At 27.7% G+C, this 72,089-nt stretch overlaps 2 protein-coding genes across 2 annotated transcripts; both read right to left on the reverse strand.

Moving 5' to 3' along the window:
• Positions 1–24,176: 24,176 nt before the first annotated feature.
• LOC129971730 (oocyte zinc finger protein XlCOF15-like) lies at positions 24,177–34,207 on the reverse strand. Its single transcript, XM_056085707.1, has 3 exons — positions 34,192–34,207; positions 33,878–34,063; positions 24,177–24,478 (listed from the first exon to the last, which is right to left on the reverse strand). Exons 1-3 carry the CDS (start codon positions 34,205–34,207, stop codon positions 24,177–24,179), a joined length of 504 nt encoding a protein of 167 aa, XP_055941682.1.
• A 22,198-nt stretch (positions 34,208–56,405) lies between these two features.
• Positions 56,406–57,257, reverse strand: LOC129971731 (uncharacterized). The gene has a single exon (XM_056085708.1). It carries the CDS (start codon positions 57,255–57,257, stop codon positions 56,406–56,408), a length of 852 nt encoding a protein of 283 aa, XP_055941683.1.
• Positions 57,258–72,089: the final 14,832 nt, after the last annotated feature.

Below are 72,089 nucleotides of genomic sequence, written 5' to 3' on the forward strand. Positions count from 1 at the left end.
TTTTGTATTTAAATGTTTTGTAATTTAACTTGCCTTTATGTGGGCTAAAAAGGATAATAGGTTACAGAAAAGGAGAGGTGAACATGTGATGGATCATTATCATGGGATGACACAGTTCTCACTTTTATAGAAGAGAAAAATTTCGAGAATCCTTATATTTTACACTTTAAAAAGGCAAGTGATAAATTTATATTAAATAGTTTTAACATTAACATTCGAATGCACCATTTTACTTTCTTGATTGTCAACTCAAGATCTTAAGTAAAGAGTAGTAAGAAATTCATTTTCAGTTAATCAGCCAAAATTTTCAGATCAAAGAGGTTTTGAGATCAACACATGGATACTACAACTAAATGCTAACAATACACAAACTACTATTGAGTGATCATCTTGCCTATATTCAGCAAAAACACAATTTATTAAAAATTGTTAACCCTACAAGAATCTCCAAACCTTACTTTTTAACAGTGGAAAAAAAAAAAAAAAAACCTGCAAGAAATATAAAAATTAGCAAAATTTTTTTCACTATTAAAAAAAATTAAATGCAAACACTATTTCATGAAACTATTTTAAATTTGCATTATAAATTGCTCTGTTAAAACGCACTTCCTAAAGTATTTGATCCTGTTATGCATCGAAAATCTGTATGCTTTCAAGCGTTTTCTATTAATTTGTATGCAGGCTTCTGCATTTCAGAAATTGCCCCAACAGTTCTCACTGTTTCTTATTTTAAATCATTTAGTACACCCATAATACGTTTTTTCCCCTTATTTTGTCATTTTGGGACAAGTAAGGGGAAAGATTTGGGACAGTAATCTGTGCTCGTCCATGTCTTTATTTTAGCACACAAACAGCATTTTTTCATATAACCTAAGCTCTTTAGAAATTCAGAATACTCTATCTCACCAACTTGCAGCATGCAACATAAGTTTCTTTCACAACCTACATATTCCATATGCAATTTCAAGTAAGTTGCATAGAAGTTCTACAACAATTGTTTCTTTTTAAGGTTTTCAATCTTGATAATTTTAGCTAAGGAAAATCGACTTCCAACTAAAAGTATGTAAATTTAATCACAATTTACATACTTTTGGCCATCTAGATATTTAGGTAAAAAATTATGATTTTGATTTTTAGAATTTTTTACTGAATTGTAAGTCACATTATTTAGAAAGTTATTACACTAAAGTACAATAAAACTGCGTTATTTTTCTTATAATTATTTATAATTAACATGAACAGAAAGAATGATAAGAGCAGAAATCAATGGTTCTCTCTCTCTCACTCTCTCTCTCACACGCGCGCGCACGCACACACACACACACACACACACACACACACACACACACACACACACACACACACACACACACACACACACACACAATCTTTTCTACACATTTCCACAAATATATATCCTTTTGGTGAAGGTTAACTTTTTATTTTCAACATTATTAATACATCCTTTATAAAGTTCATAATAACATAAACCCACCAAATTTCCTCCCATCTCGAACTCTTATTCAACAGCTCTAGCCACGTGGTTCTATAAATATTTAGAGGAAATTTCACATTCTCTGAAAATTTTAAATAATATTCTGTCTTTCCTGGTCAATCTTTGAATAAATATTATATACGAAATAAAAAAAAAGTTCAATAGCCAATGTAGAAATTATTTCTTTCTGAATGGAATAATAACTTATAGGCTACAGTTACCCACATTTATCGATAATGTTGAAAATTTCTGCATTTCATCATTCAGTAATTCACAGATTTTTCTATTTATTCATCAAGAGAGATAAAACTTTCTCAAATCCAATTTTTCCATAGATTGACAGAATTCATGGGATATCCCATGAAAGTTGAAGTTGTGTATTTTAGTTTAAATCTCATAATTCCCCCCCCTTTCTTCATTTCAAAACTGAAAGTGTAAATCCATTTGTTTTGTATGCAAAAATTTGTTGAATGCATCGTCAAATATTATATTAAACACACTAAGATCAACCAAACAATTAAATAAAATACTATAATATATGAAATAATGCGAAATGAAATAAGTAAGATAAGATGGTAATCGCGATTAGTCTTCCCACCACCAACTTCTTCGAAATTATACAATGAGAAAAGATTGGCAATTCACAGAATTTGTATATCAATACTCCTTTTCTGCAAGTAGAATTTTCATGGCAAAACCATGTACCAGGCAGATTTTCTTTTCTCTTCCAAGAAATAATGGATGCACAATTTATTTATTCTTTAGGGACCCAATGAGGAATCAAGTACTTTTCTGGGTTCCAGAGTGTAGTAAAATAAAATTCAAGAAATTCTCAAGAACCATAGGAACCCTGAATAACGAAATAGTATGACGAAATTTATTACAAGGCAACATTTCCTAAGTTCTTCAATGTAAGAAGGCTTAAATCTCACAAATTTTAGCTTACATCCTTATTTGTACTCAACATACCAAGTAATCCTTTTCATACATATATTAATGAAAATTACAAGAAATAAAGAATTTGTTCTTTAGCTTAAATTTTTTTTCCCTTAAAAAGTTTTTTTTTTATTTAATTATTGCAAGCATTAAGAATTCAGTCAATGCTAATTTTTTTTGTTGCTTTGTTTAAATAATTCAACTTTCAGCTCATCACAGAAGATATATTTTTTAGACAAAGTGATTCTAAGATAACTACATGTGGCGGTATGAGATGAGCGAAGGATAGAACCTGAGACCTTGTGGTTAGCAGGCCAGTAACTAAACCATTATACCAAAACGATCGTTCTGGTAGAAGAGTTGTTAACTAGCTTATATACAATTCACAACAGTACTCTCCCTCCAGTGAGTCGGAAGTGAGACGAACGATATGGCTGTTGAGTGGTGATGTATTAAGTAGCTGTTGTCTAAATGGGCCTGTACCCAGTTGATAAGCGAGTGTGTGAGTGGTTGCCGCGTCAAGTGAGTCTGACGACTTTTGGTTTTGCTGCGTCATGTTAGTCTGACGACTTTGGTTGCGGGTAGATGGCACCACAACAGCTGTACGAAGGTTGAAGGCTCATCGTCCGAGGTCACCAATGTGGCGGTATGAGATGCGCTAGGATAGAACCTGGGACCTTGTGGTTAGCAGGCCAGTAACTAAACCATTATACCAAAACGGTCGTTCAGGTAGAAAAGTTTTTAACTGGCTTATATACAATTCACAACATACACAACTGATTCAAGTAAAAATGGAAATACTGCACAAGATGGTTTAAGTATATATAGCAAATTTATCAATATCTCTCAAAAACTTGTAGATTTTATAACACACTTCTTGCATATTAAGAGTAACACAGTTGCTATAAAATAAGGTTTATAAATCAAAATAAATGCATTTTTTATAATTATTTTTTTAACATAACTGTTTGCAAGACAAAATCAATCAGATGTAATTGTACATAATTATCAATGACATTTCTTTTGAAGCAAACTAATACAGTGACTTCTTTATTATTTTGTAAAAAATGTATTTTCAAATCTTAAGAATTATAAGATTGCATTATAAGGAATTCAAAGTTGTTATAGAAATAATTTTATTAAAGGTAGTAATTATTTCTTTTTAATAAATTCTAATAAAAGTAATACATTTTAAATTAACTACAAATTTCTTTTAAAAAATTAGAGGAAAGAGAACATTTTAACGTAACACGATAAAGATTCTTATAATTATTAAAATGAATTAATATTGCTTTTATTAAGAAAATCTCATAGAAACTTATTGTAAACATTAACCTAAATGCTTAAAAAAATGAAGTTGAAGTAAATATTTCCGCGCAAAGTTCTCACCACAAAGATGACAAAGAAAAGGCACTTGTTCTTTAGTATGCATTTTCTTTTGAGCTGATAGGTTTGAGTTAGAATAAAATGCTTTATTGTACATATCACAAGCATAACTTCGAATATTCAATAAATTTCCATCGCCTGAAAAAATAATGACATATTATTTTTATAAAGCAACGTCAATGTCAAAACTATACAATGCTAAAGATAAAAATTAATAATTACAATGCTAAAAATTAAAAATATACAATGCTAAAGATAAAATTAAGTAATAATGATGCGTTGAATTTTTACAGCACTTGTGAAACAACAACAAAAAATTCTAAGCAGTAAAAGCTAACTATCATCGAAATACATTAAAAATTTATCTGTAAATAATCTGTATTAATTTTTTTTGTACATTTTTAATTATTAAGTTAAGATTTGGATCTAGAGGTTCTTTCATAAAATGCAAAATTCTGTAGAACTTTATTTTTAATCCAGAAACCCAAAAAAAAAAAAAAAAATTTAATTTCAATTGCCCGAGTTAACACCATAAACATTAGAAGCTGAATTTTATGCACTCCGAAAGTATTAATTAGCCATATATCATTTAAATAAATAATAGAAGATTATTTGTTCGTCTATTTGTGTTATTTATTGGTGTTAGACAAAAATTTGGCCACAATGGATCAAATAAATATTAAATCAAAGGTCATATTACATAAAACTTATTTAGATAGACAAAAAAAAAAAAAGTGTAGAATATAAGGAATGCAAAAAAAAAAAAAAAAAAAAGATAATTAAGGTTTTTAAAATTTAAGCACCTTAAAGCGAGAATATGATTTAAAAAAATGAAGAGACATTCACTTTTAATTGCTTAAAAATGCAATATATACACTTACGTCTATAAATTAAGGATAATTCGGAGTCACACGAGAATCGAACTCTAAAATACATATATCACCCATAAAATGACTACGCACATCTTCAAAAATTATATGCAAATTGCAGGAAGCCACCAGATACCGATAGTATGTCGCAATGACGAAAGTGATTTATAAGGAATACAGGCAAAGAAGCAAAATCGTTCGCAAGCGCTTTATAAGCCTTTCAGTGCAATAACCGCATAGTTATGACATAAAGGACTCATTTGGATGATTTTTTACGTGGTAGATTTATCGGCCGTCTGGAATGTGGGCGTAACCAGCTGGAAGAATCCGAGGAATTAGGAAACATCAAGAGTGTCATCTCCAAGCTTTGGCAACGATTCCAAGATGATAATAATGTGAGTAGATGTTACAGCACAGATCACCCCCGAGTTACAAAGCCGAAGAAAGACAGGTATTTGGCAGTTACTGCCGAAAGAAACAGACGGAACACAGCATCAGACCTGTCTCGTCAGCCACTGATATGACAGTTTCAAAGTAGACCGTGTACAGACGCTTATTGGCCTATATGCTCATAGGCCTGTCAGATATGTTCCACTTACTGCAACTCACTGTCTTAGAGTAGAGAGCATGCATTGTGGATACCGCAACAATGGGCTTGTGTGATGTTTTCCGACTAGTCTAGGTTTAGCTTGCAGTCTGATTCTCGCTGGACTTTCATATGGAGAGCGCCAGGTACCCGTTACAACCAAGAGAACATCATTGAACGACACCGTTACGGTAGTGCAGGATTATTCGTTTGGGGAGGAATTATTCTGGGTTCAGAACTGACCTGCATGTTCAAATTGGAACCATGACATGCCAAATCTATAGGGACGTCATTCTGGAACAACATGTACGTTTATTTCAGGATGCCATGGACGCAGAATTCGAGTTTATGATTGATAACGCCCGTCCTCACCGTACAAACATCATAAACGAATGCCTTCGATCGGAGGATATCATCCGTATGGACTGGATTCTTACCGGACTTGAATCCAGTAGAACATGTGTGGGACATGCTTGACCGACGAGTTGCAAGTCCGTCAATCACCTCCTACATGTCTACCGGAACTTTGGAGAGCATTGTTTGATGAGTAGTATAATATTCTCCCAAGATCAGATCAATAATTTGATGCTCAGCATGCCTAGGCGTGGTACGGACTGTATTGCATCGTCTGGGAGACATACTATGTATTAAACATCACACCAACCATGTAATAGCGGTTTTTGTAATTTTTTTTTTTGTAATTTGTTCCAGGGAGCAAAAAATCACAATTTTTATTAACGATATCAAATATATAGCAGCTTTTTTGCTCTTTACCTTTTGTTTAATAAATAGGCTTTACAAATAAGTCACATTTGTTTTGTTTCTGACTCTTTTTTTCTGAACTTGCATTATCCTTAATTTATGGACATGAGTGTATAATTATTGCACTATTTTAAAAAGTGCTTGGACTGATGGACATACGAAAGGACTTTAATCACAAATATTAATACTTAGGATTGAACAATTCTTATAACATTCATCAGCCTTTTTTTTTTCTTTTCTTTTTCAGTATTTATAAACTTAGATTTCTTCTGTTTTTTCAAAAATTATAAGCACATTTCAAATATTAATTATGGTTATATAGTAAATAAATTCCAATATTTTATAATAAAAATTATTTTGAAACAATGCAGTATAGAAACTCATCACAAAAAGCAATGAAAATTAAAAAATAATTATAGCAGTTTTAAAAAAAATAGACTCGATTAGTGTATGATTAGAAAGTTATAATGAATAAATAATTAATTTATCTTCAGTCCAAAAAGTAGAAGCAACATATTCCCGTAAAAACCAGTATTCAGTATCTTGTTTCAAACATGAAAGATGAGGTTCACTTTCGTTAATGTTATTCACAAAGAGTTCCAAAATCTTAAGTAAATTGCAACATTGGTTTCTGAATATTATAAATTTATACATAAGGTCAGTATGATGTCATTTAATTCATAAGAGGTGTTTAATGTTTTTTTTTTATCCATTTAATACAAACTTAAGTAGTTCTGCTACCTTAAATTCAGATTCTTGAGCAGCTTCAAATGAAACTAATTAGGTTTTTTCTCTTTTTTTTATAGTTCAATAAATTTGATTGTAAATTCTAATTATTTAATAAGATAATAGCCAAATTTGGCCATGCTGCACTAAAAACATATGCATAAAAAAACAAAAATTGCCCCAAAATTAAAAAAAAAAAAGGAAAATAACTGAACATTTAGTAATGACTAAATTAAAAACAATGCCAACATGGAATTCTTCCAATGTTGTGAGCTAAAGCAATATCATTTTCTTTCTATGTTGAAAAGAAGAAAGCTCAAAGAAACCTTCTAAAAAAGAAGGTTTCTGTTGAATAACTTTATAATTTGCTAAATGAATAAGAAAATGATATTTAATAATAGATGAATCATACATTTACATTTTTAATAACAAATGATTTTATGTGACTGGCTTTCATTAGAAATGTTCTTGTATACAACAAAGGGAACAAATGTAAGATAATTAAAATCACACAGCTTAAATAGCCTGATAGTTGGCAGAATCGTAAACTAAAAAAATCTAACTAGAATTAAATATAACCAAAATCTCTAGCAAACCAGCAAGCATTTAATAAAAAGAAAATTAAATTACAAAGCAATTCAATAAATTATACACAATTCAAATTCAAAAGCAGATTTTTTTGATTCCAGATTAATAACAAAAATTATTGTAAATGGCTATAAATATGAAGTTTTAGCTGAAAATTTCGTGAAAATTTCCTGTCACAATGAGTACAAGAAAAAGGTTTTTCTTTTGTGTGGGTCCTCTTATGAGAATTCAGATTGGAACTGGAATAAAAAGTTTTATTACAAAGATGGCATTTATAAGGTCGTTCTTTTGTATGAATTCTTTCATGTTTTGTCACATTTCCTTTCTGATCAGAAATATACGAACAATATGAACACTGATACAGTGATTTCAAGCCCTGTGATGCAGATTCTGGGTTTATAAAAACATTTCCACTTCCTGGAAGAAAAGAAAAATCTTCAAATTTAAAGAAAATCTGTCATACACAAAAGTTTTATATAATTTCGAACACCCATGGTGTAAATATTATGAAGATAAAAAAAAATTATATAAAAAAGTTAAAATTCATGTTATGAGATTGATTTCTTACATAAACAGATAAATATGTTCAGAATATTTTATCACACAAATCTGTAATTAAGATATTTAAATTTATTTCAATAAAAATAATTAAAATATAAATTCCAACAAAGAAAATGAGAGTGTATACAATAAAAGTAGAAAATATAAATAAAAGCAAAATTCAGAATAACAAAATAAAATTATTTAAACATGTTTAACAAAAAGTTACAATATGATGTTTAAAATGTTAGATGAACACTCTAAAAATGAAATGATATGCAAAGAAAAACCAAAACAACCAAACAAACAAAAACAACAACAACAACAAAAAAACAACACATCTGTAATAAACAATATTCAGTATTTGAAAATTGCTTTAAATACAAGAAGTTCTAAGTGCAATTGAAATTTATAGGAAAAATTTAACATAAAATATGAATTAAAAATTTTGCAAGGCTTGCTTCAAGAAATGTATAATTTATTATAAAATACAAAATTAAATACATAACTCACATAACATTAGTCCAACTGGAATAGTTTTCTAAATATAATTGACATACTGAAATAAGCTTAACTGAATTTCTATCACTTAGAAAAAAATTATGCAACCATAATAGAGAAACTATTCAAAAATAGGAGTGAAAAAAACCCCCATTTACAACTAAATTTTCACTATACTTGAATTTTTTTTTTCACATCGAAAAATAATAAGGACATATGAATGCAAAACGCACCTTTCAAAATGATAATTTTTTTAACAATTACTCTAAAGAGTATATTTAATAAAAAATAAGTATCTTTAATAGACTTTGTTAAAAAAAAGAAAGAAAGACAGAGAGAAAATGAATATGCTGCTATAACCTCGGATACTATTAATTGTGCCCAAATATGATTGTGCACATATATTATAGAAGAAAATGTCCTTGATTGGTAACAACTTAAATATTCAAAAGAATGGTTTAGATAAATACAAAGAAAATATTGAAAAAAGAAAAAAGATAAAATTCAGATGAATGCGATTGATTACAGGGACAGTCAAATTAAATTAAAAGAAGGCAGAAGGATACTCATTAAAGAAAGCTAGCTTTTTTTTCTTGCTTAGGAAAAAGCTAATTAGAAATTTATGGTTAGTAAATTTTTTAAAATTTCATTTGTTCTAAAATATAAAAACTTCATCACACAGAATGATGATCATATCTTAAACTTAGTTCCACACAAGTCTATCAATCACTTTTTAATATTTTATAATCATATTTGGAATTAATTTTTTTCCAATAATAATGCAAACTCAAATTATAATTGATTATAGTAATAAAAAATAATTATCTATTCATAATACATTGACTTAGTAAGATAAAATTGAAACATACAAAAAGAAATATGTGTAAGGTTTCATTTTGAATAATAACAATGATTGTTAATTATCAATTTCTTAAGAATTTAAGTTACCAATTCATAAAATCAAAGAATAAGTACAATACAAACAGAAAAATATATTTCAAAAAAAAAAAAATTTTTTTTTGTTACTGAGGAATTATTTTATGATAGTTCAAAACATGCATCTGCATGTTCTGTTTTGTACTGAAAGTCTTGTTACAAATAGTGCACGGGAATGGACGCTCCCCACTATGAATTCGCATATGAACTTTCAGATTATCTTTGCGATTGAATGATTTTTGACAAACAGGACATGTGAAGAATGGTACTTGCAAGGGAAGGTTGTTTTTTATTTGATCAGAAAAATCTCCTTTACTCAGTGGATTTGAAAATGGCAGTCTTGAAGGTGAAACACAGTTTTCTGAAGTTAAAGTAAAAATTGAAGAAAAGGAAACGTTTTTCCACTGTGGGAGATTTGGGGAAGCCATGCTTGAAAAATCTGGATGACCTATTAGGAAAAAAATTCATGTTATCATGTAAAAATGGAGAAGATGCTAGTAAATAAATATATTAAAAATATTATCTATTATAAATATTATTAAAAATTACAATGAGATAAACAATTCTTGTAAAAAATAATTGGAACTGCACATAACATACTTCTATAGAGCAATGTTAATTTAAATTAAAAAATAGAATTAAGAATTAAAAAATAATAATTAATACTTTTAAAGTTATACTTCTTGAGCTTTTAAAAAAATGAGACAAAACCAAAAGTCCAACTCTTTAAACCAAATGTCATAAATTAAAAAGGTAAGAAAATATTCTTTCCTTTTAACCACAAGCATTTGTGCTTACTTTGACTGTTGTAGAAGAATGAAAAAACAAACAAACCCGATAATAATTATCAGTTAAAAATAGGTTATTACCAACATGAAATTTTATGCTATTAAAGTAATAAAAATGCACTCAGCAACAAGGATTATAATTGCACAAAGGAAAGATGAAAAAACGCACAACAATAAACAGTGATTCTTTACAAAAATTATAAGAAAATTTAGTTTTTAAAATTTTAGACAAAGCCTTTATAGATTAATCAAATTCACACTCATTAACATGAGATTCTACACCAAAGGAAAAAATCTGGTACTTTCACAATAATTTCTTAAGACACATATTAATAAAATATTAGAAAAAAATCATCAATACATAAACCATATGGAAAAGGAGATAAAAGTTTATTAAATATGCCATAAAATATCAAACAATATTAATAAATGCACATGCATTTTGTCATAACACTTAATATATCCTTACTTTTTTTTAGGAAACAAAATATAAAAACACTGTAATACTAATAATAAGCATTCATAACATAAAAAATGGGATATCCTTTCATAATTCTGAAAGTTAATATAACTGTGAATTAAATTTCATAAGTTTTGATGACATTCTATATTATTCAGCATCAAATTAGACTTCATTAAAAAAATTCATATGCTTTAGTGATAAAATTTTGCATTCACATAAAAAAAAAAAAAATTGCAAATGCCGTTTCAAGGCAATATTCAAAGCTGTTTAAAATTAATTTTTTTTTAAGGAACAGAAGAATTTAATGTTGTAGACTAATTTTAAAAGACTTGTTAAAAATTTAAAAGAAGATATTTACTACATTTCTAATTTATGAATATTTATTGTTCTATTTAATTAAAATATTTATTGTTTTATTTACAGCTTAAAAGAAAGTAATAAAAAAGACTACAAATGTTTAAAATATAGAAAATAATAATAATAATGCAAGAATAAAAGGTCAAGTAGGGATGTGAAAACGACTTTTTCATATTTAAATAATATCTTACTAATCGTAATAATAGTTAAAGAAAAAAAAAAAGATTGAACAGAATATCTTGATTATTGATCCAATTATAACAATCTTAATATGATTCATACAAATTTAAGTCTATAAAGGAATAAAAGTTATTCCAGCAAAATTGCTCAGTTTTCTTGTTGCTAAAAAGGTTTCATTTTGTTCAATATGTATACGAGATTTATTATATCCTGGCATATAATGAACTTACATATAAATGCATCATCAATTGACAAAAAAAAAAAAAAAAAAAAAAAAAAAAAAAAAAAAGAGAGGAAGAGAAGGCAGTCAATTAAAAAAGAAGTTTTATTCCAAAGAGTAATAAAAAATGTAAAACATCAATATTAATACTTTCATGAATTTTGCAAAACACAAAAGTAAAATATAAATTTATTGGTCACATTGTAATATGACTTTTTTAGAAAATTTTATCAAAACACATTTTAATACAATACACATTGAAAATTTTTAGAGAAATAAATCTTATTAATAGCACAAACATCATTTACAGAGATAATTAATGTATTTATTAAGAATATTGAGGATTATGAAATTTTTTATGATGCTTTTTTCTTTCACACTTACAAAAAAATAAAATAAAATAAATCTTAATTTAAAAGGTTATTTAAAAAATCACGAATTAATTAATTTAACAATTTACATTTAGTTATCATTATTCAATTCCTTTTCTTTTATCTATTTTATAAAATTGAAAGTAGATTTCAACTTTTCTAACGAGAATGAAAACTCAAAAACTTTTTCCATATGGAAAAAGATTGCAAATGTAAGAAGTTTAGGAGTGCTGAAGTAAAGAAAAATATTAGTTAGTATTCTGAGCAAAAATAATATATACTTTCTTTAATTAAATTTTTATTCAAGTCAGAAATCAATGCACGTCTTTAGAAATGATTTCCAAGTTTCTTAACTTATGGCTTAAGATCCAAAAGCAAAAACATATACAAGTTTTTCTGTCAGCTTCTTTAATATATAAAAAAAAATAATCAGAATTATTATTAAAATTTTACAAATAAAATTACTTACTTAAGCACTTTCTTATTTATACTTAATTAATATTTCAGTTTATTGTTTTATTTTTCTTCTCAGGTACATAGCTTGAGTAGCAAAAAGAATTTTTTGTAACTGATAGGTTCACCTAATATTTTCTGAAACTATAATGGGTACTTGAAAAAAAAAAGCTTAAGAAGCCCTGATATACATGCATTTAAACATAAATAATATTATTGGCATAGTTAAAAATGGAACCGATGATTATTTAAAGAGCAAGATTTATAAGTATGAATTTACAATTAGAAATTAACATCATTAGTTCTAAAAAATCATTATTTTTGCATTTGTGTCATTGAACATTCATTTTTAATAATGGTTTAAAGTTGCATATATTACATTGTAATCAAATTAGAAAAGAATGCCAGAAGCAAATTGAAAAACATATAATATTCTTCTCTTGTGTCACACAATTTTGCACTTTTTTAATGTTATAAAATAAATGAATCATATAAATTATGCACTTAAGAAATAAATTGACAATCCAATTAGAAATGATCAGGGCCAGATTAAGCTTTCTAGGGATCCTTAGGTAAAGTAAATCTTGGAAATCTCCTTTTCCTCACCAAACTTTCAAAATCAAATATATTTAATTGATTTTAATTAAACTTTATATAAGTAAATTTTGAATAATTGACGTAACAAAATGTTTAATTTCAGAGCATTTTCTTAAAAATTGATTTTAGTATTATATGAATAAAAATACACAATTCAAATTTAAATAAAATAGTTAAAAAATGAATAAAACTTTTATTAACACAATCTAAATAATATTTTATATTAGGATAAATTTTTTTTAAAATTATGAAGCACCACATTTTTTTAGAATTATAAATTAACATAATATAAAATATGCAAATGGTTAATAAATATAATGGTAATATATATATAATATAAATGGTAATAAATAAAAAAAATTAAAAAGTCTTGATTTTTATCTGAATAAGCTTAGTTGCATGTCTTTTATGCTGAAATTATGTGCAAAAATAACCTGCAAAATTTTGCAAAAAAAAAAAAAAAAAAAAAAACTCTAGGGCTTGGGTGGGGAGTTTTCTAAGATTTCTAATGGGGTTTCTCGGCAGATGCCTATTTTATAATCAGGCCCTGGTAATGATATGCAAAATACAACATTAATAATAATAATAATAACAAGTACTAGATATCAGGGGAAAAAAAAAAAAAGAATATACTTCAGGTAGTTCAAATAACTAATTTTTTTGATGAGTCCAAGAATGTATCTGCATGTCTTGTTTCCGAAAAAATCTTTTCCCACACACAGGACATTGGAAGGGACGTTCTCCAGTATGAATTCTAAAATGAACTTTTAGGTTACCTTTATGGTTGAAGCTTTTGTTACACACAGAACATTTATATTCTTTGCATGACTTCTTACAATGAGAATCATATTCAGTTTTAGAAGCAAACTTTTTATTACAAAAAGCACAAGTAAAGTTAAACTGTGATGAATGGCTTGACTTATGAGCTTCAATCTGTTGTTTTATCGAAGTTGAATACGAACAATAGGAACAAAAGTAGACATTGTTCTTTAACTGGAATGTTGAAGAGACAGAACTTATAAAATTTTTGAAGCCTACAAAAAAAAAGTGACATTAATTTCATCAAATATCAAAGAAAATATATTTTCGATACAAAGAAATTGCACATTGTTAAGGAAATTGACAAATTATATCTATTAATGACTGAATGAACAGTAAGACAATCTGTTCACAAAAATGCATTTCACTTCTCCCTTTATGATGTTTAATTATTAACCCTTCACTTATAGATTATGAACCAAAATTATAATAAATACATGTTAAATCTGTTTAACTATTTATATACTAATTTATCTGAAAAGAAATTGATTTGAATGATAATTATATTTATCTACTGACTTTTATCATGGAAGTATGCAGATTTGATACAGGAAATACATTTAGTAGATATAATAGTTGTATGTTTCATTTCCACACTAGTGATGGTTTTCGAATACAATATTACATGAATCATTGATCAAGAGTTTTATGAATCAAGATTGAAAATAAATGTATATATTAAATATTCAAATGAAAAAAAAGAGGCTTGAGAATTAATTATATGATATAAATTGTCTGGGAAGCACAAACAATGTCATCAAACAAAAAATGTGTCATATTTAAAATTTGCTAACATTGTTTTTGAAAACTGTATGATTAATCCATGTAAATGATTTTTTTAGGTTTTGATATGATTCTTCCAAATTGATTGATGGTTTTATAATTATTTATTTTCTAATAACAAACAAACAATTGAACTGAAATTGCCAATTATTAATTGGCATTTTTTTAACTAATTTATTGATACACAGCTATCTACAAAAAAAAGTAATCAGATCTAATAATTTATTTTCCAAAACAATTTTGTATTAAATAGAAATACATATTCAATTATTTTAAACTGATATGACTTTTAATGACAGAAAGCAAACAGAACACAGATATAATTAATAAATTTACATGAACAATAATAAAATTTTCAGTTTAAAATTTAAATTTTGAAACAAGAAGCATCTTACACAAAAATAATACTAATTTAACAATTCAATAAATAAAAATTGAGTTATTCACATTCTTTATACAATACTGAAAATGCATTATGCAAACAGTTTTAAACACTGCAAATAATAAGTTATAAAAAACAAATTTTATATATAATAACAACAACAGGAATAAGCCACAATTGATCTAATTTAACAAAAAATAACTATACTTGACACACGAGCTAACTCCAAAATAACTTTTTAAAATCTTACAGACAAGATTTCTGTGAATGTCACTCAGTAGATTTCTTTAAATAAAACACTTATTGATGACTCAAATAATGGAGCATCAAGTTCTGTTTTGAAGTCAACTTTTTTTTACAAATATTACATTGGTAAGGATGAATTTCATTATGACTCATAAAATGTACTTTAAAGTTACCCTTATGACTGAAACCTCTATTACATACTGAACAAACAAAGGGCCTTTCTCCACTATGACTTCTATGATGAACTTCTAAATCTCTGTTGCTTTGATATCGTTTATAACATATTTCACAAACAAATGGATACTTTTTGGAATGTGTTTGTACATGCTTATCTAAATTATGTTTCAAGACTGTTGAGAAGGGACATATTGAGCAATGGTAATTGATTTCTTCAAAGTCAGCAAGAGATGAAAATGTTTTTGGAAGGTTTCCATTATCTGCAAAGGATAAAAATATTTTTACAATAATTAATTCTAAACAAATTTCAATCTATTTAGAAAATTTAATAAGTTTTTATTTTCAGGTTAAAAGGAGAGGAATATATAATTTACAATAGAATTGCAATCAAAAGATAATTTTACAAATTCCATAGAATATAATTAGTTTTACCAATAATGTTCAAAATAACAGAACTAAAATTTTTTATTTTTAATATAATGTGCAAAATTACTCTTAGGCTTGACATTAAAAAAAAAAAATATATATATATATCCTCTTTAAAAAGTTTCACCCATTCCAAGTAGTATATAAAACATTAAACAGAAAAACATTTAATATAAATGTTTTGAAGCAATTACCATGATTGTATTTTATAAGTTTATTATTTTATATTGCATTTTATAAGAATATTATTAAGAAATTAAACGGAAGTAAATGTTGGTATCCTTCATAATTTTAGAATAAAGACATGCATACATTAAAATAATTAGAAATCCAAAAATTACAAATAAATACAATACTTTATTAATTTTCAAAGCACAAAAGTTAAAATGAATTAATAGATATAAAATATCATACATTGAAAGAAAATATACTGATCACATAAATAACAAATATTCTTTTGAAATATTAAGAATATAATACTTAAGATATTATCAAAGACTTTTCCAAAACAAAAATAGTTCACATATAATAAAAATCAAAAAAATTTCCAAAACAAAGATAGTTCACACATAAAAAAAATCAAAGGCTTTTCAAAAACAGAGATATTTTACATATAGCAATATTATCTAAATGAATGAGAAATGATAGGTATGAAAATTTGTTATCAATATTACAACCATATCTTGTGCAGAAGAACTGTTGACTTTTAAAATAAGCTGTTTTTGGATAAATCAATGTAATTTTTTTTAAAAAGGGAAGATTAAAGAGAAATTATATTTGGGAGAAAAATATATTTACATAATAACATGCAATTTCTGTTTAAAGAGTTCCTATTTGACAATGACAAGGAAGATTCATCATATTTAATATAATTTAAATTTTGATACAATTTTAAAAAAGAAAAAAAAAATCAAAATACATTTCTGTTATCATTTAAAAAATAATATGATTAAAAGAATAGCTACAAGTAAAACAGTAAATGAAAGCAATAAGGTATGATTTTCTTCATCAAAAATACAATTTTATAATTGTTTCATTTGCAAAACTTACAGAAAAAAAATAAAATAATATTTTAAAATGCACAAAAAGACTTACTAATTAAACAGATATACTTAGAATGCTTAAAAATGAGATTGCATTAGCAGCATATAATAACATTTTTTCAGTACCCATTAATCAATATAATTAATTCAGTCAAAAATCCAAAGCACAATATAATTTTAATTATTTCTAAGCAATTTGATAATGGCTTCTATTAATTATAGCAATCCATTTTTATAACATTTCAAACTGCATATTTTATCATAAAACATACAAGATTCAATAAAGAAATTAATAAACAAATATATTAAAATTGTTGATATATTTGTGCAATTATATTAAAATTGGGCTGAGAAGTTACAATTGCTGCTCAAATAAAAAAATATTATTGGGCTAAATGGATAATAAACAAATCTTTAAAAATTAAATTCTATGAATTCTATAAAACACTAGAATAAGTATAATTGGTCATGTTCCTATCTGTTTCATTAAAACCACTTTATTATTACAATGTTTATAAATACTGATTAAGCACTTATATATTAATATTAACAAATGTGGAATATAATGCAATAATGAGTCCTAATAAATAAATTAAAAAATGCTTAAAATAAATTATTAGCATGTTAAAAATATATTGATATTAATCAGACCAACTTTTTTAATAGAGGGGGTCTCATAATGCACACTAGAATTACAAAATATCCAAATTCACTATTGACAATCAAATGATGAGGATGTACAAGTCTACAACATCCTTGATTCAAAATGTGTACCAAATTTAAGCACACAGTAGATTTTTTTTATCAAAAATGTAGCTGGAATCTGATCTTGAATCAATTTGGATGAAACAAATCCAGTTGAGATTATGAAATTATGGTAATAATTTAAGAATTATTGCATTATGCCTAAACTATTACCATTATATCAAGAATTGCTTGTAAATTCTAAATTGAAATTTATTAACTACTGCATTAGGCATAGCATATAACAGAGGAGAAAATTAATATTTTTTCCCATTAATTATTGATTTTTATTTAGATAAATTAGCAAACATTGATATCCATAATTAAACCAAAACTCTTCTCTCCATTGTCAAAACAGAGAATCATACATATATGGTATTTTCTAATTTCATTTGCTTCCTAAAGCAAAAGAATATATAAATTATATAATTTACAACATAGATAATCATTTTATAAAAAAAGAGTATTTAAAAATATTCAAGATTTAAAATGTGTAAGCATATGAGCTGTAAGATTTTCTTTTGAATAGAAGCTTTTGTAGCATGCTGAACAAATAAATGGTCGCTCTTTTGTGTGAATGCGAACATGCTTCTGCATGTGACCTTTATTCGCAGTTGAATAAGAACAAGACAAACAAGCATATATTGTTTGTCTAACATCAGGGCAAGTAGACAATGTTTTAATTATTTTTTGAAAACCTGAAATAAATAATCCACTTTTAGTTGCATTCATATCATTTGAAATAGTAAAATGAAACATATAACGATAGTTAATAAAGTATGTAAACAATATACATAAAAGATATAATCTAAAAAATAAGAAAATAATTAATGTTATTGTATTATTTCAGTTTTTAATATAATAAAATAGCAATGGAGGTGAAATTGGTATTTCAAAAGAGTTTTTGATAAAAAGGATTTTTTCTTTTTATCATTATGTATTTTTGGTAGCGGTGTGGGGACACCAAATGTTCAGGAGAAATTCAGAACTTGCTTTTTCTTTTCCTTCATAGCTATTATATATGCAAAATATAGACACAATTTTTGATTTAGAAATTTGTTAAAATTAAATTAATTATTTGTTAAAATTAAATAAAGTTATTTGCCACATTTAATAACTTATTTTAACCAATTAGAATAATTGAAAAATCTTGAATTTTTTCCTTCTGAGATTCAAAGGATTTTTTGGCACTAAATTTTAAAAAGTAAAAAATATAATTATAGTCAAGACACTTAAAAAATATAGAAGCCATTTAATTGAAACTAATGAATTTTAAATCGATTAATTCACAAAATTTGAATATATTTGTCATAATATTTCAAATTGGAATCAGTTGAACAGAAAAAAAAGTATACAAAAATTTTAAAGTTACAAGATTTCTGAAAACTGTATTTGTTTTATTCTCTGTTTTTATTGTCCTCACAATTTTCTGGCAGGTACACTTTGGGAAATAAGATAAAATGGTGTCATCATCATAGTTAGCAGGTGAAGTAATTGCTTACATGCTTCATTTTCAAGACATCTATACCTTTTTATTGTTCACTACAGGACACACAATTTCTTTTATAGTTTTCATTGTCATTCATTTCAAAATTTAGGAATCTGAGAATTATTGGCCACTCATTTAATAACTTTCATCCCTTATAAATTCATTTTCTATCTTTCCTTTCTATTAAAAATTGTAACATGATTTTTTACTAAGAATATTGATGGTTTTAATCAAATAGGAAACTTTCTTAACAATGTCAAAAAGTATAATTTATCGGATAACACCTTGCTAACTTATATTTGAGTCAATAAATTCATGGTAACTGCTGAAATCTTTTACTATATTCTTTCAAAACAGAACTAAATCACGTATCTAAGGTAGTTACATCTCAGCTACACAAAACCATACAACATTAACCTACATTTTCTTTAACTTTAGATAACAATACATTGTAGAACAGGTTATAAAAATGTAATTTTTAAGACATATTTAACTAAATCAATATATAACTTTTTTTTTTACTTTATTGCAGATATAAACCATTATTAACAAGCATACTGATGAAGAAAATTGGGGCATATTTTTGCATAACATAAATACATATTTCAACAATAACAAGAAAATCATGTTGGCAATATGATACATAAATAATTACTTTATAACAAATAAGCCTAAACTTCAGCAAAGAGATATGCTAAACCCTTAAAAACGTCACCAGAGTTTGTTCATCAAATAATCATATTTTTCAAAGCTAAAACTGTCATTTACAGACATTATAACTTGATACATTGATATATAAATTCCATGAACTCTTAGATAACCAATATAACATCTTTCTAAAAGTGAAGATGTCGTCTAATTAGAGCGCAAACTACACAGTCAAGTGATTACACCTATTCTGCTATTATTTTCTAGATGAATAACTTTTAAAAACGATTATGATATTTTTTTGTTATTAAAGTAGTTAAAAAATGTTACCTAATAAATAATCATTCCTTTATTAAGCAACAATCTAGTAAGCAATCAACATAACCACTTATTGCAATTTGAAATGGTGGTATGTTCAAAATAAGCATATATATTTTCCAAACAGTCGCATAATTTTGAACATATTATTAACAGCTTAAAAATAACTAAATCTTGCATACACTTCATGTAATTTTGAAACCAATCAGTTTACACTAGAAATGTATTTTAAAAATAACAAATTAGTAGGTGATCAATAAGATGCATCATATATTAAAATTTAGCCATAAAGAAATCTAAATTAAAACAATAAGAGATACAACCTCTTCCTCCATTTCATCTACTGAAAAAATAAATTACATAAATTCTGTTAGTAAAAAATAAACCTGTATATTCTCATCAATTAATTGCTTATGTATAAAAATAAAATGATATTGGTATACAACAGATTTTCCCCATAAACTTTCATATTTCACCTGACCTTTAAATTCTTTTATCAGGATTACAACAAAGATACATTTGCAAAACAAAATATGTCAGGTTGTAGAGAAAACTCAACAGTAAAGTGGTTTATTAACACACATTACAGTCACCAACTGTTATTTTTTACGAGCTGCTTCATCGTGTTATTTTCAAAGATTTATACTTTAAAATTTCAGATTTCCTCTTCATGTATGTGATAGAATTGAAAGAAGGCAAACAGCATTTGTATTGTTTAAAAAGAACTTTAATGTGATTGAAAACTGTACAAATTACAAATGGAAATTTGTAACAGTAATTGATATTATTCCAAAACACAAAAAAAGACCCCACTATATAACTCTGAAAATAAAATATAAAAGCAAAATGTAATGAAATATTCAAAATAAGCAATATAAGCAAAAGGAAAATACGATTAAATAAAAATGTTTCAGAGCCCAAGGTATTTATTTTAGCAACAAGAACTATAGAATTATTACATATATATATAAAGCTTTACTTATAAAAATATAGCATTATTTATTTGATAAATGAAAAAGCCATAAATTAAAATACATAGATCAAAATGCAATATGTAATTTGTTGAGTTTCTACCTACCTAGAAAAGAAACACATTGCAGAAAATAATCTGCTATTTATTTTCCAATGCAATCTAATTGTGTTCCAATGAAGTTTAAGATCTGAAGTTGGTTCACATAGCTTAAACCGTTTTATTTTTCTTTCAAAATTTAGAAAAAAATTAACAATACACTATTATAAATATTCTGATTCTAGATAGGGATATGATTATCAAATTTAACACACCAACAAAATTTGGTATCTTGGTGGGATGGATAATTGTATGATGCCAAACAATGCTATTTTTAGTCAAATCATTTATGGAATTCATGCAAGAAAAATGTCTCAATGGTTTGCTAAGCAAACTGCTCACAGATTTATATCAGAGATTGAAAAGATATCTCAATATAAATCCATTATTAATTCTTGCACAATCAGCGATGGAGCACCACAAAGCAGGTATTTAATGAGTTAGAGGCAATCATTGTCTAGACATTTAATTTGAAAACATACTGCAAAATGTTAACAAAATTTTGAGATTCTGATCAGTTATTAGTTCTTTTGACTTAATAAACAATTTATGGATAATAAAGTGAGTTGAAGTATAGACATTATTCACACTAGAAAGGTAGATTTAAAAACATGGAAAATTACAATTGGCGAGGATATTAACTAAAATCTATTATGGTTGATATCTTGAAAGTCCATCAGACTTTAGAAAGAAATCTATTCTACATTTTCTTTTGAAGCATGCCTTTTATGGAGTCCATGTTTCCATTTTTACCATTTGATGCAATCCGAGATTTCTTAGTTTTTAAAACTGCCACTTTTGTTCATTTATGACTGCACTTGACCACAAGTTTGTGACTATTTTTTCCACAAACACAAACTATATATATATATATATACACACACAAATATAAAAATAAATGCAGTATATATCACATACTGGATTAACAATAATTTTTTTTTAAAACTCATATTACCATACAGACCTAATTTGGATATATTTAAAATGCATTTATCTTTTTTTAATAATTTGATTATTATAGAAATCAATTAATAATAACTTTATCAATTAATAATAGTTACAGACCCTCTTTTAAAACTAGAGTGTTTCTTCCAAATTAGAAGAAAATAATCCCATCTGAATAAGAAAAAGACTTTTTTCAAAGAGTTTGGAATGGCATCAAATATCACATACCAGTTATAATGATTCTTTTCTTTTGTCAAACATAATGGGGAATTTGATATTATAACATGATATAAGGCAGAAAATTAAAGCTTATCCACAGTTACTTAAATAGAGAATCCCTCCTTAAAATCTAACAAAAACATTTACAATTTAACCACATAATAACAATGCTGACCAAAATATATTTTACAGCATAATTTAAGAAAAGATGAAAATATAAATATATTATAATGAAAATAATTATTATGAATCAATTACTGTATTTTTAATTAATCCTTTTAATAATGATTCTGCTATTTACAATCTTCACCCCTGAAATAGTAATATTTTAACATAAAATAATTAATAATAAAAAAAGAAATACATTTCATACCACAGTTAACAAAACAAAAATATATAGCTGAAATGGAAAATTTCATACCAGAATTACTTAATCTCATACTCTTTTCAAGTGCTTTGATTGCATAAACTTATTTTATAAAATCATAAAATATCTATGACTTATATTTATGTCTATGACTTATACTTGAAGAGATCCATAACAAATATTGTTGAGAAAAAATGCTGTCAAACTTTCAATACATATAGTGTCCATAGAATGGAAATATACATGAAAAAAACTGACTAATTTCTCTTACGGTACTATCATATTAAAGACTTTTGAGACAACATCATAAGCATTTTGATTTTTTAATAAAATTAAATTCATATAGCATTGTATTAATGATAGAATCAAAGTTGTTTTACTGAAATATGATGCAAGATGTTATCTGGCAAAATAATCTTCAAAAATCAGATGGCAAAAAAAAAGAAAAAAAAAAAAGAAAAAGGAAGCGCTTTATGGTGTATATTATGCTAATTTTAAGATATCAACTATTACAGAATTATTTATTTGTATAAAACAGAATCATTTGTATAAGCATTCGAAAACATAAATAAAAATTAATACTGTAAACCCATACTACATTTAAAAAAAAAATATTGTTGTATAGATTCAAAAAATGTTTCCAAAATGACAATTTCTAGAAACAATCCAATAATAACAGGGAAAAACAATTTTAGACAACAACACTCAGTATTAATTACTGAGATTTCAAGAACACAAAAACATCTAATTAAAAAATGTTTTGATTCCTCCAACATTCAGAGGTTAAAACAGTTCATCAGTATTGAGGCATAAACCTTTCATATATACATTGCATGAAAAATCAATCAAACATTATAATTAGCTATCCAGTTTTTCTTATATAAACATGGATCAGATTATTAAACATTTACAAGTTATTTAAACAATCTTGTATGCATTTGAGAGTAACAAAGATTAATAATCACAGTTAAGATGAATTGAATATTAAATAACTAACTCTTTATTAGCGTTATTTAACTTGATTTGAATTTATTTTGGATAAAAAATAATTTGTTATAAACTATGGATAGAAACAAATTTGTTATAAACTATGGATAAAAACAAATTTGCTATAAACTATGGATCATCAGTATAAAAAAAACATTAATAAATTCATCACATGCAAAATCAATCAAACATCAAAATTATTAATCCAGTTTTACTTAAATTATATACTTCAAACATGCTTTATATGAAAGTACGATTAGATGCATTTGAGTATATAAAATGTAATCAAAATTCAGATCAATCGAATATTGAATAACTAACTTCCAATTAGCTTTATTTATCTTGATTTAAATATGCTTTGAATAAATATTAGTCATCTATGGATAAAAACAATTTTTTTCCTTTAAACTGAAGCGTAAAATGCTCTCGGTACAAAGTACTATGAAATAATAACAATAATAATAATAAAAAAAACCCACCAGTAATTAAAAATAAAACAACAAATTATATTTAAAAAAAATGCAAACTATTCAATATATTTGAAAAGAAAAAAAACTTGTAAAATTTACAAATGTATTCTTAACAAAAAAGAAAATATTGCATGCAACAACAACAACAAAAATACAACAAATCAATATTAAAAAATATTAATAAATGAATTATTTTATATTTCAATTAAGTTAGAAATAAAAGCATGCAAATAAGGTTGCATATGTTCAAGAGAGCACAAACCAAACATATCAGAAGAAAGAAAAACTGCTTAAGCATCAGAACTGGTATTGTCAGCAAAATGCTCGGCAAAATGTCTCAACATATCATTTTTTGTATAAAATCGATGAGAACAAACTTGGCATGGATATGGCAATTCTTTAGAATGAGATTTCATGTGGCTTAAAACATGATCTTTCCTATTAAATCTTTTATGGCAGACAACACAAACAAAAGGGCGCTCATTAGTATGAATGCGCTTATGCCTCTGCATATGGCCCTTGTGAGCTGTAGCATATGGGCAATATGGACAGAAACTCAACTTTTTACAGCTTTCCATTATTTCAAGATGACCTAAAATACAAGCAAAGTTGCAATAAATAAAATAAATTTCTGAACGATGGAAATCAGTATAAAAAATTACATCATAACAAATGCTACTTTAAAGATGTTAATTAATAAATTTTAAGGTGATTTTTTAAACATAATCAATTTTGAAAATTATTAATAGGACAAAAATTATAAATGAGAAACTATAAAAAAATCAGTCATGATTTTAAAACCTTCATGTTGAATTATAATGGCAATCACACAATAATTTTTTTGTGTTTTATGAGTGATATTTATATATGTTATCAATATCATATTGATCAACCATCAAAATTAAGAGGCATGTCACAATTATTACAAAGAAATTAATCAACAGACCGTCAACAATTTAATCAATCAATCGCAAGAAAACTGACAATATATATAAAGTTAGTTAAATTTGCTGTTTTTTTCTTAGTTTAAAGTATGAAATGAAAGGAAAAAAAAATCCCTAATTTTATCTAAATAAAATATTTTTAAAGTTACTTAATTCCCACTAAATAAATTATAGTTAAAAATATATAATTATAATATTAATTTTATAGTAGGCTAATTTATCACGACTATTAATACAATAATGGCATGCAAATATAATTAATAAAGAAATTAATTTTACAGATATTAAGAATGAGGTTAAAAAAATGCAAAAGAAATAAAAATAACTTCTTCTAAAATATGCAACTGTAGGTTGAGTCTGATATCCAGGTTAGAATTGCAACCTTTTTTAACCCCTCCATACAATACAATATAAAGGTATTTAAACCATGACAGATTAAACAAATATCAGCTCAACATACATAATAAGCCCTTAGAGGGAAGAAGGATCAATAATCATAAACTTTAATTGATATAATTATCTTAATTGTTGAATTTCACTTATCAGAAATATGACAGCCATTAAAAAGTTTTGAAAATCAATGTAAAATATATCAATGTATGAATGAAGTATGGAAAAAATGATGTGAAACATTCAGAGACAATTTACTTATGCAAATAAATCACAGAAAAGAAAAATCTGAAAAATAGCTGATAAATGCAATAGATATTTTGATGTCAAATCTCTTTCAGTGTTGTCAATTTTAATAGTTCAATAACTACTTTAAAAATAAATAAGAATTTTAAAAAACAAACAGAATCCTTAATTTTAATGAAATTCAGAAGAATGGCAATATGTATCTACAAAATGTCAAAATCCTCCAACTAATATTTTTTTAATTCTTTTGGAAATTCTGATAAAATTTAGCATATGTTATATATACAAAATGTAAACACATATTTTTTAAGCCGAGAAGAAAATTTGAAATTTTAAAATTTCCAATTTATTCCATCCCAGGACACATAACTTATGTACAAGCAAGAAGTGACAAGTCATATGTCAATGAAGAGATGTTTTGCATGACATAAGAGCAAAAGAGAGACCAAAATATTTTCCCCGAGCGATTTTATACTATGAAATTCTGACAGGGATTTCTTTGCACGTGTCAAATTAGGTAAGGGAATTTACGTATCTTTTAAAAGAATTTTTAAGGTTGACAGATTTTTATCTCTTTACTTGGTGTATGAAAGTGCTGATTAAAGCAGTTTTACAGAGCTTGTGTAGCAGTAATTAAATTTAAAAGGTGGAATTGGATCAGGAAATAAGAGAACATTTTAGAATGAAGTTAATATGAGTCAAATTAAGATAAAAATTAAGAAATTAAGATTTAAATTAGAATTTAGAATATCATTACATATATTTCTACATTTCAGTAAATGCATCAAATGGTACTATATTTCTTATAGCAAAAAATAATAAAAAAAATAGCAACTGAAATAATTATTCAATAATGAAAACACTTTTGCAAGAAGTCAGTCACCAATTTCTTTGTATAAACAGTTATTTTATTTAATGGTACAAGGAAAAAAATTCTACTATTATTAATATTTCATTAACAAAAAAATTTAGTTATTCTCACATCTAAATAACAAAGTTTTAGAATAACTTATTTTTAATTTATTAAATCCTACTGAATATACATAATTCATTGTTACCAATTCTATAAACAGTCAATCAACTTATTTCAAAATTTACAAATAAATTAATAATAAAAGTGGAATAATAACACAATTTGCAAATGAAAAGAACTAAGAAAATTATAAAAACATCTGTGCACTTGATTTTTTTTACTTCTTTTTATATTCAACATAATATACAGAAGAACAAAAATACAACATAAATTTATAATAAATGTTAATACTTAAAAAAAACTAGAATGGGCAACCACAATAAAAAAAAAATCCAAATTTACTTAGGAGGGAAAAAAATTAAGCAGAAATTCATTTTTGAGACTATTATTTGAAAACAAAACAATTATGAAATATTGACTTAGAAATAATAATAATAATCAACACTGAAATAGAGCTAATAATATAAGTTTTCCTAGATAAAATGATACAAAATAAAATATTCTAGAAACTAATTGTTAGAATAACTACTAAAGTAAAAAAGAGTATAATTTAAAAATTATTTCATTTGAATTCAATTTTTCAAAAAACTATTTTATTAATAAATATGAACAAAATTTCATAAGATAATGCAACACACAAAAAAAATCTACTGGTAAATTACAAACTTCTGACAAGATGTATTTCTCTATTAACAGTTGACAAGATTCTTAAAATGGGTAATCATATGAGCAGTAAGGTTTTCTTTGGCATGAAAGCTTTTGTTACAATGTGAACAAGAAAATGGCCGTTCTTTGGTGTGAATTCGAACATGCTTCTGCATATGACCTTTTTGTACAGTTGAATATGAACAATATAAACATGTATATGCTGTATGCTTAATTTCAGGACGATCGGGAAATGTTTTAAAGATCTTTTTAAAACCTAAAAAAATACAAACATAATAAGCAACAATATAATATTTGATACAAAGTAATATATAATAATTAACACACATATATAAATTGAAATTGTATTCATGACATTTAATAAAAAAATGCAACAGGAATTGATTGCATCTATGAACTTTAAATTTTTACAGAAAACACCAATGAAGCATATTCTTTCTAACTGGTAAATTAGATATGATAATGATGAAATGAATACAGAAACCCACCTGATCATAAAATTATCTGCAAATTTATATCATTACTAATATTGTAAAATTCTGATCAATTTCTTAAGTTGCAATTATAATAATAATACTTGGTTTAGGGCCATTCCCTTTATTTTATTTTTATGAGGCTCATGTATGATAAACCACTATTTCTATGAGGCAATTTTTAATATCAATTCAATGATTTTTAACCCCATTTTCCAGGCATTTCTCCCCTTAATATATATTAATTTCACTGCATGAACCATATAAAGCAAATACCACAACTGCCAAAGTGATTAATTTTCATTATTAATAAGATAACAATGAATATTTTGGACAATTTATAAGAAATAATTAATTTCATATTTAAAAATAGTAATACATAAAGAAGGCAGTTTTCATACCAACTACATAATACTAATACATACAGCTACTTGTTATTTTTAGCTTGTTGGTTCATTTAATTTTAAGATTAGCCTATAGCTATTGATTTTATCATATAAAAATTACATTGATCTTCAAATACTTAAAAATCAATCAACCCGAAAGACTGAGGAAGCAGAATTAAATAGTTATTCCTTTAAACAATGCATATGACAGAAATAAAAAAGATATGATATTCCATTACTACAATATTTGAAGGTCTTAGAAAATTCTTTATTTATACAACTCAACTATAAAAATTTAATTGAATTGGTATCACTACTTTTATATTTTAATAGTCTTAATATTTATGTTTACACTATTAGCTATTTTCCAACCTTTCCATACAATTCATTTTTGGAACTTTTCTACCACATTTATTTTTTATCTTCTGGAAATAAGTATCGCACAGATCTGATATTCTTATGACTCACAGTTGTTTTTCTCAATAATTTTCATAATAAGAATGTTTTGACTTTAATCATTTATTGTTACAAAAATTTAATAATAGAAACACTTTATTTCCCATCATAAATAAAGAAGAGATTGGATGAACAAATGAGCACATTTAAGTAAAGTCATTATTATAATTTATTACTTATAAAATGTAAGTTACATATTTCATATTGCAAAAACAAATAGACATGATATGATTTTTAATATGGGTTGTTTTGGTAATGTTAAATCAATTTAAGTAATTCAAAACAAAAATATTTGCAATCCAGACTTGAATTAATAAATAAGGATCAATGTAATAAGTTAATGAACAAATGAGCTGAGAAATAGAATAAATAAGGTTTGTAATAACAAAATAATATCTTTAAAAGCAAACCAAAAGGAAGAATAAATAAATAAAAGTGATGCAAAATTTTATGATAGTAAAAGACTAATACACTCTGATGATTAACCTCTGCAAGTTTTACATATGAAAGGAGAAGAGCACATATAAGATTTATCATACATACCTTAAATTTTTTTTATATGTAGAAAAGCAGATATTGTTTGAAGCATTTCATGGAAAGCAATTCAACTATAGTTGGTTCTTTTTTTTTTTTTTTTTTTTTTTTAATAAAATGATCTAATTTGGATAATTACTAAATATAAACCCGTCTAGCTCATGGCTCATTTTGCATTTAAAAATTATTCATACAATTATATTCAAAAATTATCCCAATTCATTATTAATTATTACTTCATTCAAAAATTTATAAGTCAAAATATAATTATTACTTCATTCAAAAATTTATAAGTCAAAATAGTTAACAAATAGAAAAATAAAAATTTGTAAATAATATTTATATATCCATTTTACAGTTTCAATTAGAGACATATAAACTACAGAGGGGAAAAAAATCTAAATTTCATTTGAAGTTAACAAATTTATTAAATATCATAAGTTAAGACTTTATAATTCACAACTACATAAACATATATGTAACACAACATAATTCTATACCCTTGCAACTACAATCTTAAGAGTGATCGAGTAGTTTCAAGAACATGAAATGGAAGACAAATCATACTTCCTGACAGCAATGATGTGCCTTGGTCCTTGCTGGCCTATCAGTATAAAGATTCAATTGGTTAATAAAGAATTTAATGAAAATTGATCAGTAGGTTAGCAAGTCTATCAGGCAGAACTGCTCTTGTATGTTAGAAAATTTAACTTTGAAAAAAGTATCTTGATAGAAAGAATTTGAAGGATACATATATATGTACACAAAAACAATTTACAGTGAAATTTTGTAGAAATATAATAATCTCATCTGCTTTTCCCAAATAAGTTTTATACATTTGAATGACAGACTTTTATGATTACTTAATAAAACAAGCAAAATTTTGAATAATGTTTTTTATTTATTATGCTAATTATTTTAAACAACATTTTTAAAAGTAAAATAGTGAAACTGATAATTTTAGAAAATTTAAAAGAAAACCATCTTCATTATCAGATAAAATCTTTATTCTTAAAATGGGTTATTATATGAGTAGTAAGATTTTCTTTTGCGTAGAAGCATTTAAAACAATGTGTGCACATAAATGGCCGTTCTTTGGTATGTATTCGAACATGCTTCTGCATATGAGACTTATGGGTTGTTGAATATGAACAAGATGAACATGCATAAGCTGTTTTCCTTATTTCTGGATGATAAGGATCTGCTTTAAATAGCTTTCTGAAACCTGAAAATTACAAACAATAATTAATGAAAGTTTTGATTAAAAAGTGTCACAAAATATCATGCTGACATTTAACTTATGAGAAAATAAAATAAAATAAAGAAATGTTTTCTTGTGCAAAGCTAAATTTAAATGTTGCATAAATCAGCATGAACAGTTTTCAAATTTAACCTGCACTAAATATTTCAAAATAACAATTTCTAGCACTGATATAAAATATTCTATTTCTCATTTTCATATACGGTAGAATATATATTTTTCGTAATTCAGCAATAACAAATGTCAAAAGTGAAAATCATTTGAAAATGAAAGAAATTGGGGAATGAAGCAGATAAAAGAATTAAAATAATAATTTTTTCTATAATTCTTTAAAAAACGGGTTGAATAATGAATTAACATATATTTTGATAAAAATTACAATTATTAAAATTTATAAACATGAATATTTCCAAATGCAAAGCAATAACATAAAAAATATATATACATTTAAAAAAACATTTAAGTACAATTTTTATGAATGAAAATTAAATGAATTTTCTAAATCTTCAAAGCTATTATAGTCTTCAAGAGCATCACATATTTTAGATGTAGGCAGCCATGCAACAACTTTACTCTGAGATTGTTCCATTAGAGATTGATCAAAGCGTCAATAATTTTCTTTAAATGTAAACAACAAATACGAAGCAGGAGAAAAAATGCAACGAATAATTGTTACTCTACTGCGATTTTCACATTTTGAACAGAAACTTAAGATTATATTGAATGTAAGATCATAATTAGTGTAAGATTAGATTAGATTATTTTGCTCATTTTCATACAACTATCATTTAATTTAATAATTATGCATAAAATAGGATTCAGTACCGATGCAAATCTTACCAACTAATCTTTATTTGAATAATTAATCAATGCAATACATTCTGCTTTAAAAAAAACATATCTTAAAAGATAAGTCATATAAACTAAATGCAAACTGATATTGCTTATTCTTCATTTCCATGAAAGTAGTTAAAATTGCAAAATTTTTATTTTTGTTTACAGGAACAAATAAAATGAAAATTGAACTGCAATAATTATTTTATGAAAAAGAACAGCAAAGAACTCAGAGACAAAGAAAAAGATACTCCTAACAATCTTTTAAAATTAACATCTAATGAGGTATTATGATGAGGCATCATAAGGTAAATTAAATTATAAGCTTTAAAAAAAATTACAAATATCAGTTTTGCACATTTTGATGAAAATTTATTACCTCTTAAATAATGCGAAAAAGAAATTTTTTTATATTACAATAATGCAGTTAAAATAACAGGCATGAAAACAGAGAAGAAAATGACTATTTTAGTATATAAAAGAGCCCTGCATTAAAAAAAAAAAATCAAGCTAAGAAGTGAAATGAAACAATAATATATTTGTTGAGCCATTAAAATTTCAAAAGATTGTTGTAAATTTTGGAAATTCAATTTAATATGAAGTACATTGTTATACAAATAAGTAACAAATTATGAGAAATGGTTTACATACACAATGTTTACAGTAAAATTTAATTTAATGTGAAGTACATTTTTATGCAAATAAGTAAAAAATTATGAGACAACTTCACAAAAATTAAAGTTATGGATAAAGCACAAATACCGAGAAACAATAAAGGATGAATACAATATAGGAGAAGGTAATTTGCTAAAAATTCTATATTGTCTAAAAATAATTGAAAGGGACAATATTACAAAATAAACAAACAGATGTATTTGAATAATGTTATCAATTTATCAGATATTAATCAATTTAAAAATGTTTAAGGCCTGCATAAAGCATTGTTTTAGAGAAAAACAAACCTTAAAAAATTTAATTTGACCTAAAAAGAAACAATGTAGTTAACAAAATATTCATAAGCAACATGTAAAATATAACAGATTTATTATTAGAAACATAAGGTAATTTTTAAAAATTACTTTATAATTTATTATTAGTTAAATAACGTTAAGAATGAATTAAACATTGATTTAATATGACATTTTTTTTCTGGCACTGAATCAATAACTGTCCAAAAGATAACTTACATCATGAGCAAGCTGCATAATTTACAGTTATATTAGGAAAAGAAAAGCAGAGGGGAAAAAAAAAAAAAAAAAAAAAAAAACCACTCTATCATCATTAATTTAAATGTAGAATGAATTTAACAAAATAGAAAATAAAATGTTCCTAAAAGTTTAACAATGGCTAGAGAGGGTTGATGTATGGTAACTGAAACATATAATACTTAGTAAATAATAATAATTAGTAATAATCTTTTCAAGCAGCTAATTAATATAACCTGATAAATTTTTTAAAAATTTAATTTATTTAGTTCCTTGCATTGAAAGGTTAGTGACAGAATTCTAAAATGTAATAACCTATTAATTAATCACATTTCTTTTAAAATACAATGTTTTAGAAAAAAGTTCAGGAGAAAATATAATTGGAGAGTATAATTTCTAAATCTAGAACTAGCATCTTATCATAAAAAGCATCTGACATATAGAAATAAATCTTAAAGTACAAATTTTGTAATAGTAGTAAGTTTTTTAACTAATTAAGTTTCAGAAATTTTGCTAATGATAATAAAGTAGATTCATCTAGAACAAACATTTTTAGAATAATTCAAAATACTACTTTTGAATGAACAATAAAAAGGAAAATTGTCAGACCTGTCCACTAAGAGGTAAAGGGGAACAAATGAATTTCTGAATCTATATAATTTACAGGGAGGTTATAATTGAAGTTCCACTTTGAAATGGTTATAAAAAGAAAACTACTGGACAAAATGTTATCAAACTTGGTAATAGTTTAAAAAAGGTCATGAAAATTTCTTTTCGGCAAAAAAAAAAAAAAAAAAAAAATCACTATTAGGGGAGAAATGGCATTGTATGCAATATTGTTAAGTAAATTAGTGTATGAAGGAAGGCATTGGTTTAAATCGATTTAAAAGGTGTTTAATCATTTCTAAAACTTGTTACAAAGCATGTTTAATGTGACACCCATCATTTTCTGAAAGCAAGTTAAAATGCATTACTGCATTCTCAAAAGTAGTCTTAGCATATTATGTCAGTGTCAGTTACTGCATTCTCAACAGTAGTTTTAGCATATTATGTCAGAGTATTGCATCTTTCAATTCCGCCAGATTCCTGAGATTATCACCATAAACTGTGTTTTTTGACATAACACACATCGAACATGCTTTGCAAATGCATTTCACAAATGATTAAACATATTTTAAACAGATGTCTTCATGTCCTATTTTGTCTAACAATATTGCATACAGCACACCTCCCCTGGTGGTGAGTTTTTGAACTTTTTTTACAAGAAAAGAAATTTTTATTTTCTCCTTTAAACTATTACCAACTTTGATAACATTTGGTCCAGTAGTTTTCCTTTTATGATCATTTGAAAGTGGAATTATAACCACCCTGTACATATAATATATATTAACATAGTGCCAATCTCAATACTTTGTGAAAGCAGTTTAAATAGCTTGTAGAAGAATTTGAAACACATTCACAAAATTTTGGTCTATCCAACAGTATACACAATTACAGACACAGCATAAAAATACCACACAATACACTTTTAACCTAGTACATCATGAGTGGTAAAATGCTTTAACATATTCTGCTTTGTCGAGAAACCTTTATTACAAATTGTGCATTTAAATGGACGTTCACCAGTGTGGACTCGAAAATGAACAAGAAGATTAGCTTTCTGACTGAACTTTTTATGACATACTGAACATGTAAACATGCGAAATTGAAACTGTTTATTTTCTTCCACTATAAGCTGGACAGATGATGTTCCCGATTTTGAATGAAATGCCATGAAAGGGGAATCTTGAATAGCAGACAACCCAAGATCTAAAAATAATAAGCATGACTTAATTTACATTTTTTAAGTCATTTATTTTAAAGATCATAAAATTATAAAAGAAAATTTTCATATCTTAAATAACAATCAATGCAATTTTCAGACAGAAAATACTTACCCTTAATGCCTAACATTGTTACCAACTTATAATTTTTTATTTTTATTTATCATAGATTTAAAAAAAATAATTATTTCTATAAAAAATGTTGTATTATGAAGTTTAATATCATGAAAACATTCTATCAGATAAAATATTACCTATAACAACTGCTATCTATAAAAAAAAATAGATATCTTATTTAAAAAAGATTCAAATACTTAATTTCACAGTATGTCAAATGCTGTTTTAATATATTGAATAAAAAAACGTGAAACAAATTTATGATCAAATTATGACAACCATGTTAAAACATTTTATTTGAAAAGAATTACTGAATAATTTTTTCAGACTGTTTAATGCAATAAAATTCTAGAAAAGTAAAAATAAATTAACCTATGAATTGAATATAAATTTTATTTTATTACATAGAAATATTTAGAGGGGGAGGAAAAAAAAAACATTGATGAAACTTTCTTATGCTTTTTAGTCCCTGGAAAGCATTTGCACTAGTAATAAAAGTACAAATAACTTTCTCTGCTCAATTTTTCTAAGGGAAATGAATAGCTAAAAGAATAACAAACATGGTTAAAAATATCATGTTTACTGTCAGATGAGCAAGTGTCCCAAAAATATGAGAAATTTGCAATTGACACTATAAATCTTTTCCTAAAAAAAAAAGGTTAGGTATAATAAAATAACATGAAACATTTCATAAGAACTTAGCAATTTCTTTAGCATGTTACTGTATATTTTAATTTATAGTACATAATTTTCTCTGGAAAACTAGATAGCTATAGTCATAATTTACAACAATGTGGTAAAAATTTAATACATCTATAACATATAGTTCTTTCATACAACCATGGGCAATTTTTTTTCCTAAATATCAATTCACCAATACAAATAAAAGCATAAATTAGAAAATCTAACAAAATAATCAACTCAAAAAATTTGTCCAAATTTTTTAAAAAGATTAGTTAATGTTAAAATATAGCTAAAACATTTTATACAAAAAAAAAAAAAAAATCGATGAAGCACAGACCTTTTTATTAGAAAGCAGGAGTTAAAGCATTGAAAGCACAGAAATCTTGAGACATGAAATTTCTTTTATAATTTAGTAATTGTTTCCCATTTTAATTCAACATGTATGCTGGGAGACAAATTCCACTAAAGAGAAATACATAAATATGAAAAAATTGTTACAAATACATTTCAGTGAAATTCTTATTTCTGGTATGGTCATATTGATGAGAGTAATGTGGTGGAGTTCTTCATCAGTATGGGAACCAAAACAATAATAAAATTGATGGAGCTGTTTACATCAATAGTCATCATTTTGCTTTCTGGTCTTCCTTGTTAATAGTCAGACTTTCAAGACTGTAGCCAAAAGTTGATTTCAAACATAAAATTCTATGAAGACTAATTGACACTAGGTTAACCTTTTTACATGTACATTTTATACAAATACATTTCTGTAATGAACAATTAATAATTCACAAACAAAAACAAAGCCAAATAAAAGTATAATTACAGTTTTTGTATACTTTATTCAACTATTTTAATCCTTTCAAGCAGAACGAATCCACAAAATCTTATTTTAAACTAATAATTTTTTAAAAATGTAGTTATATAAAATGTATTAAGAAATTTATTCCTTGTCTTTACTATTAATTAAAAAAAAATTCAATATTCTTTATTTTCCCATGCTTGAGAAACTAACAAATTCAATGCCTAGATGTATTTTTTAATACTCTTTTAGAAAATAACAGACAGACAATAAAAAAAAAGGTGTAAATTAGTACGTATCGAAATTTTTCACAAAAATTTCAGGAGAACATGAGGACAACTTATAAATATAATTTTTTCCCTTTATAACCTCTTTTTTTCCATTAGAACTATTTGTATTTTTTCAATTTCAGTCAATTTTTATAAAACATAACAAATTTTTAAAATATCATAAATTCAAACGAAAATTAATATTTTTTTTACGACAATATATAAACATTGCTCTAAAGTGTAATAGACAGTCTAATTTCATGTCATTCTTTTTATTTCGTTAAACTGTACATTTTTTCAGTTGAAACTGTAAAGAAAATTACAGTGTTGTTAATTAACAGAATTATTCTGAAACTACTAAAAGTTATAGATTTAATAAATATGAAGAAGCAAGTCATATAAAATAAAAAAATTACTTTAAAACTGAGACTTTAAAATACTAATGATAATTAAATACACTTGCTCCTCTTATTCTATTTAATTTTAATTCTACTGCTGACTAATTAATATGACAATAATTAGTTAATTGCTTAAAATATAGTATATAATCTATTGCATTCTTTCCGATTCTACAACAAAAAATCACATCTATGATGTATGGAATAATGTGCTTAACATATTACAGTTGTCATTAAATTCAATATCTATAATAACTATAGTTTTACACAAATAAACCTCACATACTTAGGCTTCCTAATATAAGTTATATCAACATTCTATACATCCCCACTACACATTTTAAAGAGTAGTTGAAACTTCTAAAGAATATTTAAACTACTTATATACAAAACAAGCGATCTAATTTATGTTCCTACACATAAACATACTTAAATAAGCAGATTCTACTAGAAAACATAATAGAAGCCTGAATGAAAACTGAAATTACTCAAAGAGATATAAGTTGATTTATTATTCCTTATTAACTAATTTTAAATATTCCGTTCATAATCTGATTTTATTATAATTTAAGACTTAAAATCTCTTTGGTATTAAACTGTAATTTTTTAAATTTTAATTAAAACAAAAATTATTTTTTTTTCAAAAATTGTATGTTGAATGGTAATAACTCTTACTACAGGCAGACAATAACATAAACAGTAAATGTACACATCCCTTTAAAGAAAATATAGACGTAGTCATTTTAAAATGTATAAATGCACAATATTATTTAAAATACCGATGATTTAAAACATGTCAACAAAGGCCATCAACCTTAGACAGCAATGAGTTACAGTTAATGGATGTTATTAATTTATTTTGGCATCGGACTTGTAGAAGACTATTTAAACTTCCGGTTTGATGTTTAATCAAAGGAGATCTCCCAATTTTCATAACTCTGTTTGAAAGCCTTCATTATGAAGTTAGTCTTGTTTTGATTGCTAAAGTTTGATAATAGTTCGAGCATAAAAAGTTAACTTATTTTCTTAAGAGAGATTTATTTAAAATAGCTACCTCATTTCACTGAATGGATGTTTGGTTTCGAAAATTCTAAATTAAATTCTTTTTAGACTAGACTGAGAGAGTAAGTTTTAGTTATATTAATGCCCTGTTTTAAAACCACACCATAGCATTGATGGACCAGCATTATGACATGGAACACTATTGGGATGGACCTCGTAAAGTCAGATGACGCGGACGATACCTGAGCTGAATCCCTCTCCCACAACTTCAGGACCACACCAGCGGGAGAACCTTTGGCCTTGGGGGATTTAACATATATTAAATACGCTTGCACGGCGGTTCTTTGGCGAAATCGGGTCTCGAACTTAGAATACACAGGAATCTTTATTTTTCAATTGTTCCAAAAACTTTTGATTTAAACTTGTTTTATCAATATTAATTGCTAAAAGATCCAGTACTTTATTGTTTTAAACTATACTTCTCGGAAATATTATTACTAACTACTATTATTATCACAAGTTACTAATTATTAATCACTGACTTTTTTGTAATCAAATATGTAAATAAAAATATGCATTACAAATTCACACTTTTATCATGCTTCATCGCTCTCACCCATCCATTTAAAAAACATTAATTTTTTGCAGAGCAAAGTTATTGTATAAAAACGTGAATGAGGGAAAGTATTAATAGAAAGACTTATTTGCTTCATTTGCAAACAATCTCTAACCGATATCTATACTTATATAAAGCTCAATATGTGTGTGTGTGTTGGCGCTCTACAGGCCAGACCGTTCAACCTACAACTACCAAATTTGGCACAAGCATACCTTGGAGGTCGGGAATGTGCACCTTGCCTTTTTTATAATTTTAATTATTAATTAAAACCTAACTTTCCCACCAAAAAATCTTTTCATTTCCCCACCGCCAAATGAGTAAGGCTTCAGTTTTTCCCCACGCTAAAGAGGATAGGCTTTTTGCATTACGCTAGTGTATGGCTGTGTCTGTCGATTTATGAATATTGTTACGGAATTTCCTGGGTTCGTTTGGATAGTGGGAGTTATATGGTGTGGAGAACACTCAATCAGCAGGCGGCAGTAGAAAATGAAACAACGACGTTTATTTACACGAAGACACACAGGACAGCACAAGGATGACAACTATATACAGCACAGAAGACGATTATCTTCAGCCGAGAAGTGCAGCATACAACAGCATACACAGCAGCATACAACAAGACTCTCTACTGCAGACAGTAGCGCACAGTTAGTTCAGCAGTAGCTTGACTCCGTCGCTGCTCTGCTAATCTCTGGAAGGCCAGTTCTTTAGCGTCGATTCCGACTACGACGACCCTGGAAGCTCATTTTATAGGTCTCAGGGGGAGGGGCTAGAAGCCTCTCAACCAATCAGGAACGTTCGAGGAGTATCTCGGTTCCTACTGGACGGAATGGGAAAATTCTCGATGGTTCGGGTATAATCTATTTTGGCGCCAAATTCGTCGCCAAGTCGCCAAGTTTGTCGCCTAGCTCCGGGAACTCCGACGCGACACACGGACTCCGTTCAATACGGATGACTGTAAAACATTTTTTCCAATGGTGGAACCAACTATGCTGGGAAGCAGCATTACAGATTCGTAACAATATGTTAACTTTACTGTTCCTCTGCGATAACTCTACTGTTCCACCTGTTCTACTGTTCCAATATAAGTATGCCTAATAACTGTAAAACTAAATAAAATATAAAATAATTATGGCTCTAACAAATTGCCAACTGATTTAGTTTTATAAAATTTTCTTCGCTCAAGTTTTTCTGATTATCTTTATGGTGTACATAAAAAGATTCTACTCAAAGAAATTTGAATATTATCCGAGGAACTTTTCGATTTTTAACTTCGATTCTCATTCTCATCCGTACGATGGTAGGATTATTACTGATTCTGGAAATCTTTTAATCATTAATTCTAGTCTGCTTTTGTCTTTTTGAGAAGAACTGTATAGTAATAAGATAAATAAGTCACAGCTCTACAAATTTTTTCTTGACATCTCTTTGTATCTGTTTTTTGAACTATTCTGTATCCGAGTATAAAAATTTGTTCCTAAATTTTTTTATTCGAATTATCCATCTTTGAATTGTTCATAACAAATCATTTCTTGTATATGAAAAATATCCTTAACATATTGTATAGGAATAAACCTTTTTATAAATTTTATTTCGAATATATATATATAAAACTGAACGCCGTTTTTAGAAAGATGAAAAAAACCAAAGGGACTGATTTCTTTGAAAGTTTCTCTAATAAAGGCGTTATGTCTTAACCCCGCATAATATTGCGGACCTTGGGTAAAGTCACGAATGCCTTGCATGGCACTGGCGAACAATGGTTAAGAAATAGTGCTCTTTGATGTGCATTTTTACTCTATTTACATTGGTAGCCTTTTTACTGAATCTCTGAGGTGACTTTTGGCGATTAATCCCTGGCAAATGGTTAAGGCATAATATCGGAAAATCGAATCTATTGTACGACCTTTTTCCGAAACCGAATTTGACATATAATTATAATTGTGGCAATAAAATAATATTCCAAATTTCACTTATTTAGGTCATTGCATATTTGGCAACGTACAGACTGACTGGCGGTCAAACTCTTCATCGATTTGGTTTCAAATTTGATGCGGATCAACATTTCAGATCTTAAATCGGTGTATCAAATTTTATATATTTAGCTTTTTGCATATTGCAGCTATCATACACTTATACTTGAGCAGCTTGACTGCTTTTGAATAGATATCTTTCAAAATTTGATAAAAAATCTACAAATGTGGTATAAAGACTCTCTGCCAAATTTCATCCTTCTTGCTCAAAATGACTTATCGTGTTGACAGACAGACAGGCAAGGAAATGTAATTTAAAAAAAATATATATTTTTTTCGGACTTAGGAAGATTTGAAACATGGTGATTCGTCAAAACATCAAGTATGAATTTTTTTGACGATTATAATACTTTCTCTTTGTGTATTTCATATACACGAAATAAAAAAAAGCAATAAGTAAAAGAAGTAATCTTATAGGCTTTAGGATTGAATATTTACAAATTTCCGAAATCTGTAATTACCTATGAATATTCAAAATTTTTTTTCAAATGAGGGAAAAAAATACTTCTCAGAATAAGTTGATGAAAAAAAATCAGGACAGGATAGAATAAAAGTGCTATTATCAATAAAAGAACTTTCTTGTAGGAACAGACTATAAAAAAATTCAATTTAACTTGAACTGAAAATTCAGGTGAGATACTCTCAGGTAACAAGGATATCAGATTAATAGATAAAAAAAATTTAAAATGTTTTTCTCCCGCTTAATTTACAAGTGAAGGGAAAAAATTGTCGGAGAAATTCTTTAAAAAGTTTTCAGTTAATTTCCTTCCAAATTGGTTAAGTGTTTTTTATAAAGTATTGTTTAAAGTGTTACCAAGTTGATTTGCCTAAAGAAATTTCTTACAGAATTGAAAAAAAAAAAAAAGGTTAGAGTAGCCAGTAGTTAATTATTTTGGTTATCTTTGGTTGTATAGTATGTAATATTTTCAGCTAAGGAAGTTACACACACACACACACACACACACACACACACACACACACACACACACACACACACACACACACACACACACACACACACACACACACACACACACACACACACACACACACACACACAGACGATATAATCTTTGAATATAATAAATTGAATATAATTTAATTTTTTAGTTTAACAGAGGACGCAATCAATGTGGAAACAATGATTTTACATTTGATTGTTATCAAAATGCATCAGCGCAGTCATATCGAAAATAGCGTTTATGGCATCCATACTTACCAGATGTTGCTCCATTAGATTTTTTTCTTTCAAGGTATACAAAGGATAGATCTTTGAAACGCCAGTCGAAAATTTTGATATACTCAGTGTTAGGATTACAGATGCTGTATTGTCTAGCATGACAGACGAAATGATGGTGAATATGTGACGAGAATCGGAATACTGCTTTCACATTCTTCGAACTACCAAGGGTGCTCACATTGAAGTTTATTGACGTAAATGTTTTTATTAAAACTTTATTTTAAATGTCTTTATAATATATCGAAATGTCTTTATGTATAAATGTCTTTATGTATATGTAAATGTCTTTATAATATATCGAAAAAAAAAAAAAAAACCATGCAGCAAATTATAATAGTGATTTTTTGCAATAATTTATTGCTATCAGGGAAGATTTTCTGACCATACTGTACTTTCTTTTCTGTAATCGAGAAAGCAATAATGTAACAAAATTGCCAGAAAATGATCAAGACGTTTGTTACGAATTACGGTGCCTAAAGAGTAGGTGGAGCTGTGTATATTCATTTTCATTCTTATAGATTACATACTCTTTCCTGTATATTAATCATTTCTGTAAATACCTTGTAGTGAATAGCTTATAAACCAGTTAACAGCTACTCTACCCGAGAAATTGCTTTTGTATCGTGGTCAGGTTACTGGGATGCGAACCATAAGGTCCCAGGTTCTATCTTCGCTCATAGCAATTCGCCATAATCGAGGGTAGAACCTGGGACCTTATGGTTCGCAGCCGAGTAACATGACCACAATACAAGAGCAACTGCTCGGGTAGCGTAGTTGTTAAATGGCTTATAAGCGTTCACCACAACCTTGTGCAGTAGACATGAATATTTGAAACATCTGGAGTTTTTTCTTAACAAGGAGTAACATGATATGCACGCTAGCTGCAAGGCGAGAGTTCCTTGCAACGAATTTATAATGTTCTAAATAATAATAAAAAAATAATTTTATGAAACAAATTTTTCTGATTATAATTTTAGAAAATATCTATATGAAATTACTTGAATATAAACTAATGATTATTCTTTGTTTGTGTGGTTATCAATACGAAAAATCATACAGCTCAAGCTAACTAAAAATTAAAAAGAATATGAGAGAAAACTGGTAATGTTAAAAATGTTTTCACAGTCTCAGGAAGTATAGATTTAAATTTTTTTGGAGATTACAATATTTTATATTTATATACGTCAATTATGATAAAATAATAACTGTCATTCACTCTAATCAGTCAATGAAACTGTCAATCAACAGTCAGTCAGTCAATAAAAACTAAAAAAAAAAAGCAAGTATTGAAGTGTGAAGAAATTCGGTATGTAGTCTTAACAGTAAATTTGTTGATTTCGAACAAAATTTAGGTGAAATCCTTCAAAAGGAATTCTCTCTGTTCGAATGCATATGATGAGAACTCAGCATGACATAACATGAGTACTCAAAAAGCAATATTCGCGTATCATATATAGGGATTGCAATACCGGACCAAAATTTCAATACCGGTATTCGGTATTTTTTAAATCTTAATACCGGGATACCGGTTTTAATACCGGTATTAGAAATTTTGGAAAAAGAAAGAAAACACAGGTGTTTCTTTTTTTTATTTTTTATTTTTGTTAGAGAATGTAAATATCATAAAAAATAATTTGTAACTTATAAATTATAACAGTATATAATCGCAAAAAAGTAAAGAAACATCTTATTTATTTAAATCATAAAAAAAGTGTAAATATCACTATTCAGTTTGTGGTACTATTACAAATTTTTGAAATGTGATCTAAAAAAACATAATGCATCAATTGTACTGTCATTAAACCTGAAAAGTAATTTTGTGTAAAAATGACCAGCTGTCGAAAACGCTCTTTCGGCATCTATGCTAGTTGGCGGTACTGTTAGGAATGCGCGATATACTTTTTCCAAGTATTTACCTCTAAATCACTCATCTTCAAATAAATCGATTTCTCGTCAGATGGTTTTGGATATAGCTGATTTCTGTATAGTATTTTGGTTCGTTGAAATTTTTTTATTTATCGCTAATTCTAATTTTTGTTCAAGAGATAATTCCTTTTCACTATCGACAGTAATGACAACATAATCTTCGATAATTGAACCGAATTCTGAATGTGGATAGGTTTATGGGAAAAAATTTTTAAGAAACTTTACTCTAACTTAATCAGATTTGAATTGGTTATTTTCTTTTCTTCTTTTCATTTTCATTTTTAAAATCATTAAAATTATGTAAATACCATAAGACATTTTCTATTTCGGTATGCCTTTCTTCTGTGCAATTTTTTTAATGTAATATATAATTCTTCAGAGAGTGATGTGAGCTGTTCTTTCAGTGACTGCAACATGAAATTTATTGTTGCATTAGCTGTTAATAAATTAGAATCTCTCCGACATAATGCCTCAATAGTCAGTTTTATTGGAAGTAGAGCTGATATAGTTCTGGATATTAAGTCGAATTCACTATCTGAAAAATTAATTTACCGGTTAAAGTCGATAATTGATTTTTGGATTGGATTTCTCAGTTTCAAAAATCGTTCCATCATTAGGAGTAAACTGTTCCAACGTGTTTTAGAATCTAATATTAACATATATTCTGTTTTATTTTCAGTTTGTATATATTTTAGTAAAATATCCTTTTTATTGGGGAACGTTTAAATATCTTAACAATTTTTCGAACTTTATAAATTATAGGAAGCAATTCTTGATATGTTAATATTTCCTCTTCATTAGCAATATCTTCTTCAACAATTACATTGTCATTATCTTCATTGTCAATATCACTCTCACTCTCACTCTTACTCTCTTCAAAGTTGGAATCCGAAGTTTCTATATCCACAGTATTTGGATACTGCTGTTCTTTATTTTTTTGGTATAATACATCTATTACTCCTAATTGAATTCCATGTGCATAGCACAACTGCTGATTTGCACCAATCAACTTTCCAACTTTTTTCATAATTGTTGCTCCATCAGTCGTTATGGATACAATATTTTCTTTCAGGGATAATCCATGTTTCGCTACTTTAGATTTAAGCAATTAATTAAGCCATTCATTAGCTAATTAATTTCGTCCGTTTGGGATACATAAAAACAAAAACGTATACTATACTGCTATGTTTGCGATACCTGAACATATAGCGGAGACAATTTAAAAAATTTCTAGTAAATATCGAAAAACCGGTATTTAAACTTGTGAATACCGGTATTACAAAATTGTACAAATGGCTTAAAATACCGGTATTCGGTATCCCGGTATACCGGTATTGCAATCCCTAATTATATAGTATAAAACTTTATCATCAGAATCGTCCATGTATATTAAATTTCGAACCAAATCTGTTAAAGGGCGGGGAGATATTTGCTGGTTTGTATATTTGTGGGTTTATGAACGCGATAAGTAAAAACACAAAATCTTAAAATACGTTAACTAAAAATATGACGACTTAGATAAATAAAATGGGATATGCGGGTTTATAGCCAAAATTATAATGAAGTTATAAATCAAGGCATCCAAAATGCATATTCAATTTTTTTTCTTATCACCACGATACACAAAAAGTGCCTGTCACAGTAGGTCACTCCAAATAATTTAAAATTATCGAATTACTAAAATTTGAATTTTAAAATTTAATAACATTTCGAAATTTAATAATGTTGTCTGACATTATAACTAAAATAAAGTTCTAAAAATGATTATGAAACCCAACTAAAAAGGAGATTTGTACAAGTATATTGCTTTGCGGAAATAAATAAGTTCTAGCACTTTTAATCAAGATTCTATAATACCTTGTTTCAGAGTGGTTTCTTATAAGACGTGCATGGCGTTCAAAGCCTTACGGAAATGAAAGGTAGGTGTAATGTGGAAAGGCCAAGCTTAATAACAGATAACGATGCTTTATTTCTCCCGAAAAAACAATATACATGTAATAAAGCATAGACGAAAGGTAACAAAACAACTCTTGCAGTAAATAGAAGCTCACAAGCAGGAAATTGGTGATAAACAACCAAAATAGTTCAAACACTTTTGGTATTAACACTCCAAAAAAGAGACTTCGCTAAAATACTAGCTTGAGTTCAACTCAATTGGTTATACTTGAATATTATAACACTTTTTACATATCCATGACAGGGTATCGCATTGCTTTAGAACAAACATCGAACTCGAGTGCTAAATTAACTATCGTCAAGATTCTCTAATATGCTGGGTCCTTCATTTTTATCTGCAAGTCCGAGGATCATTGATCCAACATCCCTTAACATCCCACTATCTGTAAATTCTTTCCTTTGCTAGGAACTAACTGAGCAGGGCAGTAATGTTACTATTCGTAACAATATATGTTTAATTTTCTTTATTTCAATATATATTTCTTTTCTTTATTTAATTTTCTTTCCCACTTAAAGGAGCTCAATAAAGGAAAGTTTCAATGAGTCTTACTTTGTAACATACAGTATGTTATAAGCAAAAAGAAGAAAAAAAAATTAAAAGTTAATAATAACGAAAAATAAAAACGTTTTCAGATACATACTTTAATTATTGTACTCTAAAGTAGCATTTTTTTATCTTCATTATTTTTTCCCCTTTTAATCTTTAATTTATAATTAACTTGAATAGACTTTTATGGAACATCGAAATAAATAGTTCACAGATTTACTATTACTAGCGCCTCTTAAATGTAATTAAAATTTAATTAAATCAATGGGTAAAATTATCATTAAATTCTGGAAATATTTAAATAATGTTTTGTTACCGAAATGCACGCAAGACTTTTAAAACTCTAGTATGCCAGGAAATGATTTAATACACGTCAACGGAATTCCATCTTTGCAAAGATGAAACGAGTCAAATTATAATAAAATGAATAATAAAAAGAGAATCTAAAATTATTAGATTTGGATCTCTATGGTGCAGTTTTAGTTCTATCCCGCTATGTCTCTCTATATAAATAGTTTGAAACATAACATGTTTGATGCTATTGTCACAAAAATGTTGTCATTAAAAAACCTGCAATTATGTTAACCTGAAAGTAGCAATCTCCCAAATATTTCACAACTCATCTTTAAAAAAAAGTTCATCACTTTTAGCATTGATAATATAGATTTCCAAATTTGCATTAATAAAATAAGTACTTTCTGTTCTGGATATGAAAACTTTATCTTACTTTATTGATTTTAGTAACACTTTTGCTAGCTCTTTCCTGCCTACTTCACAGACATCAATATTTTTACACCGGTTTTTTTTTGTAGACAGTATTTTTTTCTATTTATGGAGAAACATTTCTTAGAATATGCTTCATAACACCCTGATCTTTAACAGTCATTAGCATTCCAACTTCTACATCAGATTTCTTTTAACTTCAGCTCTAAGTTTTCTCCTCCATTAGTCTTTCTAAAGTTACAGTTAATATCAGCAGTCGACTTTTATTTTGTGAAACTTTTCAGCTACATGTCAGCCATGATGAAACGCATCAATTGATCAAACTCTGTGCTGCCTCATTAACGAAAAGCAAGGCAAATAAATAAAAATCTTAACTCCTATTAAATCTAAATTCTTGCATTTACTGTACGAAGATTTCTCACTTTTGTCGGTGAATTGATTTTGAACGGTCGCTAAGTTTTGAACTTACACTAAATAAAGAGAAGGAGCCCGAATCGATATTCCCATCCTATTCCACCATAATTGGTTTCGAAATTGCTGACGTAAAACATTATGCTTATAACAAATACCCAATTTTATACCTTTAAAGAACAATTCTTGTATATATACAAATTTATTTCGTGCATCTCGGACACGACTAACGATTTGGATCGAAAATTATATTTAGATAAGTTTATACCTTTTAAGTTTATTTATATAATTGTCTTACCTGAAAATTTAGACACTACCAATTCAAAATAATCAATATGAAAAATCACTTATATAATATATTCTGAATCTACATAATAAAATATACATTGTATTTAGAGAGCGCTAATGCTGCTACAACTAAAACACAAATGAACTTAATATTTCTAATAATTCTTCTAATTTGGTTAAGTTTACAGCCATGAACTTAATTGAAATTGCTTGGATTAATAAATTTGGAAAATGGTTTTACTTGTTATTGTATATTTATCTTTAATTTTGTGATACTAATTTTATCTCCAAAACCTCAATTTCCTGGGATTTTTGGGTCACGAGGGGCAGTTTGTTGGACGAAAGTCAGACTCCTCACAGAAAAAAATCCCTGGTTTGAATCCTTGCCTGAGGGTGACCCTTGAGAAAGCCTTCAGGCCGGATTCAATATATCTTTTTGATTCTTCGGATGTAAACTTAATATTTCTAATAATTCTTCTAATTTGGCTGAAAATTTAAATGTTTCAATTCCTTATCGCACATAAAATGGCGCTTTCCCGATTTGTTACTTAGTTATTAAATTTAACTTGATTATCTAAAACTAAATAAATCAGTTTTCTGAAGCCAAACTCAATCCTAAAAATATTTTAACATATCGTTTCTAGAAAAATAATGGCATTTTAAAGCGTTAAAGATCTATTTTAAAATATTTGAAATTATTATTAGGGAATAAAAATCAAGCATTTTTTTTTCGCAGCAGAACGAGATTCATGAAAACATTAACACTGATCATTTACAATCTTGTTACATAGTGTCGTATAAAGGAATTGCATTGCTATTCAACTTCATTTAATATTTTTTAAAAAAACTATTTTAAAGGAAAAACTGCTGGGAAATATTGATATAACGGAAACGCTAATTTGTGGCATTGAAATCATTTTTATTCAATAAGATCGATAAAGTTATTGAATAAAAAGAAGCTTCCATTGGATTTTAACTCCAATTTTGAAACTAATTTTGTTGTACACTTGCTAAATTTAGAAAAAAACCCGAAAATGTAGTAGTTGTATTGGTCTTGCCATGCAAGACTTTGCATTAGGCATGCAGCAACATTGAATATAAAAGAACACCATTGATAATTCGAAAAATGTCAATATTTCTTATAAATGGAACTATGCATTTGCTAAGATCAACATTTTTAAGCATTAAGATCAACATTTTTAAGCATTAAGATCAACATTTTTAAGCATTAAGATCAACATATTTAGGCATTTTAAAATCCAGTAAGCTTACATTTAGAATTGTAGAAATTTCTGTGAATTCCGATACTACACATCAAAATTAAAAACAGAGAACATGAAAATAAAGACGTTTATTACAAATTTGGTAATACAAGATAAAAATTCATGACTTACAGAATTATTATAACATTTAGGATAAAACAGACTATACATAAATAATTGATAAAAAAATTTGATAGGAAACGTTTCAATAGTCTAACACAATTTTAAGGTAGTTTTATATCGATTTAAAAACATTCACATTGATAAAGTTATCAGTGCTTATAGTAATCAGTGAAATAGACAACACATGCATACGAATTAGTATAATAGCTTTGCACAGTTTCACAAAAATTTGTCTTCAATTCAGTCAAAATTTCCAAAACAAATGTATTTTACAGGAAAAGTTCTTATAAATGGAACAACGTATCTGCTGTATTTATGATCAACACTTTTAAAAGTTCATTGAACTTATTTAGAATTGTAGATATTTTTGTACATGATACCACACATCAAAAATTGAAAACAAAGAAGATGAAATGAATTAACTTTATTACAAATTTAATAATAAGAAATCAAAACTTGGTTTACAGAATTACTATAACAGTAAGGATAAAACATACTATACAAAAACACAATAAAATGCATAGAAAATGTTTCTACAGTAACAATTTGAATATAATTTTACCTCCTATTTAAAAAACATTTACCACAGTTATAACGCTATCGGCACTTTCATCAATAATACATCTATACATATTGCTATAATAGCATTCCACAGTTCAAGCAAAAATTATTGATCGCTTCTGAATGAATTGAAATCTAAAAATTCTTTAATTTTACACGAAAAAATTTATGAAAATTAAGTAACCTTACCAAATACAAATTTATTTCGATTTTACTCTTAAATCTATCCTTAAAAGATTTTACGTTAATTATATAGCATATTGATGACCATGTTGATCAGGCATGGTAATCAAAAAATGCTATTTTTTGAAAATTCATTGGATTCCCGATTGACTTGCCGGCCGAGCCAATCGGTCATCCTTTCCTTAAAAATCAAAAACCCCAACTCTTTATTTAAAATTACTTAATTTTCATAAAAGCGAATATATGTAATTAAAAAAAAATTAATGTTTAAACTAAAATACATGATTAAATATTTATACATTACTAAAAAAACCTATATTACTTAGATTCAAGATTTAAAACATTAAATAAATTTTTTTAATTAAAAATTAGCTTGAAAAAATTAAGTAATCGTAAAAACAGTTACTTCAGACGATTTCAACAGTTACTACAGACGATAGAATAAGATGTTCAGAAATTGTAATTACATAACCGAATTATTACAAAGTACAATTATTCATATTATTAAGCATTCATAAAATTGGAAACATTTCTCAATTATGATTCAACACACACATTATGTACATTGGGCATTTAAATGCTTCAGCAAATAGCCTTAAATAAAATTGTATATATACACAATGAAATAATACCATCTTTTACATTGAACACCTCTATGAAAATTTTTAAAGAAATTAAAATGTTTCATGCTTTATTTATATTTTATTACTATAATTTAAATTATGAAATCCTTAATATTTTTCTAAATATATAAAAGTAAATTTACTAGCACATATAAGAAATTTTTATGCAATAGTATTAAATTTTACTTAAAACTAAGATTAATTTACATAATTAAAAATAGATTTTACGTTCAAGTTAATTTATAATAAAAATTCTTATAAATTTTATACACTTTATTAAATAGTGCGTATGAAATATTATTTTAAATATAATTCTTTCATTTTAAACTCTTGAAATGCGGAAGTGCCATGAAAAGTCATTTAAACCATACTTTTCCCATCAGCATTTCATCTACTCATTTTATTAAATAACATTAATTTTCTCAATGACATGTTTTGGAGAATATTAAAGTGGAAGCTTTAAATGAGTAGAAGTTGAAATCTACAATTTCCTGAATATACGACAAACACTACAATAATAGGTAACATTTTCTATTGACTTAATAGTTCACCTTTCACCATGTGTTAAACTAAATATTTGAAAGAAAATCTTTCGAATAAATTTATGATGAAATATTAAGATTGAATGCACGATAAAAAATTTGCAATTTCAAGGTCGATTCTAGATAGAATCCCATTTAAATTTTGTAGCTCAGTGAACTGCTCAATTAATGGAAACGAACAGAACTTGTTTCAAGTAACAATCTTGAGTGAATGCACTTTACATTAAAAGTAAGAGAAATACAACGAATAAAACTAATTTTTCGACAGTGAGGTACATATCTAGAAATCTTTGACAAAAACCTGCTCATAATTGTTCATAAAATGAAGCTATGAAAATTAACAACGTTATACGGGACATGGAACTTAAGATCCAAGTTCTTATTTTGTGTAGAAGGAAATTTTTGTATAATTTAAAGGTAAAATGGTGGCTTAATGGCAATTGGAGATCATGGCTCATCCGCCATTATTTAATCAAGATGCATCAAACATTACAGTTAATTTGAAACATTATTCGAGAAATTTGAAAACAAATAGTCAAATTCGGTAGGATAACCAAACTTAAAATTTTACAGTTTTATAATAGTAAAGGTACCTAAAAATCAGGGCTAAATATTTTATCGGTATAAAGACGATTTAAATTTCTATTACTATAAGATAAGAATATGTGCCTGATTGCAAGCCAATGATGTACAGTATGTGCAACGAAATATTGCAGTGGACGAATTATCAACAAGTAGATTTTGAATGACTTTTCTTTGCAATATCTAGGACAGGCTTGAAATTTCCATAAATTTTAATCGTTCGAGATGAAATCTGATCAAACATCAAAGAGATATTGCAGTAGGCTAAATTCATATCATCACTGCATGAGTTCTGAAAAGAAAGTTTGAATTTTAGCATACCAGATAAAAACACATCAATCATAAGCAAATGGAAAAAATTTCCTTTATGATATAGTTATGTCAATGATTCTAGAATTTACTAGTAAATAGAATTTGCTTGAAATTTCAGCTTGTTGCAGCGTTATTATATATATTTTAATTAGGAAAGTTGCTTCCTGATTATAAACAGCTGGGATTAGAATTCTTAGCAATAAAAATAAACATAATGAGAATTTTTTTAATACTTCAGATTTCAATTAAATTCTTACAAATATTGGAGTGTTTTATGAATATTTATGCGATTTTCAAATATGTAAATATATTACAAAAAAAACACGATTAAATGATGTATTAAATTGGCCAAAGTATCGTTTCAAAAATGGAAACTATTTGGTACTAATATCATAACATAGCAACTTACCACGCTTTAACTACTGGTACCTAGAGGCGAGACTGAAAGAAGCATTTCCTAGTCTTTCAGAATAGTTGGTGTCGATCGAATTCTGGCCTGGAGAAGCATTTGTTCTTCTGCACAAGAACAGAATCATGATCCAAGAAACCTGCACTAATGAGAAAACCAGCTTCATATACAGTATTCTATTATTAGCAAATGAAGGTGAAATAACAAATTTGTGTGTCAAATTGGACATACAATTTCGTTCCAAGATGAAATCTGTCAATACTATCAAAGCAACTTACCAGTCTAACTACTGGTACTTGGAGACAATATCTGACGAAACATTTTCCCACTCATCCAGGACAGTGATGTCGAATACAAGTGAATAATCTTCGACTGCGAAGGCAATCATTCTGTACATAAAGGAAGATGTCACGGTCCAAAACACTTTCACCAATGGGTGGCCATTCAACAGATGGAGGATAAGATTATGGTGCAAGAAAATTCCACTGAAGAATAGTCTTTCCGCAAATAGGAGTTGGTTCATATCAGAGACTTGCACCAATGAGAAAACTAGCTTCATATGCAACATTCTATTACCAAATAAAGAAACATTTGCATTTTTTTTGTGTCAAATTGAACATATTCTAAAATGGAAATTCCGACATTTATCACCATTCAGAAACTTACCAGGCTGTCAGTACCGATACTGTGAAGCCATTCCAAAAGAAACGTTTCCTGCACATCCAGAATAGGTGCTAATCCACAGTGGGTCTTGAACTGAGAAGGCAATCATTCTACACTCGAGGAACGAGGTCCAAGAAACTTGCATCAATTCTTCAGACGGAAAGGGAATCATACACAATCCAAGAAATTGCACCAATGAAAGGGCCAACTTCCTTTACAACATTCTATTTTATTACTGCCAAATGGAGATGAATTAATATCCTCGACATATTCAACATTTTATTTGGCTACAATAGATGCACAGAATTATGCAATCATCGCTACTTCTTAAATTCTCCTAATTCTACTTATCATTTGTAGTTGCAATATTCAAATAAATGTACTTCAGGATATAAGGTTGTAAAAAGAAATTCATTAGAAGTCACTGGGATTTGTTCCTTAAATTAGGAAGAGTTCTAAAAACCTAGCATTGTGGAACACTCGAGCAGTTGAGAAATGAAAGACGAGCTAAATTCTGAGAACAGCTCAAAATGATGTTGCAGTCAAATTCCAAAATATTTTGGTAATGTACAATAAACGTTATCAATTATCTAAAGAAAATAACATTTCTGAAACAATGCCAACTTTACTTGATAAAAAGTCAAACATTTAAATAATTGTAAATTATTTCAATTTCTGTTTTCACAATTATGGCTACGATTTCGAATCGAGTTCCTCAAGACTTCGAAATGCTTTAATAAAGATGAATAGAGTATGAATGCTTAATGAAGATTTATAGAATATTAGCTCCCTTAAAATGCATTATCACATATAAACATGTGCTCCAATTCATTCAATTTCTCATTGCACGAATTCGAATTAGATTTTGAAGGCTTTCATCATTTTTACTTATTTTATCAGTTTCGTCCAGGTCGCAAGTTACTTCATAGCTTCTCTTGCATTTTATTTCTTAGTAAAATTTAGTTATAGTATTTTATAAGCATGTTCTCCTCATAGAAATCTTAAGTCATTCCGCAATGCTTTTTCTTTTTTACAGTTCTAAACCTTTCTTCGAATATTGTCACTATTTTCTACAGTCGTGTGTCTTTGTTCGGTTTTCAGAAGTTAGTTCTTAAGCACTGCACATTCTTTTAGAATTTTTGAAAATACTTTTAAAAATTGCGATTATCCTCGTAGGTTACTTAAAATTGACAATTCTGAAGTCTACTTCTTAAAGTTCGTCCAACATCTTGGTAAGGTTTTTATTCTTCACTTCAAAACGCTTATTTTTCAGACAATTATCAGTCTATTCCTTATTTTATTATTGGACTACAACAAAGCAGATGACATAATTTAAGTAATTAACAATTAATTTAATTATTGAAGTTATTTTAAGAAGCGGATATGGATTAAATCAAGTATGGCTATCAATTAACAATAAAATTGAGAAAAAGATTAGAAATAATTCTATAGAAAGAAAGTTAATATTTCATCATACAATTTAAAGCTATCCGTAGTATTTAAAAATAGATTAAAACCCTGAGCACTGTTCATTTATTTTAGACTAATTTAATTTTCAGATACGATTTAATATTTTAGACATGTTAACGGATGGAGAAAAAAAATAAGACTTAAATTTATATATAATTAACCTAATTACTCCATTCAAGTAATGTTACTATTAATAACGTTACTTTTTTTTAGATAAATTATTTCACTAAAACTTGGCGAGATCAAATCACTCGGCATATCTAACGTCTCTCGATTGTTTCATTCAATGCATTTAAAGGAGTTTTACTGTGGGCAGTTGTTTTGAGTTCCTCAATTCAGCTAATTCGAAACAATTAATGTGCGATTTCAATACTTGTTTCAACTCCAACGCAGGAAGTAGAAAAAAAATGAAAATGACTTTATAAAAAGTAATACTGTACTCACGAAGTGTTACGCGTCCTCCGAATAATTTCGGTTATTTTGATCCAACTTTTAATAGCTACTTTTAGAATACACTCATACATATCCTTTTCATGTACGATCGATGTTTGGAGTTGGATAAAAAAAACATAGGATGCAATATCTTATCATACACAAGGATTATAAATAGAACCAAGCAAGTTTTAAAAAGACACCAATTAAAATAGAATATTCTATAGAGAAAAGTTATCAACTGCGTCAAACGGAATAAATGAGTGCGATTAGTTTCATGACATTTGGGAATAATTTCTAATAAATTTATTTCATGAGTTAACTAAGGAATTTAATTCTAATAAAATTCGTGAGAAAAGGTAATCTACAATACAGTAAAATAACGGAAGGAAAAATTTCAAGAAAAATTAATATCGAGTTCTTTTGGAAAGTTTCGACAGTTGTGAAAATTCTAAAAAGAGGTTTGTTGATACTATAGTATTTTTCTAAAATGGCGGATTGCATTATTGAATAGATATTATCAAGGCTTAAGTATAAGAAGTTTTATTTCATTTAAAAAAAATTAATGGAAAATATTTTCCGCATATGGGATAAGGAATACTGGAACTCAGCACTATTTTGAACTTTCGCGAATAGTTTTAAATCTAATTTCAAAAGGTCTAATCTTTCGATAGCAGCAATAGCTTATAACAGTTACTCATTGCAAAATTTATCAGCGAAATTATAATCATTGACCTAAGTAAAGAGATGAAGCCATGTAGAAGAATGGGTTCCCTCTGCCTTCTATTGAAAATTCTACTACATCTACAGCTCAGTTTCATTACTTGGAGATTTTAAAAGGTTTCCATCTTTGTTTGTCATGATAAACTTAATTCCACATTTCTGGGCCTTGCACTTCTGACATCCAAGTTTCACATTCGAGAAATTGAGATTCTTATTCTTACTAATGAGTTGCATTATCGATAAATTTCGAGTAAAACGGTTTTATTTTGTGATCATATTGGCAGTCTTGGGTCGTCTAGCTACCAAAATTGGGGAGAAGAGGGGGGGGGTCTGTTCTAAGAACTGGAAGGTTTTTGGATTTCACGCAGAGCAAAGGCTAAGGTTATTTAATAAGCTACGCGTTCCAACACTCCCTTCAAACTGAAATTCAATTTCATGAAATGACGAATAATCTAGCATTTTTTTTAAAACCTTGATAACGGATGGAAATATTTTTAATTTCGTTAAAATTAGCCGAGGACTTTTAGAGGTCTGATAATATATAATGAACAGATTTTGAAAAATTAAAAAACGGTACTAGGTTAAATATTCAAGCTTTGTCTAATTTTTTGATCAGAAAATTATTCAAATTTTAATGGCTGCATTTTAAAGAGAAATGGGTTTTATAAGATGTACCTAGTATGACTCATTTTTTAGTTACCCTACTCACAATTAAAGGCTCAGATAACGGTTTTCTGGACTTTATTGTTTCAAAAGATGTTATCAAGTATAAAATAAGCATTTAATAGAATTAACATTGGAGGAAGGGAATTTTTCCTTAAAATTTGTGGCATATACATTTTTTGAATGCATCGAAATAGTCAACATCAGAAATTGAGATTAAACGTTAATTTAATATGAATTTTTTTGGAATAAACAGAAAAAATCCACGGGGAAAAAATTGAAGCATCTGAAGTTTTAGGAATCCTGGCTTAGTCATTAAACAATATAAGTAGTAAAGATTGTAACTGCTTAGTTAACAAAATGAATAAAATTCAAAATTTCTGCATGAATTCATAAACACAGAATTTTTATTGTATTATTTACAATAGGATCAAAACTCGCAAATTTCGTGTTAAGATGGCTTGAACGGATGCAGCTACTTAAGGGATTTTACAAACATTCGTCTTTGATATTGATTAGCGTTGAGCTGCTTGTCTATACTAAAACTTGGTTTAAATTGACTCACCCGCTAGGTTCTAACGAAACACTTTATTAAGACAAGTAGTCAGTAACAAATAATTTAATTTCGCAAGTTACATATTCGAAACGAAGATAATTTAAAAACATTACGAAAGCCAACTTTTATGGAATAGAAAATTATCGACAAAAGATGGCGAAAAAGAAAGAACGCATTTTATTCCAACACATTGAACACAAGCAGCAATGTCATACTAACCACTCTATCGTCCAATGGCAAATTTCATACATCACACACCGTCCGACAGACCTCCACACACATTCCCCAAAACCTCCGACAGACCTCCACACACATTCCCCAAAACCTCCGACAGACCTCCACACACATTCCCCAAAACCTCCGACAGACCTCCACACACATTCCCCAAAACCTCCGACAGACCTCCACACACATTCCCCAAAACCTCCGACAGACCTCCACACACATTCCCCAAAACCTCCGACAGACCTCCACACACATTCCCCAAAACCTCCGACAGACCTCCACACACATTCCCCAAAACCTCCGACAGACCTCCACACACATTCCCCAAAACCTCCGACAGACTTCCACACTCCACACACATTCCCCAAAACCTCCGACAGACTTCCACACTCCACACACATTCCCCAAAACCTCCGACAGACTTCCACACTCCACACACATTCCCCAAAACCTCCGACAGACTTCCACACTCCACACACATTCCCCAAAACCTCCGACAGACTTCCACACTCCACACACATTCCCCAAAACCTCCGACAGACTTCCACACTCCACACACATTCCCCAAAACCTCCGACAGACTTCCACACTCCACACACATTCCCCAAAACCTCCGACAGACTTCCACACTCCACACACATTCCCCAAAACCTCCGACAGACTTCCACACTCCACACACATTCCCCAAAACCTCCGACAGACTTCCACACTCCACACACATTCCCCAAAACCTCCGACAGACTTCCACACTCCACACACATTTCCCAAAACCTCCGAGACATTTTCTCGAACCAAAGAGTTACCATACTGAATTTCATTTCCCCAATTTCATGCATCGTTCATTTCAAACCTATCCCATCATTTTCTCTCCACTCTGCACAGTTATTAATGCCACCACTTGTGTACTCAGTCACAAAATACGTTTCTGCGATCCACTTTCCTTATCTCTCATATTACCCACTACTTATAGACTGGTTTTATAATTTGAGTATTGCTAATCATTGCACCAATTTCTACGCTATACATTTTAAAATAAGCAAGTCATTATTCTGAATCTCGCATAACTAAAGGATTAGTTCACTAGAAATTCGAAAAGCTTTAGAAGAGTTGTTGAATCTATTAATGTCCATTTTCTTGTCCACAATTTTTGCAAAACAGGATCCAAGGAATAGACTTAACATCGCGCTTATAAAACAAATCGGCAAGAAGTTACGGAAAGTTAGCTTGCAGACGGCTGGATATGATTCATAGATTAGGTATCCGTGTGTAATATTTATTTTGACTTAAAAAATTATCCTTCCCTTTTCTTTGAATGCGTGTCTAATCAAAGAGAAAGCCATTCACGGTGTATTTTTGCACTAAATCTGACACTTGTATTTAATATGGTATTAGCTGATTAATTCGTTCACTATTTCATATGAGGGAGAAGGTTAGATTTAATTCCATATATGGATAAAATATAAAATCAAGAATCTGTCAATTAAAGATCGAAAATAGTGGAAATCGTAGGACATGCAACTTTTTAAAATGCCTCAGCTTTTGGGATCCTAACTTATTGAGTGTCCAACAACCTGCCTATTTCGAGAATAACAGTATTTCAGATTTCGATACTCGGATGATCCAAGACAATCTATTGAGAAAGGATTTGTCGATATTGCGAGATATTACTGGCATCAGAAATTTCAATTTCTCATTTGCGTATTTTGGATTTTAACTGATGCCAGATTGCAAGATTTGAAAGTATGAAACTATCAAACTGTACTAATTTAAGTGGTGAAATTTTAGAACCTTAGCTTCTCTCGATTTCATTTCTTTACTCAGGTCAATAAAAGTGACATCGATAATGTTTGCAATGAAAAACTGTATTAAACTATTGTCGATATCGAAAGATAAGATATTTTGCATTATATTTAGATATTCACTTTGTACTAAACTTAATCATGGACTCAAATTAGAAAACAGTATCCTAATGATCCGACTCGAAAAAATCTTTTGAATTGCCTCCATGAAACCATAGCAAAAATACTAGATCAATAAAATTTAATCTTATAAAACGGTTAGTAAAATTTTTTACCATTACACATCTTGAATCGTAATTCTTCCTGAAAGACTTTCAGTGAAATTAAAATTCTCTCGCTAGAACGTCTTAAATTATAAAATTGACTAAATTATCGAAAAAATAAATCAACTTTCGTTTGTTTTAAATTTTTGTATTCTTTTATTTGTATTGAAAATAAACATTCATTTTATTAAATAAATTTCCCCAAAATTCTTTCAACGACATTTCAAGAATATCTGAAGCAATTCGCACACACAGCCCAAGTAATTTTGTTCCCAAATTCTAAAATGCAAAAATATAATTAAACAGGTCTAATTTTTTATAGTTTCAGTAATTTATATTAACTACTCTTGTGTATGAAGAAACATTGCATCTTACAGGTTTGGTTTGATCCAACTACAAATATCAATCTTGCACGAAAGGAATATTGTATGTAGTAATTAATTAAAAATTACTATTGAAAGTGAAGGCAAAATAATTAAAATTATTCAGAGAATTAACCAAGAACTTTGCAAATGTAGCATTAATTTTTATATATTCAGAATCTTTCATCATTCTTCATGTACTAGAGTTAGAATGACGGCAGGTACTGAAATAACGCATCATTTTCAATTTCGAATCCATTGAATGAGAATCTCCGATGTTGCAGAAAGAAGCCCTTTGATTAGTAAATGCATCTAACAGAACATCGAGATTTCCTGAAAGGTTTCCGATAAAAAGCAATATTTTTTAACAAACGAACCAATTTCTTTATTAAATTACGAATCTCGGTGATAAATATTACTTGGATAACATACGCCTAAGAAATATTTTAACACTTTCATTTGGTTAATTAAAATTCAATCGAAATCAATATCGAAAAAGCCGAAAGCACTTCAATTGAACTTTTAAATGAGAAATATTAAACTTTCTTTCAACTAGAATCGCGTCTTTTTTGGAGAAGATACTTTATATTATGCCGTTTATTATTTGTTTCATGTTTAATTAGTTTAAATGGTTCATTTAACCTACCTTTTTGAAAATTTTAAACTTCTCCGAAGTTTTTAGAAAGATTTTAAGTATTTACCCATGTTATAACTGGAATCAGAAAGCACACATTACATTCCAAAACACTAAAGTTAAGTTTATGATTTATCGGAATTTGCGCAATTATGTGATCTTACTTTGCGTAGTCCTACGAGATTGTCTTTAAAGTGACGAAGGCTGCTTCTGCTATCACCTGATTTTTGATATGAAATTCCTTCTTGAAAACTAGTTTCTCTTTCATAAGGAACTTGCATTCAGTAGTGAATAATTCTGACGTGAGAGTTTACAAGAACCCCACATTCTTCAAAGTTGGTGCAGCATGGCTTCAAGTGGAATATAACTGATGACTGCTTATTAGAAAGTCAAAAACATCTGTTTTTTGGAATCAAAATTTTCCTTTCGAGATTTTGAAGCTGAAAAGAAAAATGGCTTTAATGATTACGAAAATAAAAAATATTTACTCAAATAAATTTTGAAAAAATAGAAAAAAAAAGATGTAATTTAGCTGAATATTCTTGCGCTTGTTCTCAATGCCTGATTATGTAAATTGTAATATATTATTTTGATTCTTATAATATAAGAAGCATTTGAGATTGAAGTGTTTCTAAGTGATATTTGCACTTAAATATTTAAATCTGTTTACTTGGAAATTTAAAACTAAAAATTCAGTAATTCGAAGTGCCTATCAGACATTTCATTGTATGCGAAAATGTCTAGCTAATCTTCTAGGTAAGGTAAGCTTGGACATTTACGTGATGCCAAATTAGGCGCAGAAAGGCATTTATGTGGAGAGTCTTAGAATATTTATTGGGGACCAAAAGCTAAATCAGAGTAAAATGAAATGTTCATCAAAAAAATGCAAACTTTGTCTTGCTTTCTAGGTAATTAAGATGAAATGCCAGATTTTATTAACGCAATTTTAAAATCTTTTAAACGCTTTCTTTATACGTTTAGAATTCAAAGATAGAATTTAAGATAAAAATTCTCACAATATGACCACGTTTTACGTTTGATATACAAAATAAATCTCGGGTAAGAAACTACAAAATTGAACTTTTTTTAAGTTTTCAAGAGACAGATAGTCTTATGAAAGTATTTTAGGAAATCAGCAACATTAGATACACAGACCTATATAAACTTTAGCTAAATATATTTTAAATTTCTCTTACTATGAAATTGTAATAAATATTACTAAACAATGATTAACATCTTTATGAGTGTATTTAAAGCTTTCATCCCCTTTTTCCCATCGAAAGCATGCTTTGCGTTTTCTATTGAAATTATTTTATTAAAAAACTAAACCACTTTCAACTTCATTCAGTTGAATAGCTACAATTAGGCTTCAGTTCACTGAAAAGGTCAAGTTTACGGTAAAACTACTTTTTCATTAATTTTTTTTCCCAATACAGCTAGTATAACAATTTTTGATGGTATACACTTTCTTTGTTATCAAATCAATCTAAGATAAGAGTTGCGGGGAGTTTCGTTGGTTTTGCAGGTCTCCTGTTCGAATCTCGGAATTTATATATTTTATTTTTAATTTTTTTAATATAATGCTCCTGAACAAATTACTTACTACTTCGAAATATTACAATTGTAATACGTCATTGAAATAAATTTTATTTCAAAATATGTTTTCAAATAAATAGAGCCATACAAAATAAATAGAACCACGTTTTCCACATTATGCTAGTCAAATTATCGTAGTTCGTAAGAAAAATGGGAAAAATAGTCTATATAGATTACTAACAATTAAATCGTAAATTAGTTAAAGATCTTATCCTGTACCGTTAATTGATGGCATTTTTAGATCGTCTTCAAATGCGAGAATTTTCACTACTTTTGATTTGCGCAACGGAATTTTTCCGTATGCCGGTAACAAAAAAGTGGTTGTTGCGCCAGTTTCGTTACAAATACAGGCGAGTTTAAGTTCATGTCCTTCAGTCTTTATGGGATACATAAAGTGTCGTTTTCCGTGTTCTTATTGCAAAAGGCATTGTCCTCCCGTATAAGGATGACATCGTTATTCCCACGAATAATGATAGTACATACTTTCTTCATTATCAAATCGATCTTTTTCTTTACTAGAGCAAGAATTTTCTTAAAGATTTCGAAAATTCAATTAAAGAACATTTTGCAATTTTTCCCAAAATAGAAATTTAAAAATTAAAATATAATTAGTTTATTTCGAAATAAACAGATTATGAATAATAAAGTAACGCTTTTGGTCTTCGAAGGTGTTTTCAATCGAAAAATTGTAAAGCGAAAGTCGCTGCAAAAGTTTGATAAAAAGCATTTTTTCGGTAGCCGATTATTTATTGTTCATCTGATGAACATAAATACCGCAATCTTCAATAGATGAAATGAAATTCATTCAAAATAATCAATAGGATAATCATAACATTTACAAGAAAAATAACTTACCTTTCCATTATATGACGCTTGACATTTGTTTCTGTCTATATTTATTAGCTTGAAAAAATGTTGAAAATCCGGACATGATACAATTACAAAAAATAACTTTGCTCAGTTCTGTGTAGACGAACTAATAAATTGTGAAGAAAACGTATTAAAGCACACTCAACCAGTTTCATGTCCAAACGAAATAATAGAAGAAATAACTACTTTCTTCTAGTAAATTAGGGAGAAACAACTTAAAGCATAACACGAATACCGAATCTTTAAATAATTTATATTTTTTATAAAATATTCAAGAGACGAAATGGCACAAATGGCAGAAGTAAAAAACTTTACCCATTCTCTATAGAATGATTAATAGATGAAACCAAGTTAGATTACACGCACGTAGTTAAAGCTTCTTCGATAATTGTAAAAGTATTAACTCGATTTTTCCAGAAAACTACGAAATGAGAGTCGATTTCTCGCATCAGTATCAGTATGTAAATTTTAACTAATCCAATTGTTCTCTTCTTCTAAAAATTTAAATAAGGTAACCGTCCAAAAGGCGTGGGTGTCAATAAAATAAGAAAAAGATTAGACAATCGGATTCGAACCCAGAAAATAAGCTGAAATATGCTTCCAATCCTGATTTACTGAAAAATCTTGATGTTGTTTCTGAATCTTTTCTGGTTGAGAGATCTCGGGTGATTACAGAAGATTCGAAGAATATTTTTGAAGAAAACGTTAACAATTTTTAGTGATAAACTGGAATGAAGAAAAAATTGAAGCACGGAAAAAAGTAGAGAGATGCGATGGTCAAGTAGTAATTCTTGGTTTCGAAACCGATGCTTTCAGGTGAGAAATTTAGCCAGTGATACACCATATATGTGGATCTAATTTATCTTAAACCTCTCATTCTTAAGATTATTCAAATTCAATTATCTTAGAATACTGCAGCGACCAAAGATTAAAAAAATCACCTGTCCCTCAAACGATCGCTATCGCAGCCCTCGCTCTTAAGGGGTGGATTTACAAAAGATGACCCTTCTAGCTGATAGTTATTAAATACATGCTCAGTAATTTTTTGAGAGTTTTTAGAAACCTTCCATTTCCACAAATCCATCTGATTGAACAATTTTAATAAACAAAGCATGCGTCATAGGTGTTCAATCAATTACATATAACAAAAAGTAATTTATTGTGATTTAAAGGATAAGCTTTATAATCAATTAAATAAAAAAAAACACTGTTCCGAGGAACAGAAAATTGATTGGAATAGCATTTCATTTGTTTTTCTGAGACAAATATTTCTTTAAAAAGTCGATCATTTCTTATACACTACTACAAACTTCTATAATCGAGAAAAATCTTCATCATTAAATCCTATGTTATTTATCGGGAAATAAATGATTTGGAATTGTAATATAAAAACAATAAACTAGGATGGAAAGCCGGTTTCCTTTTATTGATGGGATAATTGCAAGAAAATGGAGATCTTATGGAAAACAATTCTTTATACCATTTAACAATGTCTGGGATAGATAACATTTTCCAATACATTATTTCAGTCCTCTCAAAATCGAATTCTGGAGGCATTTGAATGCATATTCAGTAGCAAATCGATTCTCATTTGCTTTTAAGACAGTTATTTCTTACAGTTTAGAATAAAAAAAATTGCATATTGAACGAGGAAAGATCAATTTCAATCTTTTCAACAAGAAGGAAAGAAATTCTCATAAAAAATATGAATTGTTTTTGTTTCTGGAATTTCTTCTCTATTCAATGAAATCAATAAGCATTTCTATTGGGACGCCTCGAAAAATGAAAACAACGAATATCAGAACTGATACCACCTGAGTCTCTTTTTTATCTTTTATTTCTTATTATAACCGATGCTTTTTTCATTCTTGAGAGAGCTGGATTGTAAATTGTATTGGTTTTGGGGGAATGACAATTATCTTCATTTTTTGGATGTTTAGAAGCGGCAGATTTTGTTCTATGAATTCTGAAAGAAAACTGAAAACTTAAAAGTGGAAGGTTGATATTATTATCTTATAAATCATGATATTGTTTTCACTTGGAGTTTTTGAAGCCTCAAAATGCATGGGCAGATAAATGGCGATTTATCGCTTTTGAGGCATCAATTTTTCGCTTCTAAGTTTATCAGAAAATGATAAAGAAAATTGTCACATTTGGTGACTTATCGCCAACAAAAGTTACAACTTGGCATCCGCCAAATACCCGATTCTCCTGTTTCCTTTGCCCGAAGAAGCACAGAGAAGAAAATGGGAATGTGCGCGAAACAGTGAGGAAGGTATCGAAAGTTATACACGCGCACACACTCGCACACAATTATATTTCAAAAAATGTTTTGAATGTGTACATATTTTCATTAAAACATTTGCAATGCTTAGTTCCAATTTCTCGACAATAAATATGAGTAAATATGCTTTCGAACTTCATATTAACTTTTTCTAATGGAAATAGTAGTTTAAAAATATTTTTGCCCGAATAAAAGAATGTTATAAATAGAAAAAACAAATATTCTTTTCAATTATTTTTAATCTTTCATGTATAAAGAGTTGGCTATGGCATTTTTCATATTCCCATAATCAAGATTTAAAAAAAAAACAATTTTTAAATCTGATGTCGCAGAAAAGAATAGCATTTAATATTTTTGCCGCTTTTTTTAATTTTTTTTCCTTTTCTTCTTTTTATCCTTTTTCCCCCCCTTGTTTAAATCATTTTCTTCAAAGATGCATTAATACGATTCAATAGAAAGACATTATTTCTTCTATTCAATATGCTTTACTATTTAATTTTATCAAATTTAATTCCCCTCTACTAGTATTTTTAAAATGCTGAGCTTTTTTTTTATTTAAAAGATATTATTAGTTAAAAATAATTATATCCTATTATAATTGAGTAATTTTTTTTATTGGAAGAATGACCAAATAAATATTAAAGACCATGGTATGAAAAATAAAGATTTGGAAAATGAAATTTCCATTAAAAAAAGTAATTGTATAACAGAAAGTGTTTAAATAAAAAAAAATTAAAACTTTACATTAATACATGTTTAAAGACATTCTTAAATTTAATTTAAAAGTATTGTTGAATCCTAAAAATAAATAAAAGCTCAATGTTTAAATGAAGCAAATGGTATTTTTAATAAATTGAAGTAATGTCAACCTGAAGAAACTTTTAATGAAATATAATGCTATAGGTAAAAAAAAAGCTTTTATTTGCGTGCTATTTTAATAAAAGATTTTAAAATATTCCGTCATCTTAGAAGACGATTATTATTACCTTTTGATTAAAGGTTTTGAGTTTAGATCAAATTCTTATAGAAAATTAAAATTTTGTTGAAAAAAAATTGTTCCAATTTTTCTTTGTATCATTAAAAATATCGTAAATTTTAGATAGTAACTTTAATATCTTTCCTTAAAGTAATTTGCAGATAAAATGAAATATTTTTTGTAAAAAGATTTGCAAAAAAAAAAAAATTGTCAAAATAGGCAGCAAAATAGAATTACAGAATTTTTTTATCACTAAATATTTGAAATTTAAGTCTGTATTTTTGTTTAACTTTTTCACAGATTTCTGTATAGCAAGCTGAAAGCACGTTTATATTTTTAGGCGAAAATGTTTCTTGAGGATTGCATGCTTAGTCAAATGAGAGTCAACTGCATAGGCATAGAGCGTCATCTATCGTCAACAAAAGAAACGAGAAGCTATTTGTAGAATGTTTAACTTGTTTATTCCAAGAAAGAAAGAAAATTCGTTAGCATTATCGTAATGAAAACAATCTATCAAAGCACATTATAAGAAAATCCAATGTTTTTTAGGAATAAAGGTTATGAGATTGAAGCCAACAACCTAGATTTTTAGTTCAGTTTAATTTAATTACATTAACGTCCCATTTTAAAGCAACATGGGGCTATTTCGGGACGGACCTCCTAATTTTGAACCTCGGTCATATAACAAGGAAGACACCTGAGCTGGAAGACACCTTCTTTGAACTTCTGAAATTTTGAATGAAATCTCAATATCCTTCTCCTTCCATGCATTCTTTTAATTCTTAAGGTTATTAGAATTTCCTTTTAGCAATTAATAAATAAAGTAATATTCACTGAGAAATTTATTAAATATATTAAATTCCAACCAATCAAGTGGTTCACTTGGATATACCAATTTTAAAGCTAACGCCAACACATGGGTCTCTAATCTTTCTGGAGAGCTATCAACAGAAATGTCAACAAAAATCAATCTATTATCTGGAAATTCTATTCGAAAAGGAGGATTTTTGGGTAAAGGAATAAACACTCAGCGACATAATTCTTTTATCTTGAACCTAATAATCTCACTAGGATATACATTAAGAAGAAAAAAAATCACTGGAAGTGTTCTCCCTGAAACATCAGCATTAGGGATTACAATAACCGGAACAAAATTTCAATACCGGTATTCGGTATTTTTTAAATCTTAATACCGGGATACCGGTTTCAATACCGGTATTAGAAATTTTAGAAAAAGAAAGAAAACACAGTTGTTTCTTTGTTTTATTTGCCAGTTTTGTTAGAGAGTGTAAATATTGCAAAAAATAATTTGTAATTATAAATTATAACAGTATATAATCACAAAAAAAGTAAAGAAACATGTTATTTATTTAAATCACAAAAAAAGTGTAAATATCACTATTCAGTCTGTGGTACTATTACAAATTTTTTAAATGTGATTTTAAAAAACATAATGCATCCATTGTACTGTCATTAAGCCTGAAAAGTAATTTTGTGTAAAAATTACCAGCTGTCGAAAACGCTCTTCGGCATCTACGCTAGTTGGTGGTACTGTTAGCGATGCGTGATATGCTTTTTCCAAGTATTTACCTTTAAATCCCTCATCTTCAAATAAATCGATTTCCCGTCGGATGGTTTTGGATATAACTGATTTCTGTATTGTATTTTTGGTTTGTTGAATTTTTTTTATCTATCGCTAATTCTAATTTTTGTTCAAGAGACAATTCCTTTTCACTATAGACAGTAGTGACATCATAATCTTCGATAATTGAACCGAATTCTTCTGAATGTGGATAGGTTTGTGGGTAAAAAATTTTAAGAAAATTTACTCTAAACTTAATCAGATTTGAACTGGTTATTTTATTTTCTTCTTTTTCATTTTCATTTTTAAAATCACTATAATTATGTAAATACCATAAGACATTTTTTTATTTCGGTATGCCTTTCTTCTGTACGATTTTTCAATGTAATATATAATTCTTCAGATAGTGATGTGTGCTGCTCTTTCAGTGACTGCAACATGAAATTTATTGTTGCATTAGCTGTTAATAAATTTAAATCTCTCCGACATAATGCCTCAACAGTCAGTTTTATTGGAAGTAGAACTGATACAGTTCTGGATATTAAGTCGAAATCACTATCTGAAAAATTAATTTACAGGTTTAAGTCGATTATTGCTTTCTGGATTGGATTTCTCAGTTTCAAAAATCGTTCCATCATTAGGAGTAAACTGTTCCAACGTGTTTTAGAATCTAATATTAACATATATTCTGTTTTATTTTCTGTTAGTATATATTTTAGTAATATATCCTTTTTACACGGAAACGCTTAAATATCTTAACAATTTTTCGAACTTTATAAATTATAGGAAGCAATTCTGGATAGGTTAATATTTCATCCTTATTAGCAATATCTTCTTCAACAATTACATTGTCGTTATCTTCATTGTCAATATCACTCTCACTCTTACTCTTTTCAAAGTTGGAATCCGAAATTTCTATATCCACATTATTTGGATGCTTCTTTATTTTTTTGGTATAATACATCTATTACTCCTAATTGAATTCCATGTGCATAGCACAACTACTGATTTGCACCAATCAACTTTCCAACTTTTTTCATAAATGTTGCTCCATCAGTCGGTATGGATACAATATTTTCTTTCAGGGATAATCCATGTTTCGCTAATTTAGACTTAAGCAATTAATTAAGCCATTAATTAGCTAATTAATTTCGCCCGTTATAGATACATAAAAACAAAAACGTGCACTATTTTGCTATGTTCGCGATACCTGAACATATAGTGGAGACAATTTTAAAAATTTCTAGTAAATACCGAAAAACCGATATTTAAACTTGTGAATACCGGTATTACAAAACTGTACAAATGGCTCGAAATACCGGTATTCGGTATCCCGGTATACTGGTATTGCAATCCCTAATCAGCATACTCTCTTCTAAAAACTCGCATACTTTCCAATAAAGGTCTTATTTCTTCCTGAATGACATTGGCGAGCAATAGTTATTAAATATTGATCTTTGGCATGAATGTAGCATTTTTAATGAATATGTAGCGTGATCCTTGGCGTTTTTTTTTTCGATTATTCCCTGGAATGAGGTTTAAGATACCAGAAATAGAATCTGTGTTTAGACCCACATGTATGCTGAATCTGATATAGGTTATAGTGAAAATAAGTGTCTCTCTTTGATCTACCGATTTCAAACCCAAGATTTACTAGTAGGATATCGTGGCTATTTGGATTTTTTTTCCGAGATCAAATTAATTTTTTTTCTTTTTTTTTTCAGTTTATCGTAGAAAATTGCTAAGCGTTTTCTTTAAAAATAATATCGAAATTTTCTGAAATCATCCAAGATGTGTCAGCCAAGAAAAGATTAGATATAGGTATCAAGATCTTTCAGTAAATCAGGATTGAGAATCATTATGAAGTATATTTCAGTGTAATTTCTGGGTTGGAATCTGAATTAGCCAATATACCGAATTTCATTCGTTTAGATCAAAATATTTTTTAGCTATCAAACATATTTCGTATATAAGAAAGTAAAACTGTTCAAGAAAAAAACATAGATTATAGGGAAAAAATAATCTGACTTCTCATTTGGATTTATTGTCACAATCCAAGGTACCATGTAAATTACTATTCAGCTCTGTCACCCTTTACTCGCAAGAATTTAAAAGCTCAAATTCGGATCTCTGCTTCATATTCTTTCATTAATTTTATGAAGCATTTGACACTTCCTGAAATAAATAACTGCAGATCATATTTAAAGTTATCACTAGGTAGCATTGTTTTCATATTTTTTTTTAATTGCTACCAGTTCCTTAAAGATTTCTACTTTTTCCCCCGATTCAATTGTTTTTTTTTTCATCTTAATTTATCACTTGAAATTTGCTAACGTTTTTCTTTTAAAATATTTTCGAATCTTCTGAAATCACCCAAGATCTCTCAGCCAGAAAAGATTAGGAAACAAAATCAGGATTTGTTTCAGTAAATTTTGATTGAGAATCACCAACAAGTATATTTTAGCCTATTTTCTAGATTCGAATCCGATAGTTCGACATTTTTCTTATTTCCTTGATTCCCATGCCTTTTGGGCGGCTACCTTATTTAAATCTTTAGAAGAAGAGAACGATTGTATTAGTTTAAATTTACATATTGATAAAATTATGCCAACAATCGATTCTCATTTCGTAGTTTTCTGGAAAAATCGAGTTATTTCTTTTAGATTTTTTCCAAGACGCTTTAAGTGCTTGAATATAGTTTAGCTCGGTTTCATTTTTCATTTCATTAATCATTTCATATTGTGTAAGCAAAGTTTTCGATTTCTGCCGATCATTCCCTTTCGATTTTTCTTGAATATTTTATCAAAATAATAACTAGTTGAAAGATTCGCTATTCATGTTATGCATAGAGTTCTCGTTTCTTAGTTTGCTGGCAGAAAATAATTATTTCTCTTATAATTTTTTTGGAACTGAAACTGGCTGTGGGCAGTTTAATACGTTTTCTTCACCATTTATTAGTTCATCTGCATAGAACCGAGTAAAGTTATTTTTTTGTCTTTTGCATCAAGACTGACTTTCAACATTCTATCAAGCTAATAATTACTGAAAGAAACAAAATTCAAGCTTCGCATAATGAAATGGTAAGTTATTTTTCGTATGAATATTTGTATAATTTTCGTATTAATTTTTTGAGAGAATTAGTTTGATTGTATTTTTTTTCATCGCGTGAAAAGTGGTTAACAGTAAAATTCTTTGCCAGTATTTGTCAGCCAGTGTCATTTTATAAGTTTTTAAACTAGAAATACATTTACAGACCGAAAGCGTTTCTTTATTATTCATACTTTGTTCATTTAGTAATAAACTTAAATTTCGGGAGAAACTGCAAAAAATTCTTTTTTTGCTGAATTTTCGAAAAAACTGTAATAAAAACTTTTGCTCTAGAGAAGAACAAGATTTATTTAATTGCAAATAAAATGCATATAATCTCATAGTTATAGTTGAGTTGGGGAAAAAATGTTCATGAAAAACTAGTTTAAGGTAAAACTTTGCGTTTCAGTGAACTTAAGCCTAGTTGTAACTTTTCAACTGAAATGCAAGTTGAAGGTAATTTTGTTTATTAGTATATTTTTATTTAAAAAATAGCTTCAGTAGAAAACGCGAATTTAGCAAATACATTTAATGGAATAAAAATGGGTAAGTTTTGAATCAATAAAGATTTTAATCTTTGTTTTGTAACATTTATAATTTTATAAGAAGCTAAATTAAATATATATTCAGCTGAAGTTTATATAGAACTATCTGTGCAGGTAATAATGATACATTTCCTAAATTATTTTCATAAAACAATCCCTTGAAAATTTATGAAAGTATTAATTTTATAGATTCTTACCCGAGATTTATTTTGTATATATAAATTCTTACAAGTCCATGCTTTATGTCAAATCCTGCTCCTAAATCCTAAGCATATAACGAATGTGTTTAAAGATTTTGTAATTAGAAATTGTGTTAATAAAATCTGACAATACACTTTAATTACCCAGAAAACAAGACGTAAAGCTAGTGAGCATTAGCGAGCACGTGGGGAAAAACTATTATCATAAATTTGTTTATGAATTCGGTATAAGCATGTGAATAAAGAAGTCAAATGAAAAGGGCTCATTGCTTTATCCATTAATATTTAAAAACCTTAGATTCTGCGTAGGCTACCAATACTGAAAATTGGGATTTAGTTATATGAATATGCGACCTCTCTAAGTGAAGTAGGAAAATGCCAACCAAAAATATAAAGTTCATATTCAAATATTTCATTGGTTCTCCTTATTTTCGGTCATACATATTCGTTACACAGAATTGTTTCGTCTTCACATTAAAAAAAATCCGAGATGAAACAAATGGGGCATGGAATGGAATTTGGCTTGTTGAATTTGTACGATTGTAGATAATACTGCAATTTTAAGATTAAAGCGATTACAATTCACAAAAATCGATTATAAAAAAATGTTTCATTTTAGGCTGCATTCGTTCTTGGTATGGGTGTATTTGAAACAATCTCTTTTCAATAAATTTGCATTTTTACTACGGATTATTTTATCAGACTATCATTGCATTTCGAATGAAAATGCCAAGGGACGCTGATCACTGTCTACAGGTGTCCACTAACGAAAAATACCCCTTATATTAACCATCAGAGCAGACTAAATCAATGGGGTCGAAAACTTCACCCTTACAAACAGATGAATTGAAAATCATTGTGTAATAGAGAATCGAGTATAACTCGTGCTTTGGCTTTTAACTTGGCTTTTAAACTGAACTAATTCTTTCGATTCACATTTTTGAGATTAAAATTGACTTTTAACACTATACGGATTATTTTATACTCATTATTTCTTATATTCAAATATGTTTATAAATGTGTATAAAATAGAGGAATTTTATTAGATTATAAATTGTATAATTTTATTTTCACTTGAGTGGTTTCAAAAGTTAAAGCTTTAATATAAAAAATTTAGATTTTTAGGCCATTCATTTATCCTTGTACCAGGGGACATAGATATATACGAATTTGCTACTCCCCCAACTAAATTATCGCCCTGGTTATCTAAAAGTATTCAATCCCGGTTGTAGTGCCAGTAGCTGCTTGCGCCATATTAAATTTTGCACTTGGATTTAAAAATTTTTATTGATTGGCGTTTCTGTAATGTAAAGAAAAATATCTTCGGAATGGAGTTTCCTTAAATAAATTTTTCAATTAGTTATTGCATTTTCAATGAGAACCCATGACTGACCCATGGATAATTGAAACAAAATTTTAATTTTGGGACATCTTTATTTTTGCCTTTTACAAGCAACTGGTTATTCCCTT

This window comes from Argiope bruennichi, chromosome 6 (genome assembly GCF_947563725.1).
Source record: "Argiope bruennichi chromosome 6, qqArgBrue1.1, whole genome shotgun sequence".
Classification (NCBI taxonomy): Eukaryota; Metazoa; Arthropoda; class Arachnida; order Araneae; family Araneidae; genus Argiope; species Argiope bruennichi.

Excerpts from the sequence above, each read along its gene's own strand:
- LOC129971731 (XM_056085708.1), bottom strand. The coding sequence starts at position 57,257 with ATGCATGAAATTGGGGAAATGAAATTCAGTATGGTAACTCTTTGGTTC.
- LOC129971730 (XM_056085707.1), bottom strand. Across the intron at positions 24,479-33,877 it reads TCATTTTCGAGTCCACACTG|GTCATCTTGAAATAATGGAA; the intron begins GTGAACGTCCAT and ends CTTGTATTTTAG.